This window comes from Motacilla alba, chromosome 26 (assembly GCF_015832195.1).
Source record: "Motacilla alba alba isolate MOTALB_02 chromosome 26, Motacilla_alba_V1.0_pri, whole genome shotgun sequence".
Lineage (NCBI taxonomy): Eukaryota > Metazoa > Chordata > Aves > Passeriformes > Motacillidae > Motacilla > Motacilla alba.
The window spans coordinates 3,332,211-3,401,097 of NC_052041.1; the positions used below are offsets into that span (position 1 = coordinate 3,332,211).

At 57.0% G+C, this 68,887-nt stretch overlaps 3 protein-coding genes across 5 annotated transcripts in view; 1 reads left to right on the forward strand and 2 right to left on the reverse strand.

Moving 5' to 3' along the window:
- The window catches only part of MFSD4A (major facilitator superfamily domain containing 4A), a 20,720-nt gene extending 15,558 nt beyond the window's left edge, over positions 1-5,162 (reverse strand). The window contains exon 1 of one of the 2 annotated variants that reach the window (XM_038162248.1): positions 4,909-5,162. In XM_038162248.1, coding sequence (XP_038018176.1) covers positions 4,909-5,147 — 239 coding nt within the window. In that variant the 5' untranslated portion in view covers positions 5,148-5,162. Of the gene's footprint in view, positions 1-4,010; positions 4,581-4,908 lie in introns of those variants that run through there. The other variant, XM_038162247.1, reaches the window with a different exon arrangement.
- Positions 5,163-13,077: 7,915 nt separating this feature from the next.
- On the forward strand, positions 13,078-15,723 carry LOC119711743. 2 transcript variants are annotated; one of them, XM_038162273.1, is made up of 2 exons: positions 13,078-13,774; positions 14,041-15,723. In XM_038162273.1, the coding sequence occupies exons 1-2, from the start codon at positions 13,544-13,546 to the stop codon at positions 14,809-14,811; spliced, it is 1,002 nt and encodes a 333-aa protein (XP_038018201.1). In that variant the 5' UTR covers positions 13,078-13,543; the 3' UTR covers positions 14,812-15,723. The 2 variants fall into 2 exon arrangements, with proteins under 2 accessions (XP_038018201.1, XP_038018200.1); XM_038162272.1 differs by having other exon boundaries at positions 13,078-13,770; positions 13,891-15,723.
- Positions 15,724-15,790: 67 nt separating this feature from the next.
- On the reverse strand, positions 15,791-54,300 carry CDK18 (cyclin dependent kinase 18). Its single transcript, XM_038162271.1, has 16 exons — positions 53,752-54,300; positions 30,635-30,789; positions 24,242-24,393; positions 23,325-23,450; positions 21,948-22,004; positions 21,609-21,723; positions 21,413-21,507; positions 21,278-21,340; positions 20,845-20,968; positions 20,645-20,765; positions 19,750-19,847; positions 18,758-18,863; positions 18,539-18,581; positions 17,549-17,639; positions 16,455-16,532; positions 15,791-16,115 (listed from the first exon to the last, which is right to left on the reverse strand). Exons 2-16 carry the CDS (start codon positions 30,756-30,758, stop codon positions 16,081-16,083), a joined length of 1,428 nt encoding a protein of 475 aa, XP_038018199.1. The 5' UTR covers positions 30,759-30,789; positions 53,752-54,300; the 3' UTR covers positions 15,791-16,080.
- Positions 54,301-68,887: the final 14,587 nt, after the last annotated feature.

Sequence of the window (68,887 nt, forward strand, 5' to 3'; positions counted from 1 at the left end):
AACTCAGCCTGTCCTGGGACACAGAACCCTCGGGAGGCACCCACAGTGAGGCACCCCGTGAACTCAGCCTGTCCTGGGACACAGAATCCTTGGGAAGCACCCAAAGTGAGGCACCCCATGAACTCAGCCTGTCCTGGGGCACAGAACCCTCGGGAGGCACCCAAAGTGAGGCACCCCGTGAACTCAGCCTGTCCTGGGACACAGAACCCTTGGGAAGCACCCAAAGTGAGGCACCCCGTGAACTCAGCCTGTCCTGGGGCACAGAACCCTTGGGAAGCACCCAGAGTGAGACACCCCGTGAACTCAGCCTGTCCTGCTGATGCCAAACCCCTCCAAAGGGCTGGAAAAGCAGCCCTGATGTCACAGCCTGGTCTCTGTGTCCCCAGCACAGGCTCCACTCCAGCAGGGTGTGAAACGAGCCTTGCAGCGTCCCGAATTTCAGTTCAGAGCACCCAGAGCACGTCCTGGCTCCATCCCAAGCCCGCGGCTGCCCTGGAGAGGTTTGGGCTGATCTCAGTAGGATCAGGGTGGGCAATTCCAGAGCCCATCCTGCAGCCCCAGCCGGCAAAGCTTCTCCTGTCCCTCCCACACGGGTTTAGGAACCCCCGCCTCGGTGCTCCCGTTGCAGCAGGATCTCTTCAGCTCCCGGCACAGCTTTTTTTTCCCCCACCTCAGGGAGCGTTTTCCAAATCCCTCACATCGAGAGCAAAAATGATAATCAGGCCAGCTCAGACTTGCGAAACTGATCCTTAGAAAGCCAAAGCCCCGAGGGGACGAGGTGAGGATGTGGAGGAGGTGAGGATTATCCCGGCAGCCTCCAGGTCCCCTTGTCTCCTGCAGGAAGCAGGGCCAGCCTCGGGGAGTTTTGTGCCCCCAAGGGGCTCATCCTGTGCTGCTCTCTGAGCAACAAAAGGTGGCAGTGACAAGTGAGGTGTCCTGAGAGCTCCAGGAACCTCCAGGAGATGGGAATCTGGGGGCAGGGACAGAGCAGGGCCGTCCCTGGGAGCTGGTGACACACACAGGGGCTGTGAAAGGGGAAGAAAAGGGTCCCATCTCCTCAGCCCTGCAGGAATGGGGTGGATCACGCTGAGAGGAGCCTGCCCAGGGCTCCAGCACAGCTCCCAGTGCCCTCCTGGTCTCTGCCCACCCCACTGGGATCTGCCCAGGGCTGCCCCAAACCCTGGCAGCAAAAGCAAATTTTCAACAAGACACAAAAATGCCGTTTCTGAATAAAAAAAAAATCCCAACAGCAATCTGGGGCACTGTGGTGCTTCTGTCAGCAAGTGTGTGTGCAGGAATTTCACCTCACAATTCAAGCCTGAAATGCAACAGAATGGGGAAGGGAGGTGAAATGCAGGGGCACAGAGCTCCCCTGGAGCTGGCAGTGCCAGGAGTGGGGATTTCCCCAAAATTTCACCTCCCCCTCGTGCGTCTGAGCCCAGGCTGGTCCTCCCAGCTCTCCCATCCCTTCTCCACCACTGGAGCTGCTCCTGCAGCCCCACGCCCCACCAGGGGCTCCTGGGAATGTTTTCCAGCTGATTCCAGGCGCGAGGAGTCCTCGGGGTGCTCAGAGGAGCTCAGGGCTCCTTCTGGGGGCTCTCTGTGCCCCCAGAGCCCCCCCAGCAGCTGCAGGGCCTGAGGAGGGCTCCAGCCCGGCCCCGGGGATGCCAACCCCGGGAAAAGCTGCATTTCCTGGGGCAGAGCTCCTCCCAGCAAACCCCAGGGGTGTCCCCGGGGAGCAGCAGCCTGAGGTGGGCCTGAGAGCACAAACCCCAGTTCCTGGGGGGCTGCTCCCCCAGCCCTGCCTCTGCACCCCCAAAAACTCCGGGAAGGGACCAGCAGCAATCCAGGACTGCAGGACAGAGCAGCAGCATCGTTCCTCCAGCCCTGGCAGTGGCAAACTTCGCATTTCCTTGGAATCTCACACCAGGGGGAATTCTGGAGCTGGGCCGCGCTGAAGGGACAGAGCAGCACTAAAACCCCTCCTGCCAGAGCTCCAGGAGCAGGGAGCAGCGCCCAGCAGGGGACAGGAGAGCCTGGGTTCAGGTGCCACCACCCATCCCTGCCCCAGACCCCGGCCCTGCTGTCCCTCAGGGGTCACCCAGACCGGTTTAATCCAAGGGAAGCAGCAAATTCTGCGTCCCTGAGGCACCAGGAATCACACGCAGCTGGCAGCCAGGCTCCAGGGATGCTCCACAGCAGCTTTCCATCTCCTAACTGGAAAAGATGACCTGTCCAGCGCTCCTCCCTGGCGGCACCGAGGCCCCGAGGGCGGCGTAATTTGATTTACAAAGCCTTGGCAGGACGGCTCAATCCATCCATCCCCGAAGAAGGGATTGTACCAGAGCTCCTGGAGCCTGAACAATTCTTATTCCCACACATTTGGAGGCTGCGAGGCTCTGAGGAACCTCCCCACAACGCTCACAAGCTCCAAATATCCCAAATATTCCCTCCTGCCTGCCTGGCAGGGCTGTCAGTCCCCAGTGGGGACTCCACAGATCCCTTTTTCTCCAAAATCCCAAGCACATCCTGGTTCCCAACCAGCACCAAACACACCCTTTCCCCCCAAAGTGCAGCTGTGGAGCTCCAAGTCTGGGAGTCCCCAGGCACAAAACCCCCGATGGGCTCCGTGCAGCCACGAGCCGGAGCTTTGGGAAGGAGCTGACAGCAGGAATTCTGCATTTCCCTTCCCTGCTCCTCCAAACATATGCGAGGCAGCCCGGGGGCTGGCAGAGGCTCCGCTGCTGACCCAGCACTGCCGGAGCTGTGGCAGAGCCGCAGCGAGGTCCCCACGTGCTGTCCCCAATCCCCCACTTGTCCCCTCGTCCCCCAGCTCCGGGCACCAGGACAGCTCCAGCAGCTCCAGTCCCACGGAGGTGGCGATTCCCAGCTGCTCCCGGAGCCAGGGCTCCCCTCAACCCGCAAACATCCAACAGCGAGCGGTTCCGAACGAGGTTTTCCAAGATTCCTGGGGAATTCTCCCGTGCCAGCCCCACTCGCGGTGCGTGGATCACACACGCGGGGCTGGCACGTTACATCACCGCCCCAGGATCGGTGACAACGTAAATAATCAGCTGATGCCGGAGCTGTCACCCAGCCCCGAATCAAACGCCTCCCTGGCAATCTTCAGCCTTGAGCCAGCCGGGGTGATTTATCACAGCACATCCTGGCTGCCAGTCCCTGTGCGGGTCTCTCTTGGGGTTCCTCAAGGTCCCCCCTGGCCCGGTGTCCCCCCTCCCCCTCGGCCACACCACGGGGACCACTCGCGTCCCTCCACGTGTTCGCCCGAACTCCTGCGAAGCGCGGCGCTGCCACCATTTCCGACGCCGAGGTTATTAAAACACGCTTCCAAAAATATTCTTGGGCGATAAACAACCAAGGTTAAGGGGAAAAAAAAAAACCAAAACCAAAACAACAAAACAAAACCCTCGCGGGAAGTTCTGGCTGGAACTTCACGCCGAGGCTGTGGCTGCGCGGAGCTCCAGGGAGAGGCGGCTCCTCTCCGGGGGATGGAAGCGCTCCGGGAGCCGAGCGGGGCTGCCGAGGGAGGAAACCCCCTCCCCTCCGGGCCGGCAGGGCTGCGGACCCTCCGCGACGCCCCCGCGCTCGCTTCCACTCGGGAATGGTTTTCCCACGCAGCATCCTGGCTCGGCTCAGCGCCCCAAGCCCGGCTCAGCCCCCCCGAGCCCGGCTCAGAACCCCCGAGCCCGGCTCAGCCTCACCAAGCCCGGCTCAGCCCCCCCAAGCCCGGCTCAGCCCCACCAAGCCCGGCTCATTCCCCCCAAGCCCGGCTCAGCTCCCCTAAGCCCGGCTTAGCGCCCCCCAGCCCGGCTCAGCTCCCCCAGCCCGGCTCAGCTCCCCCAGCCCGGCTCAGCTCCCCCAAGCCCGGCTCAGTCCCCCCAAGCCCGGCTCAGGGGGCGGCCGGCGCTGCCCACCCGCGATCCGGGCTAAGGGAGGGCGGTCTCGGGGAGCCCCCCGAGGGAGGAGCGCTGAGTTTGCCAGGCTCTTACGTCCTCTTGAAGACCCCTCCGAGGCAGCTGCCGAGCAGGAGGCAGAACTGCTGCGAGAAGAAGACCCAGGTGATCTGCGAGAGCGAGCTCTGGGTCTGGCAGCGCAGGTCCAGCAGCGTGGGCCCCAGGAAGGCGATGCAGAGGCCGAAGCTGAAGAAGACGCTCCAGTAGGTGAGGGTGGGCTGCAGGTTCCTCCGGAACCGCGCCGACACCCGCTCGTCCCACCACATGGTGCGCGGCGGTGGCGGCGGCGCGGGGCGGCCCCGCTGCTGGAGCTCCGGCGCTGGGCTCCGGCTCCGGCCCCGCCGCCGCCCCGCTGCCGTGCCCGGCCCCGCTCCTCCTTTGCGGGATGTGGCTCCGGTCCCGCCGCGCCGGGCGCTGGCTCCGCCTCCGGGGCCGGGCGGAGCGGGGCTCCTCTCCATCCCCGCCGCCCCCGGAGCCGCCCCGCCGGACCCCGGCGCATCCCTCGGGTGATGAAAGCGGCGCCACCCTCCTCATCCTCACCCTCATCCTCCTCACCCTCATCCCTCCCAGCTCCCCCCCGGGGGGGTCGCATCATCCTCCCAAAAGTGGGGCGACCCCTCCGCGCCCCCCCCGGCATTGAAGCGCAGCCACCGCGGCAACACCCGATGGAACAGAGCACAGGCGAGGCAGGAAATCCAGAAATCCCCCTTTTTTTTTTTTTTTTTTTTTCCCTGCTGCCAGCCCTCCCCGCGGTCCCCGCGCCCCTGGAAAGGTGCCACCGTGCCAGACAAACGCGATTAAAGTTGCCCCTTCCCGGGGCGAGCAGCACAAGCCGCCTTGGGGCGGGGGGAGGGCGCGGGTTTTAAAGCCGGAGCGGTTGATGCTTACGCAAAAGGTCTTCTCTAGAGGATGGGTTTATAAATATTTCACCTACTTTAGCTGGGGAAGGCTGGCAATTTTTAGAACACTCTTTCCAGGCAGAGCGGAGCCGGCGGAGCTCGGCCATGACGGAGGCTGGCTGCAGGTGGCCGGCCGGGCACGGGAACTCGCCCATCCTGTGACCCGTGCCTCTGGAATGCCGCTCCGGGGCCGCAGGTGCTCATTCCCACCTGGCCAGAGCTTAATCTTTAGCCAACCCCAAATTACGTGCCAGCCCTTGTTATTCCGCGCCATCCTGCCACACGACACGGTCACACCTCCTGCCACCGCCGCAGGGGACAAAGGGACTGTGACAGCGAGGTGACAACCGCACCCCAACCCCCCCAAACTGCCCCAAACTCCTGCGGGTGCCGGGCACCTGGGGCCATTGAACAATCAAGGAGCAGCTGCAGCGCCCCGAGGGCCGGGAGCCGCGTCCCTGTGCGGCGTGACCCGTGGGGACAGCCGGGGCCGGGCAGCAGTGAGGCTCGGGGACAGGGGATGAGTCAGCGGCACGGCGGAAATTGGGTTTTATCATTCGGGCATCAAACACCTCCCAAACCAGCCCGGATGGGGACGCTGAGCCACAGCCTGGGGCTCTCCGTGCCCGGCAGAAACTCGATTGGAGGCCGCGCTGCTGCAGCAGCCTCTGCTTCCCTTCCCCTGTCAGAAGGGAGAAAGGATTGGGATAACAAAGCCTTTCCACCGAAAGGATTGGGATAACAAAGCCTTTCCACCGAAAGGACTGGGATAACAAAGCCTTTCCACCAAAAACTGCTGGGAAAGGCAGCCAGGAGCACCGAGCGCCCACCTGGGTGCGTTCCTGTGTCACCTGCTCCAAGTGACCCTGGCCGCGTGATCTCCAGAGGTGTTTTCCAACCTGAACAATTCCAGGATTCTGCCATCTCCCAGCTCCCTTTTCCCACCCATCTCCCTGCCCTGATGGGAGAGCTGATCCTCATCTCCCGCACTCCAGGGGCTCTGCCCCCCAAAATACAAATGCGACTGACAAAGCTTCCCTGGGCCACATTCCAGATCTTTATCTGGAGATAAGGGAGATCCAGGGAGCTGGGAGACCTGGATTCCTGCTCCATCCCCCTCTCGGGATGGCATCAGCTCTCCAGGGCTTGAATTCCCAGCCCTAAAATGGCCCAGCCATGCGCTCCCCACCCCTGCAGCTCCTGAGCACCACCCCCAGCCACAGAGGCAGCACCCAGAGGGGACAAACAGCAACCCACCCCCACGCCGAGGGACATGGGTGCTCCTGGGAATGCCAGAGTGCCAGCTCCCGGGAATATCAGTGCCAGCTCCCAGGAATATCAGTGCCAGCACTGGGAATGCCAGAATGCCAACTCCCGGGAATGCCAGAGTGCCAGCTCCTGGCAATGCCAGAGTGCCAGCTCCCGGGAATATCAGTGCCAGCACTGGGAATGCCAGAATGCCAGCTCCTGGGAATGCCAGAGTGCCAGCTCCTGGGAACACCAGAGTGCCAGCTCCCAGGAATATCAGTGCCAGCTCCTGGGAATATCAGAGTGCCAGCTCCCGGGAATGCCAGAGTGCCAGCTCCTGGGAATATCAGTGCCAGCTCCCGGGAATATCAGAGTGCCAGCTCCTGGCAATGCCAGAGTGCCAGCTCCTGGGAATATCAGTGCCAGCTCCTGGGAACACCAGAGTGCCAGCTCCCAGGAATATCGGGCCCTGCCATCAGGGCTGACACAACCCATGCGGGATCTGCTTGCAAATAAGCGCCGAGGCGTGGGTGGGTTTAGTCAGCACAAGAACACCCAGATCCCTCCTGGCTCCACAGAAATGCAGCTCCTCTCCCTGGAGGGAGCTCATCAAAATGCGAGCCACAGGGCTCCGAGGAGATGCAAGCCCCGAATTAGCTCCGCGAGGAGGCACTTCCAGGCTGGCTTCCAAACTGGAATCGATGTTGTGCTTGCACTGAATTAGAACACCCCCAGTTCTGCACTCGCTGCAGGCTGCAGAGTGAAACCATGAATGGAGGGAGGGCAGGGCTGCAGCCACGGCGTCCCTGGCGAGCACCAGGGATGCTCCAGAGGGTCCAAGTGGCCTTTGGGAAACACCTGCCTTTGGTTTTTCCACGCCCTTGCACATTCCTGGGGCAGAAAGGATTGTTTTAGGTGTATAAATTGTTCTCAACCAGAGGAGCAATTTTTTATTGTGCTGGGTCCTGCTTGCAGTGACTGCAGAGCTCCAGCCCCAATTTGTTGTGCTGCTGGAATCTCCTCTCTCAGCCCAGGCTCAACACAGTGGGGAAATCCTGCTCCAAAAATAAATTTTCCTAGGGTTTCCTTGGGGTGGAACCACCTGAGGCCCCACAGGACAGCAGATTCCTGGAGCTCCTCCAAGGCTTTCCCCAGTGTTTGGGTTGGCAGCTTGGCCAAGGACTTGGAGCTCAGATGTTGGGGAACTTTTCCCTGTCCACCTTTAGGACAAATTTGGGCCGAGAGACCCCTAAAACCCCAAGGGTTACCCCAGCAGCCACTCGTGATGCGTCCAGGAGCTCCATGTGCGTTTGGAGATGGGACCAAACAAAAATCCCAGCACCACCCAAAGCCTGAGCCGATAAGAAAATAACTCTGAACCACTGAACCTGCTTGAGAAATTCCTGAGAGCACAGAAAACTCCACGTGTGAGGGGCTGGCTGCAGGAAAGATGCTCAGCAGAGCAGAGACAGAGAGAGGGAGCGTCCGCCGCGTGCGTTTCGGGGTCAGGAGCTCCCAGACGGGCTGGTTTGGGGAGCCTGCCTCCAATTCTAGGTCAAACCCCAGCCTGAAATCCCTGGTTGTGGCAGAGCTGGTCACACTCGTCTGGAGGAGGAAGTGCTGCCCTGCAGATCCCCTGGAATTGCTCCCACACCCACTGCCCTGCAGCTGCCACCCCGCTGCTTCCTCCTCCTCCCCACAGCCGTGCCAGGGAGGGCGGCTGGGGGGGCACAACCGGGCTGAGCCCCCCAAAAATGCTCCAGGGACGGCAGGACACCCAAATCACCCTGCTGTGGCAGACCCAGGGCTCCGGTACAGCTGATTAATCTGATTAAATAGAAGCTGTTTATTGTTTACTTTACACTTTCATGGATTCTCCAAATTGCTGAGTGCACAGCTCTTGATCGGGGTTTTTGCCTGGCTCTCTCGTTTTCTGCCTCTGTGTCTCAGGGTCTGTGGTTGCAGCCCAGGTGTTTTACAGTCCTCTGCCATCCAGTTCGGGTGGGATTTGGTTTCTCAGCTTCTTGGTTCTTATTTTAGCACGGTTGGTGCCCTAGTGGCTTCGATGGGTTTCACAGAGAGGAAATTCTGAGAAATTCTGAGAGAATTCTGCTAAGGACAGTTCTGAGGGATAAGGCTGGTGCACCCTGAGGCCTGAGTTGTTCAGATACAGCATCCCACAATTCCTGCAAGATCCCACAATCCCAAAGCATCCCACAACATCCCACTATTGTTACAAAATCCCACAATTCCTGCAAGATCCCAGAATTGCTACAAGATCCCACAACATCCCACAATCGATCACTACAAGATCCCCCAATCCCTACAAGATCCCCCAATCCCTACAAGATCCCACAATCCCTGCAACATCCCCCAATCCCTACGAGATCCCACAATCGCTACGAGATCCCAGAATTCCTGCAAGATCCTGCAAGGTCCCCCAATCCCTACAAGATCCCACAATCCCTGCAAGATCCCACAAGATCCCCCAATCCCTACAAGATCCCCCAGCCCCTACAAGCCCCCACAATTGCCCCATCCCCCCAAGGGCAGCCGGTGTCACACCGAGGGACCCTGCAGGACCCACAGGCGCTGCTGGGGACATTTGGGATCATGGGGGGGCAGGAGGGGCAGGGGGTGCAGGGCAGGTTCCCCGGGTCCGGCCCTGCCAGCTGCGGGAGGGAGGGTGGCAGATGGCAGAACTGGTTTGGCAAACGGCTCCTTGCTGGCACCTCCCCGGGCACCCCGGAGCTGACTCAGGCTGGGCGGGGGAGGGCATGGAGGGAATTGTCCCTGTCCCAAATCCCCGCTGGCTCTGGCCCCAGAGACCCCACAGAGCCCCCACAGACCCCAGGGATCCCCCATAGAAAGACCCTACAAATCCCCCAAAGAAAGACCCTACAGATCCCTCAAAGACCACACAGATCCCCCAAAGTCTGCAGAGATCCCCCAAAGAAAGACCCCACAGAGCCCCCAAAGACCCCACAGAGTCCCCACAGAATCCCCACAGATCCCCCAAAGACCCCAGAGATCCCCCGGATCCCCCAAAGACACCAGAGATCCCCCAAAGAAAGACCCCCCCAGATCCCCCAAAGACCCCACAGATCCCCCACAGACCCCAGAGATGCCTCCAAGGACCCCCCAGATCCCCCAGAGCCCAGCCTGGCTCTCCCCACCCCGCTGCAATGCTGGGGTTCTCTCCAGGAGTGCTGCGCAGCAGGAATGTCCCAGAGGGCTCCAGAGCTGGCTGTCCCCCATCCCAGGGGATTTTAGCAGCTGGATTTGTGGGAAAAGGGATTTTTTTTTTCCCCTAAAAACATTATGGGAAAAATTTGTCCCTTCCCCACAAATCCGGGCAGGGCCTGGCAGCTTTGGCCTTTGTTTGCCCGGCAGGGCTGTGCCAATGTTTGTCCAGGGCTTTGGGATCCCTGCAAAGGACACCGGGGACGTTCGCCCTGCTCCGGCGTTCCCTGCCCAGCTCCTCCTGCGCGGCACTCGCATTCCCTGGAAAATCCCCTCAGCCAGGATTTCCTCCGGGGAAGCTGAGAAGCCTCAGGGAAAAGGAAAACAATCCTCATCCATTTGCTTCTCCTGTGTTGTGCTCACGTGTGGAATGTGTTTGGGGATTGTTCACCCACAGGTGATTGTGTCATTGGGTTCTGTGAGTTGTTTTCACTCTTTGGCCAGTCAGGGCCAGGCTGTGTCAGACTCTGGACAGTCACGAGTTTCATTATTATCTTTTAGCCCTCTGTCTGTATCCTTTCTGTGTTCTTTACTATCGCATTCTTTAGCATTCTTTTTATAATTTATATCATTCTGTAATATAATATAGCATTCTGTAATATAGTATTTGTATTATATAATATTATGAAAATATATGATATTATATGATATAATATTAAATAACATAATTAATACAATATAATATAATGTAATAAAATATAATGTAATATAATATAATGTAATATAATATAATGTTATATAGTATAGTATAATATAATAGAATATAACATAACATAATAGAATATAATAGAATATAATGAATATAATATAACATAATATGATATAATATAATTGATATAATATAATATGATATGATATAATATAACATAATATAGTGTATGATGTAATATAATATAACATTATATTATATTATATTATATTATATTATATTATATTTATTATATTTATTATATTATATTATATTATATTATATTATATTATATTATATTATATTATATTATATTATATTTATTATATTATATTATATTTATTATATTTATTATATTTATTATATTATATTGTAATGTTATGTTATGTTATGTTATATTTAATACAGTATCATAAAATAATCAATCGGCCTTCCGAGAACACGGAGTCACATCCATCACTCCTCCCTGCCACGGGGATCCCTGCCAATCCAACGCTTCTGTGCTCAAAATTCCAGCAGGGAATTTTCCCAAGGGGCCGGGAGCTGCGGGGTGGAGCACAGGGTGACCCGGCTGCTGCCCCTGCCCCGCTCAGGGCCCTGCACTGCCCCCCTGCCTTCAACCCCAAACCCCAGACCCTTCTTGTCGGGGCTCACCCCCGCATTGGGGTGACCCCCAAAGATGGAAAAGTCCCTCCTCCACCCCGTGCCTTCCAAGAAAGGCTCGGCAGTCCTCTGCTGCCCGCTCTCAGGGCTGTTCATTGTTGTTATCTAAAGATTCCTCTCCTAAGCCGCTGTCCCCGTTCCGCAGGTCACACAGAGGCACGCTGCCCTCCCGGGGCCGGGGACATCTTTGGTGTCACCCATTACCCGTTCCGTGTTTGTGCTTCTCCCCGTGCCCATCATCGATACTGAACGGTGACTTTCTGCTCCAAACCAGTCTGTGAGTGCCAGCATGGCCACAGACAGGGAGGCTGGGGAGGAGAAAGGAGCACAGGGCACACCCAAATCCCACACCCAAATCCCTCCATCTCTGACCCCATGTACCAAACTCGGACCCCTTGGCTTAAACCCCCCTGGACAGCACTCAGAAATCCTTCCTTTCACTTTGTCACTACTTCTACCACAACACCTAAACTCGTGTGGCTTGTAATTCTTCACACAGAGTTGGTGATTTGCTCCACGGGCTCAGATCCAAACCCCACGTGTGTCCTTGGCTGCTGCCAGGGTCTCAGAGCCCCCTGCCAGCGGCTCGGGCCATGCAGGGCACCCAGAGGAGAGTCCTGGGTTCCCACACCTTCTCCTGTCAAAATAAAAAAAGAGGAGAAATGATCTCCTGTACAAAGCCATCCCATATTCCATAGATTTGACTTCGGAGAGTTCACAATCCAGCAGGTCAGATGGAAAAACCCAACCTAAGCATTGGAAAACCTTGGGAAAATGCGCTTTGATTTTTTTTTTTTTCTTTCTGTGTAAGGGGAAAAAAGAGAAGCACAAAATCATCTGAAAAAAAAAGAGAAATCTCGTAAAAAATCTTAAATAGAAAAAAATAGAAACTTTTTCATCTGAAAAAGAAAAACAGAAATATTTTTCGAATCGATTTCTATTTTTCTGAACTAGAAAATGTGAAATATTCTCATAAAATATAGCCAAGAGACTGACAGATGGATAAAATCCTTTATTATTATTATTATTATTATTATTTATTTTTCGTACCTTTCCATTTATTCCAGAAAAACTTCCTCTCTATATATATATACATATAAAAATTCATTACTTCTTTCGGAATAAATCCTTAAAATCATTTCTTTTCAAACGAGTCTTTTGTTTGTACAGCACGAGTTAAAGACATTTCTTCTCATTTTTCTGCCAGGGAGCATTCCCAGCCCGGGATCCATCCCGGCCCCTTCCACCGGCTCCTCCTGCTGGAGGATGAGCTGAGCATGGAGGAAGGCAGCGAGGAAATGTGGATTTCTTTATTGTTCGTGCTCCCGCATGGCTCACAGGGACATCCACGATCCCATTTCACACCATTCCAGTGTCCAGATGTGCAGCACAGCTGGAGATGGGGTGGAAAAACCCAAACAAAACCTTGGGAAAATGCTCCTCCGTTCCACTTTTTTCCATCTTGTGTGTAATTAAGAAGGGAAAAAAAATACATTTATTCTGTCCTGAATCTCCAAAACCCAAAGGAATTTTGTTGTTTGAGTTTTCCGCGTGGATCTGTTGGGCCAGGAGAGGAGGATCCATGTGGGAATGGCGGCATGGGATTCACAGCTCTGCCTCCAAGCGCTGCTGTTGTTGCTGTCCCAAAGCCTGACCTCGCTCTGCACGTTGATTTCATTCTATTCCTTCACCCAGCCGTCAGCTGGCCAGGCAGAAGAATACCAGGAATACAGATTTCCTGAGGGCACGGCCAAAAATCCTGCTCGCTGGTAATAAAAAAAAAAAAAAAAAAGAAGGGAAAAAATTCCAAGAAAAACCAGTGCAAGACAAAGCAGCGGCTTCCTTTTGCCTGCCAGGAGCAGCGGCTGCTCCCGGACGTGGTGGATGGGAGAATCCGTGAAAGGAGGGGGCAAAAATGCTGGAAAACCACGGAAATTCCCAACGTTTTCAGGAAAATTCCAACTGGCGCTCCAAAACCTGGGAAATTCTGCCCAGGGATGAGACAGGAACGGGGTTTTTTTTATGGATGGGGCATGCAGGGGGTTTCTCTCCCCCTAAACCCAGCCTAAAAGGGCTGGAATGTTATGCCAGGGTTGGAAAAGAGGGGTTTAATTCCAGGATTTAATCCCTGCCAGCCTCCAGCTCTGTTTTTTTTTCCCAGCTGTGGAGATCAGAGCGTGGCACCAAATATTTACACTCCAAATATCCAGAAATGCCTGGGATAGAAGGGGTTATCTGGAATTGGGGCTGCTGGGAGCTGATCAGTAATGGGGGAACTGGAACCCTCTGGAATTCTCTGGAATGATGTAAAATTGGGGGGTTCTGGGCGTGATTCCAAAGGGGAAAAATCGCCCCAAAAAATCACCCCAAAAAATCTGGCAAAAATTCCTTGGGAATGCTGGAATTCTAAAGAAAGGAACAGTCAGCTCCATGAAATTTTAGGAGGGGAAAAAAATTCTTGTTTTTTCCCAGGTTTTGGGCGTTGCCAAATGTTGGGAATTCTCTCAGAAGGTGGAAACCCTATCCCTAATCCCCCACCCTTTGGGGGGGATTTCCAGGGGAAAGGCTGTGCAAGGATGAACAGGAGCCAGCAGGGATTTTCCTGGTCCTGGGAATGCTCCTGGCTCCTGGATTCTCCCAGCACTTTGCCTCGCCCTTCAGCAGGAATATCGGATTGGATGTTTGCAGTAATTGGAATATTGAATATCCCCCCGTGGGGATGGGGGGGCTCAGCTGGGCACCAGCGCCCCTGGGAGCTCATTCCCACTCTCAGAGTGTGGCAATGGGAAAACTGAGCGGGAAAACTGGGCACAGCCAGGCTGTCCTGGATGTCCTGCCCTGCTCCAGGCTCTGCTCCCCTGGGAGCAGCAGAATTCCTCACCCCAGGCACCTGCGGGAGCCGTGGCCGTGTCCTGAGCTCCCGACAGCGGCCCTGGGAAGGGCAGCTAGGATGCCAAGGGAATTCCTTTGTGGGGACAAAGGTGGCACTGGGAGAGCTCAGCCTGGCCCGGCTGCAGGAGGGACCAGGAAAACAGGGAAACAGGGAAAGAGGGAAACAGGGAAAGAGGGAACCAGGAGGGACCAGGAATAAAGGGAATCAGGAGAGACCAGGAATAGAGGGAATCAGGAGGGACCAGGAAAAGAGGGAATCAGGAGGGACCAGAAAGAGATGGAATCAGGAGGGACCAGGAAAAGAGGGAAACAGGAAAAGAGGGAACCAGGAGGGATCAGAGATAGAGGGAATCAGGAGGGACCAAGAAAACAGGGAATCAGGAGGAACAAGGAAAAGAGAGAACCAGGAGAGACCTGGAAAAGAGGGAATCAGGAGGGACCAGGAAAACAGGGAACCAGCAGGGACCAGGAAAAGAGGGAACCAGGAGGGACCTGGAAAAGAGGGAATCAGGAAAAGAGGGAACCAGGAGAGATCAGGAAAACACAGCCCCAAATGCGTCACTGGGGGCTGAGGGCTCTTCCCCATCCCCTGGAATCAATTAGGGAACAATTCAGGCTGGAAATACCGGGAAGGGAACAGAGCAGGGATGGGCAAACCTCAAACAATGCAGACGTCTGGAGACTCGTCTGGGACAGAGCTCGGGTGGCACCGGGGAGCTCTCCGGGAGCTGGCACCGGGAGGAGCCGCCCCGGGAGCTCCAGGCTTGCCTCATTTTCCCTCCCACCGAGCTTTTTCCAAGGACTGCTGAAGGAATCACTCCCTGCTCCAGGGGAGAACAGCCCCACGGAGAGCTGGAGCTCAGAACAAAGTGCCGGGCCCAGTCCAGGGTGCCAGTCCTGGGTGCCAGTCCTGGTCCCAGGTGCCAGTCCTGGGTGTCAGTCCCAGGTGCCAGGTGCCAGTCATGGTTCCAGGTGCCAGCCCCAGTCCTGGGTGTCAGTCCCGATTCCAGGTGCCAGTCCTGGGTGTCAGTCGTGGTTCCAGGTGTCAGTCTCGATTCCAGGTGCCAGTCCTGGGTGCCAGTCCCGGTTTCAGGTGCCAGTCCTGATTCCAGGTGCCAGTCCTGGGTGCCAGTCCCGGTCCCAGGTGCCAGTCCCAGGTGCCAGTCCCGGCTCCCGGAGTCCCAGCCACATCCAAGGGAGCTGATCCTCCAGGAGAGCCAAGCCCATGGCAGAGCAGAGAGGCTCCGTGCCCTGCTCCCAGCCTGCCAGGCTTTGGGGCAGAGCTGCAGCAGGGATGGATTTATCCCCGCAGTGTCCGCAGAGGGGAAACCCCCCCGGGGCAGCAGCAAGGCTCTGCGAGCACTGATCCTGTCCAGCCTGGGCACGGCTGAGGGGTTTGTGGGGCGCTGCGCTGCTCCCCAGGGCTATTTGGGTGCCCACAGCTGAGCCGGGGGGTGGCTGGCACCTCTCCCCCTTCCCAGGGGCACAGAGGTGGGCGTGAGCAGCGCTGCGGGCTCGGGGCTGTGCCACCGGGAGGGGCTCAGAGCCGGGACAGAGGGGCCCTGAGAGCCCCCTGGCATCCCTCCCACTCCTCGGGCTCCTGGGGATGGGCACGGGGCTGCTCCATCATCCCTCCGTGCCCGGGAATGGGCACAGCCCTGCCAGGGCAGCTGCAGCCGTGCCAGGCCCTGCCAGGGCTTGGGACATCACGGTTTGGGAGCAGGGGCTGGGACAGGCTGGGGGAGCCGGGGGGATTCCGGCTGCTCCTCCCTCAGCGGGATTCGGGTACCAAAATGGGGAGGGGAAAGGGGGTTCTGCAGGCAGAGGGGAAATACGGGGGGCTGCCCCGGTTGCTGTGCCCAGATGTGCCCCAGGTGTGCCCAGATGTGCCCCAGGTGTGCCCAGGTGTGTCTCAGGTGTGCCCCAGCCGTGCCCAGGTGCTCCCAGTGCCAGGCCAGGCTGTGCCGAGCAGTCCTAACGTGGTCTCCCCAAAAAACAGGGGGTGCAGGGCAGCTTGTCTGAGCAAAGGTGCATTTCCAGCAACTCCTGCCTGGGCCAAACCCCACAAATCCCCACCCTGAGCTACCCAAACCCCACAAATCCCCACCCTGAGCCCCCAAACCCCACAAATCCCCACCCTGAGCCCCCAAACCCCACAAATCCTTACCCTGAGCTCCCCAAACCCCACAAATCCCCACCCTGAGCCCCCAAACCCCACAAATCCCCATCCTGAGCCCCCAGACCCTCCCGGGGCAGCGCAGGGGCCGGCAGCTCCTCCCCGGAGCTCCTCTCAGTGGGGACAACACCGAAACAAGGAGGGGACAAGGCCACAGGTCCACGGAAGGAGGGTTCGGGTCCTGCTCCGGGGGTTTGGGTCCTGCTGGAGCCGGGAATTGTGCCGAGGGTCGGGTGGGAGCCGCTCGTGTCTCAGCGCTTGCGTCCCCGTGGCAGCGGGGCAGTGCCAGGTGCCCGCTCAGAAGATGCTCTGCCGCCTGTTCTTGCCGCGCGCTGGGGAGGGGGCACGGAGACACGGCTCGGGGGGGCTCTGCACGGGGCTGGGGGGGACATCCCCAGCCTGTGGCATCCCCCGAGCAGCCGGCTGTGCCAACAAAGCTGCCCGGGGACCGGAGAGGAGGCAGGGAGCAGGTTTGGGTTTGCCTGCCCGGTGCCAGCAGCAGCCTGGCAGAGGGGGCAGAAGGGGCAGGGGGCAGGTTTGGGTTTCTTGTGCCCGGGCCCAGCAGCTGGCAGAGGTGGCAGAGGGGGCAGAGGTGGCAGAGGTGGCAGGTTTGGGTCTCTCGTGCCAGCAGCTGGCAGAGGGGGCAGAGGTGCCCTCCTGGGCAGCCGTACCTGAGTGCTGGAAGGCCGAGCCGCGGTGCCCGGGGTCCTTCTGCAGCTGGATCTCCTTCAGCGAGAAGATGGAGGCGTCTGGGCAGGGGGGCACACACAGAGGGGTCAGGCCTGCCCGGGGGGCACCTCCCCGCAGCTCTGCCCTCAGCCTCCCACCCCAGCTCGTCCCACCCCAATTATACTATTATTATTATTATTATTATTATTATTATTATTATTATTATTATTATTAATAATAATAATAATAATAATAATAATAATAATAATAGTGGTAGTAATGGTAATGGTAATAGTAATTATTACTAGTATTCATATTATTAGTATCATTAGTATTTACTATTATTATTATTATTATTATTATTACTAGTATTAGTATTATCTGTATTATTAGTATTATTTGTATTTATGTTTTTTTTTAATTACTGGTATTAGCATTATTAGGATTATTAGTATTTATGGTTATTTTTTAATTACTGGTATTAGCATTATTAGGATTATTAGTATTTATGGTTATTATTATTATTACTGGTATTAGCATTATTCGTATTATTAGTATTTATTAGTAGTAGTAGTACTAATAGTAGTATTGGTATTTTTAATTATTATCATTATTATTATTACTAGTATTAGTATTATTTGTATTATTAGTATTAGTATTACATCATTAGCATTGATGATGATGATGATGATGATGATGATGATTATCGGTATTAGTATTATTAGTATTTATTATTATTATTAGTAGTAGTAGTAATCTTGGTATTTTATTATTATTATAATTATTACTGGCATTGGTATTATTTGTATTATTAGTATTGATGATGATTATTATTATTGGCATCAGCATTATTACTATTAATAATATTATTACTACTTATAGTTATTATTATTTATTTGTATTACTGGTATTGGCATTATTAGTATCATCAGTATTTATTATAAGTATTATTAGTTTTAGTCATATTATTGGTATTTATGCTCGTTATTATTATTATTATTATTATTATTATTATTATTATTATTACTACTTTTCCCCGCTCCCACAGCCACCAGCCCGTGCCCCACCGTGCCCTTTCGGGGCCAGCAGCACTTACTGTCAGGCAGGAGGTGCACGCGCTCTCCCAGGCTGCTGAAGTAGGGGTGCTGCAGGGCTGCCTCTGCCGAGAGCCGGCCCTTGGCTCTGTACTGCAGCACGGAGAGCAGAAACGCTCCGTTACAGCGCACAGCTGGGCACCTCTGTATGCCTACAGCGCACAGCTGGGCACCTCTGTATGCCTACAGTGCACAGCTGGGCACCATGGGCATCTACAGCGCACAGCTGGGCACTGTGTGCACCTACAGAGCACAGCTGGGCACCTCTGTATGCCTACAGCGCACAGCTGGGCACCTCTGTACATTTACACCACACAGCTGGGCACCGTGTGCACCTACAGAGCACAGCTGGGCACCTCTGTACATCTACAGAGCACAGCTGGGCACCGTGTGCATCTACAGCGCACAGCTGGGCACCTCTGTACATCTACAGAGCACAGCTGGGCACCGTGTGCATCTACAGCGCACAGCTGGGCACCTCTGTGCACCTACAACGCACAGCTGGGCACCTCTGTACACCTACAGCGCACAGCTGGGCACCGTGGGCATCTACAGCGCACAGCTGGGCACCTCTGTACATCTACAGCGCACAGCTGGGCACCGTGCACACCTACAGCGCACAGCTGGGCACCGTGTGCATTTACAGTGCACAGCTGGGCACCTCTGTACATCTACAGTGCACAGCTGGGCACCGTGCACATTCACCTCACACATCTGGGCACCCCTGCCCATCCCAGTAATGCCACCCACCCGCCACATGGCACTGCCCTGCTCCGGGTGCCCCTTCCCTTCCCTTCCCTTCCCTTCCCTTCCCTTCCCTTCCCTTCCCTTCCCTTCCCTTCCCTTCCCTTCCCTTCCCTTCCCTTCCCTTCCCTTCCCTTCCCTTCCCTTCCCTTCCCTTCCCTTCCCTTCCCTTCCCTTCCCTTCCCTTCCCTTCCCTTCCCTTCCCTTCCCTTCCCCTCCCCACCCCTCCGGGCTGTCCCAGCACCCACCAGGAGCAGATTTGTCAGGAGGTCGACGCCTTCCGGGTCCAGCCTGGGAGAGAGGGGAAATAAAACCAAAACTGCACCGTGGCTGCAGCAAGGAGGCTGCAGTGACCACAGGGAGGGACGAGTGGCACTGCAGCCAGGAGGAAACGAGCCTGGGCTGCCCAGGCTGCCCTTTCCACCCCCCAAACCCCCAGCCGTTATCTGTCCCTGCTCCTGGGGTACCTTGGGGCGTGATTTATCAGTGGCTGGGCTCGGTACTGGCTGAAGTTGTAAGCCTTGAACTCCTCGTTGGACGTTATCCCAGGCCAGGTGTCCTCGGTGGGGGTTCCTGTGGGGGGAGAGGGCACCTGCCATGGGCACTGGGTGCGATGGAAACCATCAGGAGAGTGGGGCCTGTCCCTGAGAGAGGGCACTGGCGTCCCCAGGGGCTGGCAGTGCCAGCAGGGAGCCTCTCATCCTTGCACCTGTGCCAGCCTGGAGGGGGCTGCAGGCCGCTTCTGTCCGTGCCAGCTGACCCCAGCTGACCCCAGCCCACCCCAGCCATGTGTGCCCACCTCTGCCCCTGTCAGCCCATTCCTGCCTGTTTCTCCCACCCCTTCTCACCCCATCCCACCCCTTCTCATTCCTGCCCATCTCATCCCACTTCATCCCACTCCATCCCATCCCTTTTCCCTCCCCTTCTCATCCCTCCCCATCCCTGTTCATCCTATCCTACCCCATCCTATCCTAACCCACCCCATCCCTTTTCCCTCCTTCCTACCGCATCCCACCTCATCCCTGTCCATCTCATTCCACCCCACCCCTTTTCCCTCCTTCCCAGTCCATCCCAGTCCATCCCATCCCTGTTCCCTCTTTCCTACCACATTCCACTTCATCCCTGCTCATTCCTGTCCACTCCGTCCTACCCCGTTCCCTCCTTCCCGCCCCATCCCTGTTCATTCCTGTCTATCCCACCCCATTATTCCATCCCGTCGTGCCCCGTTCCACTCCCGGTGCCGCTCCCAGTGCCGCTCCCGGTTCGGCTCCCGGTGCCGGTGCCGGTGCGGTTCCCGTTCCGCTCCCGGTGCGGCTCCCGGTGCGGTTCCCGTTCCGCTCCCGGTGCAGTTCCCGTTCCGCTCCCGGTGCCGGTGCGGTTCCCGGTGCCGGTGCCGGTGCCGGTGCGGCGGGCAGCCACTGCCCCCGCGCGGGGAGCGGGCTCAGCGCGCAGCGCTCACCCAGCAGGCGGAAGATGAGGTGCAGCTCCTCCTTCACGGTGGAGCCGGGGAACATCGGCCGGCCCGTCACCATCTCGTAGTGGATGCAGCCGACCCCCCTGAAGGGCAGGCGACACCCCGGGGTCAGCGGGGACAAACCTGCAGCCGACCCCCCTGAAGGGCAGGGGACACCCCGGGGTCAGCGGGGACAAACCTGCAGCCAACCCCCCTGAAGGGCAGGGGACACCCGGGGTCAGCGGGGACAAACCTGCAGCCGACCCCCCTGAAGGGCAGGGGACACCCCGGGGTCAGCGGGGACAAACCCCGCGGGTGGCGCCGGGGCAGCGGGATCGCCTCCCGGAGCGGGATCCGCTCCCACCGGGGTGGGGACGGCACGGACCCGACCCCGAGTCCCAGGAGATGGGGACAACGGCTCCGGGAGAGCCTGGGGACATGGCGACAGGGAAAACTGCACTGGGAGAGCCCTGGGGACATGGGGACAGGGAAAACTGCACTGGGAGAGCCCCGGGGACATGGGGACAGGGAAAACTGCACTGGGAGAGCCCTGGGGACAGGGAAAACTGCACTGGGAGAGCCCTGGGGACATGGGGACAGGGAAAACTGCACTGGGAGAGCCCTGGGGACAGGGAAAACTGCACTGGGAGAACCCTGGGGACAGGGAAAACTGCACACAGAGAGCCCTGGGGACATGGGGACAGGGAAATCTGCTCCGGGAGAGCCCAAAGGGCAGGGAAAACTGTTCTGGGAGAGCTCTGGGGGTGGGGAAAGCAGCCCTGGGAGAGCCCCCCACCCTCTGTTGTACCCAGCACAGTGAGGATGAGGATGGAGACGCCCGACCCCATCCTGGAGAGCCCGGGAAGCTCCCGGGAAGCTCCCGGGGAGCTCGGTGCCTCACCACATGTCGATGGGCGTGGAGTACTCGGTGGATCCCAGCAGGACGTCGGGGGGCCGGTACCAGAGCGTCACCACCTCGTTGGAATAGGTTTTTGTGGGGACAGACTTGGCCCTGGCTAATCCTGAGGGCGGGAGGGACGCACATCAAGGAGCTGTCCCTTTTTTTCCAATCCTGCATCGCCCCTGGAGGGCTTCACCTACCAAAATCAGCCAGCTTGAGCTCCCCTCGCTCGTTGATGAGCAGGTTCTGGGGTTTGAGGTCTCGGTGCAGGATTTTCCTGCCGTGGCAATAAGCCAGGCCACGGAGCAGCTGGAACATGAAGATCTGCAGGGAGGAGGAGGAGGAAGAGGAGGAAGAGGGTGCATTTAGGACTGAAACTCAACCTGCCTCGAGGGTTCTGGGTGTCGTGGGCAGGGAAGACCCCTCGGAGCTGCGCTGTGGGGAAGTGTCACGGAATGGGACGAGCCCAGTGTGCACGTGCAGTGATTTTATTTGGGGTGGAAACGCTGGGGGAGCCTCAGAAAGGGCAAAGGGAGGAAGAACTGAAGGGTGAAGGGATCTCCAGCCCCTCCCAGCCCCAAACCTCCCCAGCCAGGACGAGGGACAGCGGAGGGGTCCCTGCCCGCCCCTCACCTTCACATTGTGCACGCTCATCAGGTTCCCGCAGTTCTCCAGGTACTGCTTGAGGTCGTTGTCCTGCGGAGGGAAGGACATGTCAGTCCGTCCTTCCCTCGTCCCCCCAGCCCCCAGAGAAGCCCCCAGACCCACCAGGTACTCGAAGACGAGCGTGAGGGAGCGCTCGGTGTGGATGATGTCGTGCAGGGTGACGATGTTGGCGTGTTTGAGGTTCTTCAGCAGCGACACTGTGGGGACAGCGGGGTTGGGGCAGCAGGACCGGCGCTGAGCACGGGCACAGCCACCCCAAATCCTCCTGGGAGCCTGGGGGAACCCCTCCCGGCCTCACCTTCGCGGATGGCCGTGCAAGGAGCGCCCTCCTCGTGCTCCAGGCGGATTTCCTTCAGCGCCACCAGGTTCTCCGTCAGCTTGCTGCGGCCCTTGAACACCGTGGCGTACGTGCCCTGGCAGGGGACGGGGGACAGGGGATATTTCCCAGGGTGGCACAGCACTGGTGTCCCCAAAACATTTGGAGGAAGGACCCTTTGAGGTGACAGCAGCAGGTCTGAGCGCCACAAGAAAGACTTGCTCTGGAAATTTCTGGGTATTGAAGATTTTTGCCCTTTGTGCTTCGAGCTGCCCTTTGAATTTCATTGAATTCCTCACAGGGGGGTCACAGACTACTCACCTCTCCCAGTTTGTCCAGTTTAATGTAGGTTTCCAGCTTCCCAAAGCCGATATCTGACTGTGAGAGAGAAAGGAAAACATCACTGGGGAGGAGGGAACCTCACCCAGGGGTGGCTTCACCTCCAGAAGGGTTTCCAGGCACACTGGGCAGTGACAATTGGGATTTTTACTCCATTTACTGCCCAAACCCTCCGTGTATCCCGGGAAAAGCCGCGTCCTGAGCAGGGGAGTGAAGGTGCTGGAACCCCAGTTGCTGCACAGCCCCCAGAGCCACATTCCTTATTCATGAGGGGCTCATGAATATTAATGACACATTGCCCTGGCTTTGTTTTCTTGATCAGACAGCACAGGCAGGTAAATTCCAGCCCTCCTTCCCCCCTCCCTCCTCCTGAACGGGCACCTCGGGTCCCAAAATGCCTCCTGAGGCCTGGCTGTGGTACCCGGGCGCCTCTGGGCACGCCTGGTGTCTGCACACGGAGTGCTTTGCTCCTGTTTTGTTGCACACAGAGTTTTTGCTCCTATTTCTGCTGCTGCAGCAAAGGAACGGAAATGCCAGCACTGGAGCCAAGGCTGATTCATTATTTATGCACATTTGCATTTCGGCTGAGCTGCAGGAGGGTTTCCCTCTCCTGCTTTGGGAAGGAGCCAGGCTCAGAGGGCAGCCAGGTGTGCACAGGGGAGGGAGCAAGGTGGGAATGGCCCAGCAGGTGCAGGTGGGGAAGGGGTGCAGATCTCAGAATTGTGGGATTGCTGAGGCTGGAAAATGTGGGATCGAGTCCAGGCTGTGCCCGATCCCCACCCTGAGCACTCAGTGCCACATCCAGGTGACACCTCCAGGGACGGGCACTCCAAACCCCCCCTGGGCAGCCCCTTCCAGCCCTTTCCATGAGGAAATTCCTGCTCATCTCCAGCCTGAGCCTCCCCAGCCCAGCCTGAGGCCGTTCCCTCTCCTCCTGTCCCTGTTCCCTGGGAGAAGATCCCAAATCCCCCCTGGCTGTGCCCTCCTGGCAGGGAGTTGTGCAGAGCCAGAAATTCCCCCTGAGCCTCCTTTGCTCCAGGCTGAGCCCCTTCCCATCTCCCTCAGGGCTCTCCAAACCCTTCCCAGCTCCCTCAGGACTCTGCAAACCCTTCCCAGCTCCCTCAGGACTCTCCGAACCCTTCCCAGCTCCCTCAGGACTCTCCAAACCCTCCCCAGCTCCCCCAGCTCCTCCCGGTGCTGCTGGGGCTGTGCAGGAAGGGCTGGGAAGGGGCAGGGACGTGAGGGGGCCTCAGTGGCAGCCGGGGCAGCTGGCACAGCAGGACAGGGCTGCAGCGGTGCCGGGGGCACACACCGGGGACGCCGTGCCTGGCGCTGCCCCCTCTGCCCGGTGCCACTTACGAGGGACGCCCGGCGGGACATCCTGCTCAGGGGCTTGGGCAGCTCCAGGCTCTCCATCTGCAGCTTCTGCAGGAACTCGGGGGGCAGCCGGATGTCCATGGGCAGCGAGAGGCGCTTGCTGACGTCCTGCAGGGAGGGGACACAGGACAGGGCGGTGACACGGGGAAGAGCTCTGGCACTGATGTGGCAGCGTCACCATGGTGTGCTCTGAAAACTTCTCTTTGCCCAGGATTCTTCTCTGGGAAGCTGAGAGGCCTCAGAGAAAAAGGAAAACAATATCATCTCATTTGCTTCTGCTGTGTCTCGCTGCTTTGGAATGTGGCTGGAGATTGTTTATCCAACATGGGAATTGTTTTAATGGCCAATCACTGTCAGGCTGTGCCAGACTCTGGAGAGAGTCACCAGTTTGTATTATTATCCTTTAGCCTTCTGTCTGTATGTATCCTTTCTTCAGCATAGCATCACACACACACACACACACACACACACACACACACATATATATATATATATATATATATTTATATAAAATATAATATAATAATAAATTAGCCTTCTGAGAACATGGAGTCAGATTCATCATTTCCCTCCTGCCACAGGGAACCCCGAGAATACCACACGGCAGTGCCACATCTCGGGAACCCCGAGAATACCACACGGCAGTGCCACATTTCAGGAACCCTGAGAATACCACACGGCAGTGCCACATTTCAGGAACCCTGAGAATACCACACGGCAGTGCCACATTTCAGGAACCCTGAGAATACCACACGGCAGTGCCACTCAAGGCACGGGGGGTGGTGGCACACAGCGAGTCACAGCAGAGCATGTGTCTGTCAGGGCTCGCGTGTGACACTGCCACGCCACCGGGGAGGTGACACCCAGCTGTCCCCATGTCCCCCTCCCCCAGCACTTGCCTCCATGGAGAAGCGGCGCTGGCCGTGGTGGTTGCGGTAGCGCACGGCGCCCACCGGGGACTGGCCCTGCCCCTCCGGCGGGGACACGGGGCTGCCGTCAGCTGCCACCTCCCTGCCCAGCTGTGCCAGCTGCAGGTGTCCCTGAGCCAGGTCTGGGGACGAAAGGAAAGCAGAGTGAGCTGCTGGAGGGGTGGCAGGAGTGAGGGCGGGGCGGGGATGCTCTGGGGATGCAGAGATCTCTTCCTTCTCTATGTCCAGAGGGAATTCTGCCTTTTGCTCTGGATTCCTGGGGCACCAGCACCTTCAGCATTGCCAGAGCACACCCTGCCCGCCACCGGGGTCTGTGACAGAAACCCCAAACCCCATCCCAGTGCTCTGCCACCCTCAGCACTGCCAGAGCACACCCTTTCTTTTTATCAGAATAAATGCTGAAATCACTTTAGTACCCCTGGCTTTAGGCCTTTATTTTGTTATAATAAACGCTGAAATTACTTTAATAGCAGGAGTCTGGTCCTGTTTTTAACAGGATGGTTCCTGGGGCTGCTCCCGAGGAGGCAGCACCGAACTGGGCGTGCTGGGAGCCAGGATGATGCCGGGGAGACAGCACCAAACTGGGCGTGCTGGGAGCCAGGATGATGAGAGGAGGCAGCACCAAACTGGGCGTGCTGGGAGCCAGGATGATGAGAGGAGGCAGCACCAAACTGGGCGTGCTGGGAGCCAGGATGATGAGAGGAGGCAGCACCAAACTGGCCGTGCTGGGAGCCAGGATGATGAGAGGAGGCAGCACCAAACTGGGCGTGCTGGGAGCCAGGATGATGCCGAGGAGGCAGCACCAAACTGGCTGTGCTGGGAGCCAGGATGATGTGAGGAGGCAGCACCAAACTGGGCGTGCTGGGAGCCAGGATGATGAGAGGAGGCAGCACCAAACTGGGCGTGCTGGGAACCAGGATGATGCCGGGGAGGCAGCACCAAACTGGGAGTGCTGGGAGCCAGGATGATGTGAGGAGGCAGCACCAAACTGGCCGTGCTGGGAACCAGGATGATGAGAGGAGGCAGCACCAAACTGGCCGTGCTGGGAGCCAGGATGATGAGAGGAGGCAGCACCAAACTGGGCGTGCTGGGAGCCAGGATGATGCACTGGCCGTGCTGGGGTGGGGAAAAGGTCAAGCAGGACGGAGCAGCCCATCCCTCCATCCTCCCAGCTTTGCAGCCACGCTCCAAAAACCCCCAAAATCCCCCAAAATCCCTGCAGACGCTGCCCAGAGCGAGGGGGAGCAGTGAAAGTCCCCCGGGAGTGCCCCAGGCTGAGCCCTGCCCTGTCCCTGCCCTGTCCCTGCCCTGTCCCCGGGGCTCAGGCGACAATCCCGGCTGCGGGGATGATCTCATGGCTGAGGAGCGAGGGAGGGAGGGAGGCAGGGCTGGATTTTCACGGGGCGCTGAGCAGGGCTGGGACCTGGCTGCGGTTCGCTCGGCTGACGGATGAGAGGTGGCAGGCAAGTGACCTGGCAAGGGCTGTGGGACTGAGCCACGGGCACAGAGCTGGGGGCTCCTGGCTGCCCAGCCTGCCTTGCCGGGGGGCTTGAGAGGGGCTGAGAGGGTGCCAGGGCTTTTGGGCACACGGTGAAACCCCTCCTCTGCTCCCTGGGCCTTTCCCTCCATCTGTTTTTACAGCAACAATCAGGAAACGTCCCCTGCGTTAACCGCAGGTATGAAAATAACGCGGATTCATTCAACTGGACCGAGTCTTTTGAACTTCCTCGTTTCCCCAGCAAGTTATAATCAAGGAAAGCAAAGGGCATTTAAGGTCTGACTGGAAGGAGCCTGACTAACCCGCTGGAAATGATGTTTTGGGTGAATTTGTGCTGGTTCCCACAGGTGAAACAAAACCGAAGCTGGGTAGAAGGTGCAGCCTGCAAACCAGCAGCTCTGAGACCGGTGGATCAGAGATAAACTCTTTGTCAAATTTGATGTAAAATCAGAGGTAAATCCACCACCTGGACACTCCAGTGTCAGAGGAATGGAGGATTTGTCTTTCCAAACAAGCTCTGGGTCTGCTGGTGGATAGAACCAGCACTGGGAGATAAAAGAAACAATGGGAAGGATTTCACTGGTTGATGAGTGGGAAAAGAGATTTGCTTTCACAAATAAGCTGCAGGTTTGCTGATAAATGAAACTGGACATTGAAAGATGAAAGAGACAACGGGGAAACCCCTAAATTCCATAAGAATTAAAAATGAAAAGGGAGGGTTGTATATTAGAGGGGAATCTTTGGTATCAGGTGTTTTGGGAAGTCTGAACCTCTCAAGTACCTGAGAAATGGGAAAAGACAGACGGGAAATGTGGTTGGGAAATTGGGATAAAAAGGAGGCTGCGTCCTCCAGAAATGTGAGACCCCAGGGGAATGCCCCGTGGCCTCTCCCTTGACTGGAATAAAGCAAAAGGGCTCCTCTGTCTCCTTTTTGGACATCAACCTCTGATGTCTGTGGATTCATTTTCCTAACAAGTGCATCCAAGAGGGTGGGGAAAGGAGATAAAAATTCACAGAAGGCTGGCAGAGGTGAGGGGAGAGGGGTCTGGGCTGCCCTGGGGCAGGGATGTGCCAGCCCAGCCCTCCCTGCCCTGCCCCCGGGAGATTCCCAATCCCAGAGGGCTGCAGCTGCCCCCGGGGCTTGCAGGACCCTGCTGGGAGCTCAGGGTGAGGCTGTGGGCTTGCAGGACCTTGCAGAGAGCTCAGGCTGAGGCTGTGAGCTTGCAGGACCCTGCTGGGAGCTCAGGGTAAGGCTGTGAGCTTGCAGGACCTTGCAGAGAGCTCAGGGTGAAGCTGTGAGCTTGCAGGACCCTGCTGGGAGCTCAGGGTGAGGCTGTGGGCTTGCAGGACCTTACAGGGAGCTGTGAGCTTGCAGGACTCTGCAGGGAGCTCAGGGTGAGGCTGCGAGCTTGCAGGACCTTGCAGAGAGCTCAGGGTGAGGCTGTGAGTTTGCAGGGAGCTGTGAGCTTGCAGGACCTTGCAGGACCCTGCAGGGAGCTCAGGCTGGGGCTGTGGGTGGGCAGAATCCATTCCACGTGAATTCCGGGGAGCCCTGACACGGAAAGAGCGAGGCTGCTCCATATCAAAGAGAGGGAAAGCAGACACAGGCAGCCCTTTTTATAAATATATTTCAACTCCTCCTCTGCCCAAACAAGCTTTGATCTGCCAAGGAAAGGGGCCAGGACCCTCCTGTGCCTGCCTGGCTCAGAACTTTCAGTGATTGCAGAGTGTGAGCTCTCCTCTCCAGGCTCTGTGCCATCCTGAGCTCGGGTTCTTCACCCTCCTTCCTCCCCCTCGTGAAGAACGCGGATTTTATGGTTGGCTTTTCGCAAATATTAGGGTGAATGTTGTTATGTTAGGAAGTTATGCTGTGTTAATTTGCTCGAATGCAGTTTTGGGTTATAACGTGATGTTAAAATAGGAACTGTGCCCGTGGGATGTTGCTGGAGAAAGGAGCGAGGTGCCCACAGCAGACAGCAGCCACAGGACGCCCAAACCTTTCAGAGAAAGAGGATTTATTGCTCCGTTATCAGGAGAAATTAACTCCTTCCTGCCTGCTCAGCCCTGAAGTTCAGGATTCAGAGGAGGCAGCTGACACTGCCCAGGCAGAATCCTGGGTTTGAATGGAATCGATGCATCATGCATGAGGTGTGTGAATGTGCAACAGGCTGCTGCTTTTAAGGGTTAATCCTCTGTTGATGTGGGTCCTTTTTCGGGCTCATTTTGCCCAGAAAAGGCACCCAGACTGTCCGTGACTCTTTGTTCTTCTTGTCTTGTATTGTCCTAACCCTAATTGTCCAAATTCTTATTACTCTAATTATATTGCTATTTTTATAATAATTTTTTTACTATTAAACTTCTAAAATCCTAAACCCGAGTGATTGGTGTTTTTCACGCCCTCACCATCCTTTCTCCAGGGGCTGGTGCTCCCGAGCTCAGGGCTGGCTCTGGTTTATCCCTCTCCAGCCCAGGCGCTGAATTTTGGCCGTGGGTGTTTGGGGGCTGCTGCTGGGCGCCCCCAGCTCTTACCAAAGCCCCCAAGCCCAGATCCTCTGTAAAGCCAGACTCAGGCTCCACCAAGGTGACATTGCTGGTGGCACGATGTGGCCAGGCTGGAAAGCTGTTTGATTTTCCAGCCTGGAAAAAAAAAAAAACCAAACCCCAAGCTGTTTTTCCTCCTTTTATCAGCACCTGTGGGGGCGAGGTCGTGAGAGTGGCGGGGTGGGGAGGACAGGGGATTGCTCAGCAGATGGGGCAGCTTTGTCCCCTGCTTGTCCCCTCACAGGAGGCAGAGCAGCTCTGGAGCAGCCTGGGATGGTGGAAGTGTGCTCACGGGAATGGGAGCAGCTTTGTGGCTCCTTCCAACCCGAAGCGTGCCCTGATTTTGTGATTCCTGAGGAGGCCTGGCCTCCTCCTGCTGCCCAAGGATGAGCGCTCAGAGCCACCGAGGTTTGGGATTTGCAGCTTTGGAGCGCTGGGAGCCAGGGATTTCTGAGGCTGGAGGGAAAACAAACTCCAGGCGGTTCCCTGAGGAGCCCCAGGAGGTGAGGAAAGGAGAGCTGAGGGTGATCCCTGCTGGGACCAGCTCTTGTCCCTGGAGCAGTGACCCCCTGAGCTGCCCCTGGCTGTCACCAGGGCAGGTTCTGCATCGTGGGGACACAGAGAGCCGAGGGACAGCCCTGCCAGGAAGGGGAAAGCTGCAGCAGAGCTGTTTCGTGGGGCAGAGGAGCAGCACAGGAGCTGCGGGCTCAGCTCTGCTCCCCACCGCTGCAGCAAAGTCACTTTACCCTCTGCACTTTGATTCTCCGGCTGGGAAACAGGCACCAGGAACTCGGAGGGATCCAAACTCAGCTCCAAACTGCCCACAAACCCTGTGAGAGGCTGGTGCACACCTCAGCTCATGGAGCCAGCCCTGCTCCAGGCTCACTCTTTGCCCTGCTCTCTCCTGGCTACCTCAGCATCAAGCCCAGAAGCCCAGGGGGGCCGGGCAGACGCTGCTCTGCTCGCCCTTTTTGCCACCCAAGGGCAAAGGAAGACCTTGAGATGTCTCACTGAAGCAGAGTAAGAGGGAAATCGCCTCCGGGGTGTGCAGAGGAGATAAGGAGGAGATAAGGAGCCCGGATCCCACATCCCACAGCAGGAGCAGCGCCCAGGACTTCCTCAGCCTTGCCCCATTTTATGCCCACAGCTCCTGCACGGCTAATTAAGGGCTCAGGTCTAATTACAGCCCTCCCTGAGGGCTGTGGGTGTGTTCGAGTGGGGCAGGAGCCCCGGGAGCTGCTCGGGTGTCTGCAGAGAGGAGGAAGAGCCCGGGCAGCCCCGGGAGGGAAGGCAACTCGGAACGAGCCTCCAGCACCCTCGGGCAGCTTGGCTGGCACGGGCAGCACCGGTGCCAGGCGCTGACATCAGGGCTCAGCCCCCTTCAGAGAGGGCAAACAGAGCCCAAACAGGAGCTGAGGGCACGGCTGCGGCACAGCTGGCAGGAGGCAGCGCCATGGCCGGGATTTACCCCGGCTGAGCCCGGCCCGGCTCTGCCCGGCTCCCCAAGAGCTCTGCCCGGCTCCCCAAGAGCTCTGCCCGGCTCCCCAAGCCCAGCCTGGCTCCCCAGGCTGTGCCCAGCTCCCCAGGCTCTGCCCGGCTTGCCCGAGCTCGGCTGCCCTGGCTGGGCTGCTCCCAGCGCCTGCAGCATCCCCAGCCTGCCCCAGCCTGCTCCGGGGCTGTGCTGGCACAGGGGCTGTGCCAGGTTTGGATTTAACCCCTCATCTCCCTGGCCCTGCCCCAGCCTGCTCCGGGGCTGTGCTGGCACAGGGGCTGTGCCAGGTTTGGATTTAACCCCTCATCTCCCTGGCCCTGCCCCAGCCTGCTCCGGGGCTGTGCTGGCACAGGGGCTGTGCCTGGTTTGGATTTAACCCCTCATCTCCCTGGCCCTGCCCCAGCCTGCTCCGGGGCTGTGCTGGCACAGGGGCTGTGCCTGGTTTGGATTTAACCCAGCAAAGGCTGCTCCAGCGAGCCCCGGGTGCTGCCCAGGACAGAACGGCCCCTTTGGCTTTGGGAACATCAGCCTGGAGCCCCCACAGGGGTCACCCCCTCTTTTGGGGAGGCAGGAGGAGACCCCCACACTTCCCCTCCCTCCACCATAACCACAGCTCCCCATTTTGTGCAAACTCCCTTCCCTCCCATCCGGCTGTCCTGCTGAGGGATGACTCTCTCCGCAGCTTTAATGCCGAGGTGTTTCCCACCCCCACGGGAAAGCAGCACAGAACAAGGGGCAGACACTTCCCCACCCCCGAGAGTGCCCGGGGCAGGGCTGGAGAGGCTCCCACCCGCCCCGGGTGGTGCTGAGCAGGGAGCCAGGGGCTCCTCACCTTCGTTCCTCTGGTTGTTGAGCTGGTTGAACTGCTCCGTGAACTCCGTCAGGGACTCCTCGATGGTCTCCGTGCGCGGCACCGAGAGCGAAAATCTCCTCTTGAAGTTTTTCATCTTGTTCATCTTCCCTCGTGCTGCCAGGGACGGCAGAGCCCTGCGGGGAAAGGGGCAGCAGGCTCAGAGGGGGGACAGCCCCACAGCTGCTGCTCTTTGGGGTTGGCAGCATCCTGACCTGAATTTCTACCCTACAACTGCTGCTCTTTGGGGTTGGCAGCATCCTGACACAAATTCCCACCCCACAGCTGCTGCTCTTTGGGGTTGGCAATGTCCTGACATGAATTTCCCCCACAGGTGTCCCTGGGGCCATCCCTTCTCTGGGTCACAGCAGAAGAGGAGCCACAGAAGTTGGGTTCCTCGTGGTTTTAAGAGCTGGCTCTGGTCAGGAGGTGCAGGGAGGGTGATTTTTTTGGAGCCCAGGGCAGGGCTGTGCACACTCAGTCATAGGCTGTGGCCTATGGCATCCTTAGGAACTCCAGGAATGCTTGGACAGCGGGGAAAGCAGGGTGAAAACAGAAGGAAAGCAAGAAAAAGACTAAACAGTGATGGGAAAGACTCAATCCCACGTTTCTGACTGGAAAAGGAGACTCCTCTCCCCTGGCAGCGTGGCCTCGGCTTTGCCCTCGCAAGAGAGATTTCCTGAGCCAGCAGCGAAGTGCTGAGTGGGGGCAGCACGGGCAGGGGCATCCCTCGGGTCCCAGCCCCGGGAGATGCTCCGAGCTCCCAGCTCATTCCCAGCTCGCTCCCAGCTCGCTCCCAGCTCGCTCCCAGCTCATTCCCAGCTCGCTCCCAGCTCGCTCCCAGCTCGCTCCCAGCTCGCTCCAGGCTCCCGGTGCCTCCTCCCGCTGGGCGTCAGAATCGCCTTAACCGCAGATCAGATTAAGGCAATAAAACCCTTAAAGGAAGAAAACCCTCCGGGGCAGGGGCGAGCGGGCTGAGCAGCCAGGGGAGCGCGGAGCTCGCCCCCAGCCCCAGGCCTGAGGAGGTTTGGGTCTGTCCCTCTCCTCTTCCCAACCCGGGAGTGTGGAGATGCTCCTCCTGCATCCCTCATCCTCTGGACACTCCAACCTCCCCGCCAGGGGATTTTCCATGAACAGCCCTGGACTCCAACGCTGCTCTCAGCCCCCAGCCCAGTCTGAAGAGCTCAATCATCCCTTGGTACCAAACAGGCCCAAAACTTCTCAAGGATGATTTTCCCCCACAGGGAGCGGCTTCTTCCCACACATCCCGTGTCTGGAGCAGCTCGGCCCCTTCCCCCTGCGTGTCCCATTCCTGCTCTTCCCTGGCTGTCCCCTGAGCCCCCCCAGCCCCCCAGGTTTATCAGCACCACCCTGAACTCTAACACAGCTCTTAACCCCCCAGCCCAGTCTGAAGAGCACAATCACCCCTTGCTACCAGACAGACCCCAAAACTTCTCAAGGATGATTTTCCCCCACAGGGAGCGGCTCTTTCCCACACATCCCGTGTCTGGAGCAGCTTGGCCCCTTCCCCCTGCGTGTCCCATTCCTGCTCTTCCCTGGCTGTCCCCAGAGCCCCCTCAGGTTTATCAGCACCACCCTGGACCCTAACGCTGCTCTCAGCCCCCAGCCCAGTCTGAAGAGCGCAATCACCCCTTGGTACCAGACCCCAAAACTTCCCAGGGATGTTTTTTTCCCCACAAGGAGCGACTCTTACCCATTTTGGGCCCCCGGAGCAGCTCGGCTCCTTCCCCCTGGGTGTCCCTGCTCCTGCTCTTCCCTGGCTGTCCCCTGAGCCCCCCAGGCCCCCAGGTTTATCAGCACCACCCTGGACTTAAACACAGCTCTTCACCCCCCAGCCCAGTCTGAAGAGTGCAATCACCCCTTGGTCCAAAGAGACCCCAAAACTTCCCAGTGGTGGTTTTCCCCACAGGGAGCGGCTCTTTCCTGCACATCCCATGTCTGGAGCAGCTCGGCTCCTTCCCCCTGCGTGTCCCCAGAGCCCCCCAGGTTTATCAGCATCACCCTGGACTTTAACACAGCTCTTAACCCCCCAGCCCAGTCTGAAGAGTGCAATCATCCCTTGGTACCAGACCCCAAAACTTCCCAGGGGTGATTTTCCCCACAGGGAACGGCTCTTTCTGGCCCATCCCGCACCTTCTCCCGGACCCCTGAAGCAGCTCGGCCCCTTCCTCCGGGGTGTCCCCGCTCCTGCTCTTCCCTGGCTGTCCCCAGAGCCCCCCAGCCCGCTCCCAGGTTCATCAGCACCGCCCCGGGGTGACCGCAGCGCTCCAGACCCATCACACACCGCATCCCCGTCGCCAGGACAACGGCAGCAGCCGGCCCGGCGCGCCTGCATCTGAAAGCTTTAAAGGATTATCCGTCAGCAATATAAACACTCCTCTTGGGCGCCTGCCAGGCTCTGCGGTGAGGCACGGCACCCTGCAGTGGGTGAATCCCCTGAAAATCCCGGGAATTCACCTGAATCCCGGCAGCTCCCACGCCGCCCGTTCCTGAGGCTGAAGGCTCGGCCGTGCCTGGAGTCAGGGCTGGGGGGGTTTGCGGGGGTGGGAAGCGGGGCAGCAGGGTTTGAGACACCTCCACTCCTGCTTCAGGCATTGGGATGTTTCCCCAGCGCTGCAGGAAAGTGCTGGGACACGAGGAAGAGGCGGCACCGGGGATGCTCTGGGTTCCAAAGGAGATTTAGGAGATCCAGAAGTGAATCCAGCTCCTGGTCCTGCACTGGGGACGAAGTCCCAGCCTGGCAGGAACTGGAATGGGACAATCGGGACATCAAGCGGGATTTTGGGATCTTGGAAAGGTGCTCGGCTGAGCAATTCCTGCTTTGACCATCGCCCACCGAGCCGATCCACAACCTCCTTAGATCCTTTGATCGGGATCAAATCTGGGCCAGGAAAGATGCAGGGAACAGGAAAAACACTCGGGTGAATGAGGAAAACGATGAGGAGTGGTGTCTCCATCTCCCGTCCCCTCTCCAAAAAGCTGTGGATGGTTTACAGGGAATCAGCTTCTCAGTGCCACAAAACTGCTCCACAAATCCAAATCCTTCCCCCCTTGGCTTCCTGCGGGAATGCCAGCAGCTCCAGGCTGCTAAATATAAACTGGGAGAGGAGAGGAACTGAGAGAGGGGTAAAAATAGCCCCGGGCTCGCTGCAGCCGCTCCTGCCACGCCCGAGCTGCTGCCTGCCCCTGGAGCTGCTCCCTGCCCCTGGAGCTGCTCCCTGCTCCCGGAGCTGTTCCCTACTCCTGGAGCTGCTCCCTGCCCCTGGAGCTGCTCCCTACTCCTGGAGCTGCTCCCTGCTCCTGGAGCTGCTCCCTGTCCCTGGAGCTGCTCCCTGCCCCTGGAGCTGCTCCCTACTCCCGGAGCTGCTCCCTGCTCCCAGAGCTGCTCCCTGCCCCTGGAGCTGCTCCCTACTCCCGGAGCTGCTGCCTGCTCCCGGAGCTGCTGCCTGCTCCCGGAGCTGTTCCCTACTCCTGGAGCTGCTCCCTGCCCCTGGAGCTGCTCCCTGCCCCTGGAGCTGCTCCCTGCTCCCGGAGCTGTTCCCTACTCCTGGAGCTGCTCCCTGCCCCTGGAGCTGCTCCCTGCTCCCGCAGCTGCTCCCTGCCCCTGGAGCTGCTCCCTGCCCCTGGAGCTGCTCCCTGCTCCCGCAGCTGCTCCCTGCCCCTGGAGCTGCTCCCTACTCCTGGAGCCCCTGGAGCTGCTCCCTGCTCCTGGTCTCACCTCCCCAGGCTCATTTTCCCAGCTACACCTGGACCTGCTCGGAGTTGACATTAAAGCTGGAATTTACGGGATTGTGAGCTGGGATTTATGGGTTTGTTCTTGTCCTCAGCCTTCATCTCCTTCCCTGACAGGAATTTACCCTGTCTCATATGGATACAGGATCCCAAAGCTGGGATTTATGGGACTGTGAGCTGGGATTCATGGGATTGTGCTCGTCCTCAGCCCTTGGCTCCTTCCCTGACAGGAATTCACCCTGTCCCATATGGATACAGGATCCCAAAGCTGGGATTTATGGGATTGTGAGCTGGGATTCATGGGATTGTGCTTGTCCTCAGCCCTTGGCTCCTTCCCTGACAGGAATTTGCCCTGTCCCATACAGATACAGGATCCCAAAGCTGGGATTTATGGGATTATGAGCTGGGATTTATGGGATTGTGAGCTGGGATTCATGGGATTTATGGGATTGTCCTTGTCCTCAGCCCATGGCTCCTTCCCCAACAGGAATTCTCCTTCCCCCACAGGAATTTGCCCTGTTCCGTATGGGACCCGTAGAGGATCCCAAAGATGGGATTTGCTGCAAGCAAAGCACCCACAGCTTTGGTGCCAGGGGGGATTTAGGGTCAGGCTGGGGCAGGCAATGTGGGGTTCCAGGGGGGATTTAGGGTCAGGCTGGGGCAGGCAATGTGGGGTTCCAGGGGGGATTTAGGGTCAGGCTGGGGCAGGGAATGTGGGGTTCCAGGGGGGATTTAGGGCCGGGCCAGGCAATGTGGGGTGCCCCTCAGCCCCCCGGGGTTCCAGGAGCTTCACCCACCCTCCAGCCACATTCCTTGTGGGAGAAAGAAATCCCTTTTTACAGCTGCTCTCCCCGACTCGGGTTCCAAAGGAAGAACTCCTAGCGACCGCCTCTTGTTTCGTTTAATTTTGTTTAATTAATTTCGTTTAATTTTGTTGAGGTTTCTTCCCCCCTCAGTGTGCTAAAGGAAGCGGTGGCATTCATTGACTTTCCGAGGGAAAGCGACACTCGTTAAGCGGAGCCGTGACATCCCTTTTGGTTTTACAGCCCGACAGGAATGGCAGCGAGCCCTGGATGCTGCCGGGGATGGAGAGCGAGCTGGATAACTCACAGCAGGCAGGAACATGACGCTGCACGGCGGGACACGAAGGGAAGGAGCAGTTTCGCACGGCAATGAGGAATCCAGGCATCGACGGGCAAAAAAAATGAAATCAGCCGGCTTGGAACGCGGCCAGAAGCCAGGATTAGAGCCAGCAGGGCGAGCGAGCTGCATTTACGGGAACTGAGGTGGAGAGTAAACACCCGGCTGGAACACTTCAAAGAGCCCCAAAGCTGGGTCCCAGCAGGAAAGCTCCTCCCGGGAGCCTGAGAAGGAGTTAAAGATCCTTCAACCGCTCCCCTCAAGGCTCTGTCCGGAAATCACCTTTACGGTTCCTTGGTGAGGAATTGTTCCACCTGGGAATGGATCTTGCCTGGGAATGGATCTCTCCTGCGTCTCTACATCTTTCCCTGCTCTGGAATTCCTCAGCCAGGTATTTTAGGCATCACCAGAGTATGGAGCTGTCCCCGCCCTCCTCCAGCAGGGTTTGGAAGCAAAGCTTTCCAGCACTAAGCGTTGCCTCTGAAAAATGGTCAATTCTCTGCATTTTTCCTTGCCGTTTTACCAGATTCCTGCCCCCATTTCCCAGCCAAAGAGAGGAAGGCTTGGAGGGAAAGGTTTGCTTGTTTTAAACCGGTTTTTGTTTCGTTATTTATTTATTTTTTAATCCCCGGAGAGATTACCAGTTGTGTTTACAAGGCAAACTGAAAAGCCCTATTCAGCACTTGGTGCTCCTGGCTATGAGGTGGCATCGATTCACTCCCGCAAGGCCCGGAGAAATGGGGAATTCTGCTCCTCTGGAGCTTTTATTTGCTCAGCAAACACGGCAACCCTGCCACGCTGTGTGTGGCTGCAGGGCCCAACCGACCCCGCCGGAATTCACAGAATCCCAGAATCACCAGGCTGGGAGAGACCTTCAGGATCAGCGAGTCCAGCCCAGCCCCAACACCTCAACTCAGCCCTGGCACCCAGAGCCACATCCAGGCTTTGCTAAACACCCCCAGGGATGGTGACTGCACCACCTCCCCAGGCAGAACATTCCAGAACTTTATCACCTTTCTGTAAAATCTTTTTCCTGATATCCAACCTGTGGCATTCACATTCCCTGGAAAATCCCTTTGCCCAGGACTTTTCTCCTGGGAAGATGAGAAGCCTCAGAGGAAAAGGAAAACAATTCTCATCCATTTGCTTCTCCTGTGTGGTGCTCACGTGTGGAATGTGTTTGGGGATTGTTCACCCACAGGTGATTGTGTCATTGGGTTCATGTGAGTTGTTTTCACTCTTTGGCCAGTCAGGGCCAAGCTGTGTCAGACTCTGGACAGAGTCACGAGTTTCATTATTATCTTTTAGCCCTCTGTCTGTATCCTTTCTGTGTTCTTTAGCACAGTTTAGTGTGGCATTCTTTAATATAATACAGATCATAAAATAATAAATCAGCCTTCTGAGAACACGGAGTCAGGTCCATCACTCCTGCCTGCCCCGGGGGTCCCTGCAAATACAATACCAACCTAAATTTCCCTTGGTGCAGCTTCAGACTATGTCCTCTGGTTCTGTCAGTCCGTGCTCTCCTCACATGGCCTGGACACAGAGCCAGGGCCAGCAGAGGCTCCCCGGGGCCAGGCAGGTCCCTCTGAGCTTCCCCCGAGCTCCAGCAGGGAGGAGGAGCAGGGAAAAGCTGCCTGAGATGGCAGAGATTCCGTCCTCTCTGTGCTGCGCGTTCCTGGGCAGACAGGAGCTCAGCACCCCCCAGATTCCTCCCCCACTCCGGATTTCCTCTGCAGGACTGCACTGAGGTCCTCAGAAATGTGGGAAAGGGGATGGGAGTGATTCCAGGCTGCTCTGGGGACTCAAAGATCTGCAGCCCTTCTGGAGAGAAGATCAAAAGCCCGAGGGGATGGAACTATTAACTCATTAAGCAAAAATGTATTCATTTAATCAAGTATCATAGTTTCTGTAACTTTATCCTTTGTGATTAAGTCTCGAATGCTTTTCTATTCCTCGTTAATTTAGCTTAATAATATTCATTTTGGTTTTGTAAACTGTTAAGTCATATTCCCGAGAATCCCCTTGTTGAGTTATTCAGCATGCACGGATCAGTTCACAAACGGGGAAGTTGTGGAGTGCTCCTGTTCCTAAGAGGCAGTAATTTGATTTTACCCTTCTTATGTTGCTAATAATTCCTCCTTTGACCCAAATCCTAACTCCACCCTGGGATACCCTATAAAAACCCCACAGCCCTGCCTTTGCCTGGTCTTTCCTCTTCGTCCTGCCCCTCCTCCCCGGGGGTAATTAATGGATTCTGGAGCATTCCAAACCAGGACCCCTCTCGTTTGTCCCATGCACCGGCAGCTGCTCTCTCCCTGGATGCGATGAGCTCTGCCACACAACAAATGGTGGCTTTTGAGGGAAATTGGTCAAATCACAGCGGGGGCGAGGCTGAATTTTCTGTGGCAGCTGGGAATTCCCCCAGGGACCAACCCTGAGCACCACACGAACATCTCCCTGCCGGGATAAATCCTCCCTGGGGTAACAAACTCGCTCCCCAGGAGGATGCAGCACAGCCCCCGTGGGTCAATCCTGCAGAGAGGACCTGCAGAGGCTCCTCAGGAGGAATTCCTGGAGCAGGAATTACCCTCCCCAAAAGCTGAGTGACGAGGGGACACAGCCAGGGGCACTTCACATTCACCTCCTGCCCTCGGAGCTGCCATTGAGGGTCTGACATTCCCCCTTCCCTGCCAGGATCCTGCAGGGAAGGGAGAGCCATCAACCCCCATTCATCTCCAGCAGGCCTGGAACGTTCCCATCATCCTGGGAATGATTGGGAAGGGAGAGACATCAACCCCTGCTCATCTCCAGCAGCCCTGGAGGTTCCCATCATCCTGGGAATGATTGAGAAGGGAGAGCCATCAACCCCTGCTCATCTCCAGCAGCCCTGGAGTGTTCCCATCACCCTGGGAACATTGGGAAGGGAGAGCCATCAATCCCTGCTCATCTCCAGCAGCCCTGGAGTGTTCCCATTATCCTGGGAACATTGGGAAGGGAGAGCCATCAACCCCCGCTCATCTCCAGCAGCCCTGGAGTGTTCCCATCATCCTGGGAACATTGGGAAGGGAGAGCCATCAACCCCTGCTCATCTCCAGCAGCCCTGGAGGTTCCCATCATCCTGGGAATGATTGGGAAGGGAGAGCCATCAACCACTGCTCATCTCCAGGAGCCCAGGAGTGTTCCCATCATCCTGGGAACATTGGGAAGGGAGAGCCATCAACCCCTGCTCATCTCCAGCAGCCCTGGAACGTTCCCATCATCCTGGGAATGATTGGGAAGGGAGAGAGAGCCATCAACCCCTGCTCATCTCCAGGAGCCCAGGAGTGTTCCCATCATCCTGGGAATGATTGGGAAGGGGTGCCCGGGGAGCCAATCCATCCTCAGGTTGGAATTCCTTGCCCTCCTGTGCTGCTGCCTCCCACGATCACAGAAACGTGAATCTGGCAGCCAGGACACCTCCGTGTGTTGGGAGGATTTGGGAGAGGATTTCATCTTGATCCCAAGTTCTGGAGTTGGGAGGGGGCTCGGGAGGACAAATGGTCTCCCAGGAAATGCCTGAGGCTGGCTCCCACTTGGCTTGGGCTCTCTTGGGATGCCACAGGGATAAATCAGGAATGATGGCATCCTGCCCCCTCCCTCCCTGTCAGCTGGTTTGAATTCCCTGGGGAGGTGAGACCCTGGGCTCACAGCGTTCCCATCCCCACCCGGCAGAATTCCAGTCGGGAATTTGTTGTTAAGAGACAACGCCGAAGGCAAAGCCACGTTCTGAGGGTCAGGAGAACACGGGGACAGCCTGGGAAAGGTGGATCCATGGAAAACTTCCTGCCAGGTCATTATAGACGCATGGAAGCACAGAATGGATTGGGCTGGGAGAGACCTTAGAGCCCATCCCATTCCCATGAGGAGGGATCTTAGAGCCCATCCCATTCCCATGAGGAGGGATCTTAGAGCCCATCCCATTCCCATGAGGAGAGATCTTAGAGCTCATCCCATTCCCATGAGGAGGGATCTTAGAGCCCATCCCATTCCCATGAGGAGGGATCTTAGAGCCCATCCCATTCCCATGAGGAGAGATCTTAGAGCTCATCCCATTCCCATGAGCAGGGATTTTAGAGCCCATCCCATCTCCACGAGCAGGGATCTTAGAGCCCATCCCATCCTCATCAGCAGGGACATCTTCCACCACCCCAGGTTGCTCCGAGCTGCCCTTGGCCACTCCCAGGGGTGGGATTCCATCCCGTGCTGGCTGCAGGGATGGGAGGGAAGGGAAGCCCTTTGCTGGATGCACGTTCCCACTCTGGTTTGGCGCTGACAAGGAGCCCAGTAATGAGCACACAAAGGATCTTTGTTCTGCCCCGGGATATTTTGCCTTTCTCTGTGCCCTCAGCTCTCCCGTGGCTCCTGGTGAGCTCAGGGCAGCTCTGAGCGAGGCATCCCAATGCCAGCCATTATTCCCGCAGCTCAGAACACTGGGCACTTATTCCCTAACCTGGGAGAAGTGGCCAGTGCTCAGCTGCAATGACAATGGGGCCACTGCTGGCCAGTTTGGCCACCCCAGCGCAGGGGGAGCTCAGGGCTCGCATTGTCCCCACCCTGCCGGGGTCGTGTCAGCGCTTCCCTGGTACATGCAGCATCCCCAGGGTGGGAGCAGCCCGGATTCTGAGGATCTGAGGATCCCTGCCCTCAGGGACTCACAGCCCCTGGATCAGCAGGTGCCCTGCACTGCTGAATCACTCCAAAAAGGCTGCCAGGGAGAAATGTCTGCAAAACTCTGAGCAGGAATTTCTTCCTCAGCCTCAATCTGAGGATTCTGAGGATTCTGAGGATCCCTGCCCTCGGGGACTTACAGCCTCTGGATCAGCAGGTGCCCTGCACTGCTGGTTCACTCCAGAAGGGCTGGAAGTGGGAAATGTCAGCAAAACTCTGAGCAGGAATTTCCCCCTCAGACACAGAGCGCCCTTCCCGACCCTCTGAGTTATTGGGACTGAGTTTGAACCCTGGGGGTGCAGGGTGCTGTGACAGCAGCACTGCCTGGCTCCCACGGGGCTGTGACAGCTCCCAGGGCGCCTGGGCTGGGACCTGACTGTGGGAGAGGTTTTATCGTTGAATATTGTTCATTTTTTGTGCTGGTGAAAGCTTTGCCTGTTAAATAAACAGTATTTTACCACTTCTCCCCAGGGAAGTCTTGTCCTGAACCAGCTGGCTGCTTGAGTCTGCTTTCTAGAGGAGCCCTTTTGGAGGTTTCCTCCCAAATTTGCCCTAAACCAAGACAGGGAGCAAAGAGCCGTGCTGGGATTGCAGCTCCCAGCTCAGCAATGCTCCTGGAAGTGTCCAATATTCAGCTTTTCCCTCCCTTTTTCCATGACTTTCCCCCTCCACCCTTTCATGGCACTCCCTGAATGCCCCAAAGCCCTGAGGAGCCGCTGGAATATCAACAAAATTCCTGAGGAGGAACAGCAGAAACCAGCCTGGTCCCTGCTTTTGTGACACTCAGCTGATTATTGGGTGACAATTAACATCCGAAATCCAAGGAAATTCGGCTGCAGCCTTCCTGCTCCTCGCCAGCCCCTGGAGAGCTGATGTCCCGTGCTGCCCTCCCTGCCAGTCAGCCACAGAGGGCCTGGAGCATCAAACACATCCAAGTGTTAAAAACAGCTCAGAAACTGCTGGAAAATAGTTGGTAAATGTTAAGCGTGTGCTGTTAGATCGGTTATTATATTGTAAAAGGAGTTAAAAGGGTAGTTAGAAGAAATTTCACCTCAGCAAAGTGCAGCACCCCCAGCGAAACAGCCAGCCTGGCCTGAACTGAAATGGGCCAACCGAGCGCCTTAAACCTTCATGCAAATGAAGGATCCCGACAGAAACCAACCCAGAGGGACAAAACACGGGACAAAAAGGGGCTCCTGAGCCGGGGGAGCTGTGCCGTTCCCCTGGAGCATCGGGGCAGCGCTGCTGGAGCAGCCCCAGCGCCGGCGCTGCAGCATCCTCGGCGGGAGCGCTGCTGCTCGGCCCGGGCCCCTGCTTTGGGCCTTGCTTTTATTGGAATTAATGCTGAAACCACCATTGTACCCCTGGCTTTGGGCCTTGCTTTTATTAGAATTAATGCTGAAATCACCATTGTACCCCTGGCTTTGGGCCTTCCTTTTTGTTATAACAAATGCTGAAATCACTTTTAGTACCCCTGTTTTTGGGCCTTCCTTTTTGTTATAATAAATGCTGAAATCACTTTAGCACCGGGAGTGCTGTCCCGTTTTTACACAAGGAGTTGCTCCTGGGTGCTGCTGGATAAAGCCACTCCTAGGGGACAAACCCAGCCCTGTCACGCCGCAGTGGCAGCCAGCATCCCCAGGGGGATGGAGAGCCAGGGAGGAAGGTGCCAAGCTTCCAGAGGCATTCCCAGCAGCACCAAGCCTCCTCGTTTATCTCTGATTTTATCTCCTCTCTATTCTGTCTCTCAGTTTAACCTGGGGCTGAGGCTGTCAGCACCAGCCCTTTCTTTCTGCCTGGATGGGGAGGAGAATCCACATTTCAGGAGAAGATTCCTGGGAATAAGAGCCCAAATCCCACTGAGCCTCCCGCAGGGATATTCCCAGTGGATGAGCCTGAGCAAGGCTGTCACCCACACCTCGCACTCGGGCTGTGTTGGGTCTGCTGCCTCATTAAAGTTGTTTTCTTTCATATTTTTCCTTTTTCTTTTTTCTTTTTTTTTCCTTTTTTAAATTAGACTTTCCTTCCTTCTCCAGCCCACACAGAGCTCCCAGAGCTGCAGGCTCGTCTGCAAGATAAGAATTCATGGAAAACCAGAATTCACTTCCCCTGCAGTGGTCAGGAGAGGTTTTCCACCCTCTATTGAACAGGAATTTTCCTCTTGTGACCCAAAGCCTCTTCCTGGTACAGGAGAACGAGGCTGAAAGGAAGTTTGGGTGCAAAATGAGGATATTTGGGAAAGGAATCCCTTGAGCTGCAGGGCGGGAGCGGCCCCAGGAGCTGGGTTTGACCCGGGGGGTGACACAGCTGGCAGGGACAGCTGAACACAGAGATCCCAGCCCGGCTCCCCTTTCCTAAAAGATCTTTAAATCACCAGGAATGACATCCTGGACACTCGATAGCCCCGTGGAATTCGAGAAATGCAGCCACCTCTGGCACACGGGAAAGGAGGGGGACAAAGAGCGGCACAGAAACGGTGCAGAGAAGAAGGGGAAGCCAGTTCCTTGGGAAAAGCCTTTCCAGAGGGATCCTGGCCTCAAAGGCTCTGGACAGGATTAAATTTCCCAGAAAAAAAAAACTCCACAAAACAGTTGGAATCTAAACGAAACCCCAGGTTTCTGTGGAGGAGCAGCAGCACCACGAGCACTCGGAGCAATTAAGAGCTTGGCTCTTTGCCACGGGTTTTCGAGGAGACTGGAAATGTTTTGTCTTGACAAAAGGACTTGGAAAAAACCCTGAAATCTCTGCCTGTTTTGCTCCACAGCCTGGAGACACCTGGATTTCCACATCCTGGAGGACGAGCTGGAGAGCCTTGACGTGGGATTAATGCTGCATCCTCTGCCAGCAGCATCCCGGCTCTCTCCTCAGAGCTGCCACTGCTCCTGAACCCGCCCCAAACCACCCTGGGACAGATCTTCCTGCAGAGCAGGGATGGAATGAGGGGGGAAGGTGCTGCTGACCTCCTGCCCCCACTCCCATCACTCCCAGTCCCAGCCACGGCCTGGGCTTCCCCCAGGACAAAGCTCTGGAGCAGCAGTGCCACAGTTTGGCACTACAGGCACAAAACCCCCTGGGCTGAAGGGCTGGAAATCTGATTTATTTAAAGCCCTGCGAGGGTCACGTGGTTGGGGGCGAGGGAGTAAACCCTGCCAGGCTCCTGCCCTGACTGCACTAAGCTGGGATTAAACCTTAAACCAGCCCTGCACCCATCCTTGGAGGGCCCTGTGCTGAATGTGGGAATATCCCATATTTCCCCCTGGATGGGAAGAAAAAGCAGCCACAGGGAGGGGGGCCAGGAGGAGCCAACATTTGAGGGACCAGAGGGTTTCCAGGCACAGCAGGAGCTGTGATCGGTATTATTTTTATTTAAATAAATATCTAAATATAATTATTTTTTGATCCCTCTCTCTTAGAAAGGGAAATCCTGCAGCACCTTTCATCCTGATCCTTCCTCATCCTGATGATGTCAGAGCCCCAGCTGGGTGAGATGTGGGGTCTGTGGGGTCTGTGGGATCTGTGAGATCTGTGGGGTCTGTGAGATCTGTGGGGTCTGTGGGGTCTCTGAGATCCTCCTGGCCTGGCTCCGCTTCCCAACTGAGGGAAGGGATCATCCCAGTCCTTGCTCAGCTGGGGATCAGGAATTTCTGCTGTTCCCAGCTGAGGGAAGGGATCATCCCATGTTGGAACTCTGACTCTGAAGAGTGACACTTCAAAAACAATGTTTCCTGAGTTTTATTCACCCTGACCTTGGAGCAAGAAAGAGCCTGGTATTCCAACAGTCCCCGTTCTTGCTCCAGCCGGGGATCAGGAATTTCTGCTGCTCCCTGATGAGGGAAGGGATCATCCCAGCCCTTGCTCCAGCTGGGGATCAGGAATTTCTGCTGCTCCCGGATGAGGGAAGGGATCATCCCAGCCCTTGCTCCAGCTGGGGAATTTCTGTTCTGCTGCTCCCTGATGAGGGAAGGGATCATCCCAGCCCTTGCTCCGCTGGGGATCAGGAATTTCTGTCCCACTGAGCTGTGGAGGTTGAAAACCCCTCCTGAGCCACGAGTTGGCTGCCAGGGGTGCCAGGATGATAGAAGCACAGTTTTGGGGCAGCAAACTTGACATGGGATCCCTGCTGCTGCCGAAATTCCAGGCTTTGGGACATCCCTGCCTCGCGCTGCTCCTCCTTTTCCTCAAACCCTTTCCCCAAGCACAGGGATGTCCAAGGAGCGCCCGGGGATGTGATGACACAAATTCTCCAGGATCCCAAACCCGCTGCCTTCCAGGAATCCTCCATCCCTCAGCCAGCCTTGCCCCTCCCTCCCTAAAATCTGCCCTAAAATCCATCCCAGCTCCACCACAACCCCGACATTTCCCCGTTAGTCCCAGCACAGACACGCCTGGAGAGGGAATCGATGCCATTTTGGGGTTTTGACTTTTTTCTTTTCTATGTTCTCTGTATTCTTCTTATCTATTTGTTCATATATGTGAATATATATTCATATATATTCATATTTGTTCATATATATTTGCAGCTCTGTAGCCTTTTGTATTAGGGGCTAATTTTGTCAGTAATTTCCTGTAGCCTTGCCCTAAGCAAAAAAACCAAAACCAATTCCAAAACTCCAAATCTCAGAAAATACAAAAAAAAAAAAAAATCCAAAACTCCAAACCTCAGAAAATAGAAAAATTCCAAAACCAATTCCAAAACTCCAAACCTCAGAAAATACAAAAAAAAAAAACAAAACCAATTCCAAAACTCCAAGCCTCAGAAAATGCAAGACCCCAACACTATCTTAATTCTTCCAAACTACCAAAGTTGAGAACAACATTTCAAAATACATTTTCACAGACAAAATACAACTAATACCAAAAAAAGAAACAAAAAAACTTTTAAAAAATTGCATCACCACTTGTCCTCCTAATTAGTACTTTTTATCAATTATATTAATTTCCTAAAACCTATAAAAATAAAAAATTAGACTTTTCCCCTAAAAAATTAAACTTTTCAATAACTGGCCCTGAAATCCTTCAAACAAAAATCCAGTTTTATGTTGCCTCCCTATTAAAATGTTCTCCAATTTCACTTCCAAGTTAAGAAAAAGGCAACAGAATAGAGAGATCCCAGGTGCAATAAACAGATTATTCCTGCCTCAGTGCAAGCTCTGATCCCGTTCCTAGGGAGGAAATGTTCCAGGCCTGTCTGGGAACCCGGGTGAGCGCGGAGTGTTTGGATAAACCTTGCTCCTCGTTAAACTGTAAATGCCACCTGTGCCACCCAGCCAAGGCCAGCCCTGTGTCCTCACAGCTGCGGTGTCACTCGTAGACAAAGCAAATACATTGGTGGGGCTGAAAAGCATGAATTTTCCTTTTAATATTTTATGTACCAATAAATATAAATTTAAAAAATATTTTATATTAAATAAAATTCCTAGTTAATATTAATATTATTAAATAATATACTTAATATTATTTGTTTAATAATAATATTTTAAATTTTTAATTTTTTTTTTCCACTTCACTCCAAACCCAGCTTCTCTCTGCTATAAAAGCCTCACTGGGGGAGGGAGTCCCAGTGTCCTTGACAAGCCAGGCTGGTTGCTGCACAAGCCTTGGGGAGATAACAGAGCCCAGAGCGAGATAACAGAGGGAGAGAGAGGGATCTCCCCCAGGAAAAGTCATGGCTGGGCCCCCAGCCTCGGACACTGCAGCCTGCTGGGCATAAAGGAGGCATCAGAAGCGGAAAATAATGGAAATAAATTCATATATTGTGCTTTCCCCCCACTCCAAATCAAAACATGGAGGAATTTCCATGTGGTTTTCACAGGAAAATAATAGATGTAAATTGAAATATTGTGCTTTTCTCCCCACTCCAATTCAAAACAGAGGAATTCCCGTGTGGTTTTCACAGGAGTGGAGGAAAATCCACGTTAAAAAAGGGATGACGCTGAGCAGGGCCTTGGACACTGCCAGGGAGAGGAGAGGCCTTGGGCACTGCAGCCTGCTGTGTGTAAAAGAGGCATCAGAAACATAAAAATAACAGAAAAAAATTCATATATTGTGCTTTCCCCTCACTCCAAATCAAAACATAGAGGGATTTCCAAGTGGTTTTCACAGCAGTGGAGGAAAATCCACTCTAAAAAAGGACTTGACACTGAGCAGGGCCTTGGGCACTGTCAGGGAGAGGCCTTGGGCACTGCAGCCTGCTGTGTGTAAAAGAGGCATCAGAAGCAGAAAATAATGGAAATAAATTCAAATATTGTGCTTTCCCCACCACTCCAAGTGAAAACACAGAGGAATTTCCAAGTGGTTTTCACAGGAGTGGAGTAAAAAAGGAGCAGGGCCTTGGACACTGCCAGGGAGGGGCCTTGGGCACTGCAGCCTGCTATGCATAAAGGAGGAATCAGAAGCAGAAAATAATGGAAATAAAGTCAAATATTGTGCTTTCCCCACCACTCCAAATGAAAACACAGAGGAATTCCCATGTGGTTTTCACAGGAGTGGAGTAAAAAAGGGATGACGCTGAGCAGGGCCTTGGACACTGTCAGGGAGAGGAGAGGCCTTGGGCACTGCAGCCTGCTGTGTGTAAAAGAGGCATCAGAAACGTAAAAATAACAGAAATAAATTTATATATTTTGTGCTTTTTCCCCCACTCCAAATGAAAGCATGGAAGAATTCCCATGTGGTTTTCACAGGAGTGAGGAAAATCCACTCTAAAAAAGGACTTGACACTGAGCAGGGCCTCGGGCACTGTCAGGGAGAGGCCTTGGACACTGCAGCCTGCTGTGTGTGAAAGAGGCATCAGAAGCAGAAAATAATGGAAATAAAGTCAAATCTTGTGCTCTTCCTCTTACTCCAAACCAAAACATAGAGGAATTCCCATGTGGTTTCCACAAGAGTGGAGGAAAATCCACGATAAAAAAGGGATGACACCGAGCAAGGCCTCGGGCACTGTCAGGGAGAGGCCTTGGACACTGCAGCCTGCTGTGTGTAAAAGAGGCTTCAGAAGCAGAAAATAATGGAAATAAATTCAAATCTTGTGCTTTTTATCCCATTCCAAATCAAAACAGAGGAATTTCCAGTGGTTTTCACAGGAGTGGAGGAAAATCCACGTGAAAAAAGGGATGACACCGAGCAGGGCTGTTCCAAGCGCATCCAATCCTCCTCTCCTGCCTCCCAGCTGATAAGGAAACGCTGGAGATAAGGCAGGATTAGAGCCCCGGGGTTTGAATAGAGGAGGGATTTTGGCCCCGGCTCTCTCAGCAGGGCCTCCCAGTGCTCCCAGTTGTGATGAGGTTCAGCACTGGTGTGGCTGCCTGTGCCCGCTGCAGGCCGGGCCTGCCACGCTATGATAGCGCAATTAGTGGCACAATTAATCGTTAATCAGGGGGGATTGGGAGGGATTAAGGGCTTAAACAGCACACGTGCTGCTGATGGTAATTTATAAAAATGCTCCTTCCCCCTCGGATTCTCTGCTGTGTTTGCCTGGAATTAAAATGCCCCAGTTGGGCCTTTTCCAGGCACTTTTCTGAGGAAATGGCTCTGCCCCTTGTTCATATATGTGAATATATATTAATATATATTTATATATATTCATATTTGTTTATATTCATATTTGTTTATATTTCATATTAATATATATTCGTATTTTCCCGTGGGAGGAATTTGGGGGAATCCAGAAGATTCCCAGAAGATTCCAGGCTGGCTCTGCACGGACAGGGCACCCACGGGAGAGATGGGACAGCATGGGACAGTGACAGGACAGAGGAGGGACAGTAATGGGACAGCGGGGGACAGTGATGGGTCATGGTGGGACAGCATGAGACAGTGACAGGACAGAGGAGGGACAGCATGGGACAGCGATGGGATAACAATGGGACAGTGATGGAGCAGTGATGGGACAGAGATAGGAGAGCATGGGACAGTGACAGGACAGTGATGGGACAACAATGGGACAGTGATGGGACAGAGATGGGACAGGGATGGGATAACAATGATGGGGCAGTGATGGGACAGTGAGGAGACAGAGATGGGGCAGAGATGGAACAGAGATAGGACAGTGATGGGATAACAATAGGATAATGATGGGACAGAGATGGGACAGCAATGGGACAGCAATGGGACAGCAATGGGACAGCAAGGGGACAGTGATGGGACAGTGATGGCACTGCTCCTGCTCTCCCCAGGGCCTTTGGCAGCCACTGCTCAGGCAGAGGATGTGGCAGGCAGGGCGTGGGCTGGTCTTGGGCTGGTTTGTTCAATTCAGTTTGGGCACGCACGGACTCTCCTTGCATTTTAATTTGGATCAGACACAAACCAGTCTCGGGGTATCACCAAAACCTCCAGTTCCGCCTCCTCCTCCTCAGAGTCCACACCAAGACCATTTCGTGGTTCTGTTGTTTATGGATCATGGATCTACTGGATCAGGGCTGGATCCTCAGTTTCTGAGATCTCCTGAAGATCCCTCTGGATCTCCATTTGCTCTAGCACAGGCTTGGCCCATAAACCACCAACCTAAAAGGTTTTCCACCCAATAATTCTCATCATAGATGGCATAAATCCAAGCTCCAGGTGATGTTCCATGCTGGAATGCAGGAAAAAAACCCCTCCAAGTGCTGAATTTATATTCCTGTGCGTGTTCCCGAGTGCAGAACTGAGGCTCCTGCTCACAAACCTTGTCAGATTTAGCAACTAAAAAAAGCCACGGCTCCGAGAGTGGGAAGTGCTGGGAGCAACAGGAGAGAGGGAAAAGCTGGGGGGTGTTTTGAGGATAAATCCCCCCAGGATCAGGAATTCCAATCCCTGAGTGACCAGCACATTAACGCTGCCCGAATAATTAAATAGAAAATAAACCATTAAAGTCAGGATGGAGAAAGAGCAGAAATGAAAGGAACGCTGGGAATGTTTCCCTGCTTCCCAAAAAAGGCACATTTTGATTTCTTTGGGAGTTTTGGTGTTTATGGTCAGCTTCAGCAGCCTCTCCTTTTAAATGGAGCGATTCAAGGCAAAATCACCACACAAAACTGCTCAAAGCCAGTGCCCTGCCCCTCTCCAGCTGGGAAAATTTGGGTTGTTTTCAAGGAAATTGCTGAGGATTTCAGGGACTGGGGAAGAAAGAGATGGAGAGGGTTCATGGAGAGGGTTCAATAATAAAAACACTGAAAAGGTGCCCAAAAGATGAATTAAATTCATAAAACCCAGAGCACAGCGAGACAGGAGCTGTTTGATTCAGACCAACACGTCCTGGAGAGAGTTTTAGGTCTCAGGTTTGAGATCCAGAGCTGCCAGTGATGGGATTTTCCCAACCCCAGGAATAAACTCTTGTGCCTCAGTTTCCCAGCTGATAAATGAAGGTGACAAGGGCGGTGCAAGGGTGGAACGTTTGGGTGTCACCAATGCAATTAATAAGGGAAAACATTAAAAAATTAAAAGCTAAGAAAATAATGAACTGAAAACGCCATTAATTGGAGTGTCCTCATTAGCAGCATCCTTCCAGGTGCCCACAGCTCTCTCCAGGCTCTCGGGAAAGGGCAGCAATTCCAGCCCCACTCCATCCTGTTTTCTCCCTCTCTGCATCTCAGCAGCAGCTCAGGTGATCCAGGTGTCCCAGCAGAGGTGACAGGGACCGAGCTCTGGCAGCTCTGGGTTGAGAATTTGCTGCTCAGTTTATGATTTTTGTTGTGGCAGTGCCTGCAGGCACCAGGGATGGAGGGGTCACGGTGACAAACGAGGAATTGTCCCTGGTTTGAACCCACACAGGGAAGGGAAAGGGAAGCAAACCCAGCTGAGATCCCCGAAATGTCCCATCTGAGCTGCTCCTGGATCCCAAAAAGCAGCAACCCTTGCAAACAGCAGCTCAAACACCCTCCTAGGGACACTTCCCAAGTCATTGCTGCCCCAGCACCCCGGGGGTGGCAGGGCTGCAGAAAACGGGAACAAAAGCCACAAGCAAAGGCGGAATTGCTGGTGCTGGCAGCGGGACCCAGCTCGCTGGAGTGCCTGGAGCATCCTCTCTCTTCCTGAGCTGCATCCCCGCAGGTCCTGCCTCCCCCTGGAGCTGCTCTCTGCGCCCAGAGCTCCTGCTCAGGTTCGGGAAGGAATGCCCGGAATTCCAGCAGGGATCAGGAAGAGATGTGGGCAATTCCCGGTGGGGAATGCAGCTGGGAAATGCTGCGGTGGCTTGGAGCTCATCCCTGAAAGAGCAGGGGAAGGCAGGAGGGAAGGGAAAGGTCTGAGGATGGGCTTGCAAGGAGCTGTGTGGAGGGAGGGAGGTGAAGGACGAGCAGACAGATGAGAGGTGGCAGCGGTGGCAGCAGCACAGATGAACCCCAGCCCTCTGCCAGGGCTTCCCGCGCTGCTCCCTGCCTCGAAAATCATCCCACAGCAGTTTCCTGTTTCTCTTCCAGCCAGACGAGAGATAGGAGCCAGAGATTGGGAGCGACTGAGCAAACAAGCAGCAGATGAGCAGCAGTGGCTGCGGGCAAAACGCTGCTGCCTTGGAAGGAACGCTGGGCTGGGAGATTGGGAGAGGGCAAAAGATGCTCGGGCTGATTACAGAGCCACTCTGCAAGTTAATTGTTCACCAGATTGGGATCTGGGCCACATCCATCAGCAGGCTGCTTCCTGCCATCAGGTTTCCTGGACAAACAGCAGGAGCCAGTGGATTCAGAGGAGAGCAAACCCAGCAGGGCAAAGCTCTGCCTGGACAGGGTTCACTGCCAGCGAGAGCCCTTCTCCAACAGAGCCCTGTCATCGCCTCCCTGCCTGCACAGAGGCAAACCCAGCCCAGCTGGGCTGAGCTTTTGGGGTGCCAGCCATGAATTACACAGAGCAGAACTCGCTCCAGGCTCGGGATCTCCTCTGAGCTGAGCCAAGCTCCCCTGTCCTGCTGCCTGAAGGAGCTGCCTCAATTTCCCTGAGGATGGAAGGGGAATCTGGGAGGCTCCTACTGAGCCTAAGCCCTTTTGGAAACTCTTACTCTTCTTGGACATGGCTCCAAAGACACAGATCCCAGCTCTTCTGGAGATTCTCAGCCCTCCTGGCCCAAACCTCGGCTCTGTGGAAGCCAGAGGAATGTCCCGGGGTTTACAGGCACTGACCAAACATTCATTTCTCGGACCAAGGGGATGATGGTCTCAGTCGAAACTGCAACGTGGATGTTTCAGTGCACGTGGTGAGTGGACATGCAGGGTTCTGCCTGACCAGGTGGTGGGACAGGGAGAACAGAAGGATCCTCATGGATTTGGGAGATCAAAACTCAGCAGAGCTCCCTGCAGCACCCCCAGCCATTTTGCCTCTGTGTTTTACCCTGTGCAAAATGCAGCTGCCCTCCTCTGCCTGCTCTGGGTCCAGTGCCAGCGAGGGAAGGCAGAAACTGCCCCCTGCAGCACCCTCTGCACCCCAGCCTGTCCCCAGGGGACAAGTGACACTGGCAAGGAGCGCACACAAGAGGCAGCAGCTCAAGATTTAAAGCAGCTCATTTGGAAGCCAATAAAAAGCAGCCAGCTGCACTCCAGCCACCTGTAACCAGCAATTTGTGACACCATCCCTTCCCTCTGTCCCTCTGTCACCAGCACAGCGTCTCTGAAGGGCCCATTCAGGGCTCCACAAAGAGCTGCCTCAGTGACAGGGGCCTCCACGGCACGGAGATGAGGATTCAGTGCTTCCCATCCCTGCCAGCATCCCAGAGCTCTGCAGGGCTCAGGGAGCAAAGCCCTGAGAACAAAGCAAGGTCAAGAGTTACCAGATGGGGCAACTCGGACGTGGGGACACGGCGGTGACGTGGCCAAGGCCAGGCAGAATCCCTGGCAAGGCCATGGACAGGGGGAGATCTCCAGAGCCCTGATTAGTTGTGATTTTTTCTCTCTTTCTCTCTCTCCCAGCAGGATAAGAGAGGAGGAACTCCCAGGATTTCTGGCGAGGTTGTTCCACTACTCATTTATTAACTGCTCCCATTTGGACGTGGTACTGATATTTTCCAGCGTGAGTGAGTAAGCCTGGGAATTTAGGAACAGATCTGTGAGCCCTGCCTGGAGCACAGACACCAAAATTTGCTCAGAAATCTTCTGGCGTGACAGAGAGCCTGAAAATCAGCAAACTCTGAGCTGGGTGCCTCACACACTGAGGAAATTCCACGGATGGGGTGAGCCAGGTGCCTTCCTGCTCCTGCCTCTTCCTTCTGGGAGTCTTGGACATCCCCTCTGACCTTTTTCTAGAGAGGAAAGGATGCTCCACACCACAAATGCACTGAGATTTCTGTGCCACCCGTGTGTGCCTGCTGACACCATGTCCCTTACCCAATGGCCGGATTCCTGGAGGGAATCTCTTCAGGAGCATGGGAACAGCTTTTCCCGGCCTCTCCCCTGCCCCACAGACACTGTCACAGCCTCGTGAGGCTGGGAAACGGGACTCTGCTTGCACTGCCCACATCTCAGCCCCACGTGTGGGTACATCCCAGATCCACGCCCCAAATCTGCCCCACACCACCGAGGAGGGAATTAATGAATCCCAGCGCAGCGCAGGGCCCTGTCTGACAGCCCTTGCCCTTTCACGAACCTCATCCAGAGGCTCCAACTTTCTGCCTGATGCTTGTTCAAAGCTTTTCCCCCTTCAGGCACCTTCTGCAAGCCCAGCACACGTCACATTGCACCGCTGCTTTCCCTGATGCACAGCACAAACCCCGCGCCAGCAGCCCCAGGCCTGACCCTGATTCTTTCTTCCTCTCAGAGCTGATGCCACCATTGTGCCAACGCGCCCAGCCCAGGTTGTTTTCACCGAGGGATGAGGCTGTTAAAGCTTTTCAGGCTGGCCTGGCACCGAGGGCAGCTCTCAAGGGGCTGTCTGGGGACAAAGAGGGGGACACGTTCTGGGGCACACCCCCGGGAACTTGTCACAGCAACAGGCAGCGCTGGAGAGATGCAGCTGATTGTGACAGCCGCCAAAAACTGCAGCGCCAGAGGAATGCCGAGCTGCCAGCCCGGGGCTGGGCTCCCTCCCGAGCCAGGGACCCACCGGGCAGACCCCGGGTGTCACCCCCGGGCACTTCCACACCGAAAGGGTCCCCCCAGACCCCTCACAGCGGGACCCACGCAGGGGTGCCCATCAAAATCCAATCCTGGGCTTGACCTGGGCTGCCTGGAACAGATTTGGGACCAAACACGCGCAGGAATCTCCCTCACCGGGGAGCACCAAGGCACAAATCCGGACGGAGCTGAACCCTCCCTCTCCGTACCTCCCACTCCGGCTCTCCCCTCCGCTCGCACTTTGTGCCCCGCCAGTCCCAAAGGCAGCGGCGGTGGCCCCCGGAGGGGCTGGGGGGGCGAGGGGGGTCCCCGGAGGGGCTGGGGGGGCTGGCAGGGTCCCGGAGGGGCTGAGGGAAGAGCAGGGTTCCCGGAGGGGCTGGGGGGGCTGGCAGGGTCCCCGGAGCAGCTGGGGGGAAGAGCAGGGTTCCCGGAGGGGCTGGGGGGGCTGGCAGGGTCCCCGGCCCGCGGCGGGGTCACCCCGGCACTCACCGGCCGCCGAGCAGGTCGCTCTCCCTCCTGCCGTGTCCCTTCCTCCTTCCTGCGGGGCAGAGCAGGGGCGGTGCTGCGGGAGCCGCGGGGCCGCTCCGGGAACGGGGCCGGGCTGCGGGCGGAGCGGGACCGGCACCGGAGCGGGACCGGCACCGGAGAGCGGCTGCAGCGGGACCGGCACCGGCGCCGGCACCGGAGCGGGGCGGATGCTGGAGCCGGTGCCGGAGCAGAAGAGGGTTGGAGCCGGTGCCGGAGCACGGAGAGCAGGAGAGGTGCCGGTGCCGGTGCCGGTGCCGGAGCAGGAAAAGGGTTGGAGCGGTCCAGGAGCCAGTGCCGAGCAGGGGGGAGTTGGAGCGGTGCCGGTGCCGGTATCGAGCAGAACGAGTCGGAGCGGTGCCCGTGCCGGTGCCGGGGGAATCGGAACGGTGCCGGTGCCGGTGGCGGTGCCGGTGGCGGAGCAGGGGCGGTCGGAGCGCCGCCGGGCGCGGTGCGGGACCCGGCGCGGTGCGGGAGCGCTGCCGGCGCTCGGCTCCGTGCGGCGCTGGCTCCTCCCCGCCGCAGCCCCGGGATCAGGAGCCCGCTCGGCCCCGCTGGCCCGGGCAGGAGCCGCGCACGGAGAGCGCACGAACACACAAACACACACGCAGCGATCCTCGCTCTCCGGTCCAGCTCCCTCCTGCGGCTCCTCCTGCTCCTCCTTGAGGCTCCGGGCAGAGCCGGAGCAGCCCGAGACACCGGCACCGGCAGCCGTGGGGGTTTCAGCCTCCCGGCGTTGAGGATTTAGCAGCGGCTCCCCCACCCATTCCAGCTCCTTGTTGTCTTATATTTAGTCAAACATTCTGGGTTGGCCAAAAATAGAGCAGCCATGGAAATAAATCAGGCTGACTGGAGGTGCCAACATTGTCTGCCTGAAAGTAATTAATTTCTTATATCCTCGGCTATATTAATCCTCGCCTTCCCTGCACACACAGCCCTGTCTGTCAGCAGAGTTGTTGTAATTAGTGCCTAAATCTGGGGGATGTGCAGGAGGTTTAAGGTGGTGGGGAAAGGCAGGGGGAAACTGAGGCAGAGAAGGCACAAAATCCATCTGCACGGAGTGTGGGGAGTGAGGGCACAGGGGGCACAGCAGGGCTGGCGAGGAGGATGGAAGGGGATGCAAATTCTGTGCAGGAAAATCCTACATTTAGGGTCTTCTTTCCAGACGTGGATATTCCACAAAAATAAAACCTGTCCAGGAGACACAAATTTGGGCTTCCTCAGTTCTGCTGCTGCCAGAACTCCTTTTGCCCTCGTTCCTTTCGAACGTGGGAGTCTCGCTGGACTTGCTGACTCTCATTTCTTAGCTCAGAACCACCAGGCTGGCTGGGAGACACCTCGAGGAGTGGGGGAGTGCTTCCCAGATGGTGCAGCAGGAGCATCGAATCTGAGCCCCCTGGAGGGAAGGGAGGTTCTAGAAGGATCCATCTCCTCTGGTCACCTCAGCCTGTCCCAGGGCAACACCCCTGAGGCTCTCAGCAATGTTTGAGTGCCCTGGGAGTGGGGTAGAACCTCCAGCAGCAGCTCTTCAGGGGGAGCAGGAGCTGAACCAGCGGGCTCTGAACGGGGGCTCCCCTCTAGGAGCAGGTGGGGGGCTCAGACCTGAGGCACGGTGACCCAGCGGGGACATGGTGGCTTTGCAGCAGGGGTCAGAGGCCATCCTTGGTGACACAGGGTGAGCAGCTCATCTGTCCCCCGTGTCTGATGGGGATTGGCACCCTTGGCTCCGCAGGGCTCAGGGAGGAGCAGCAAAGGTGGGGCCGGGGGTGATGCAGCACGCAGGGGGTGATGCAGGGGGTGATGGCCAGGCTGGGTGTGACATGCAGGGCTGGGTGTGACATCCAGGGTTATGTGTGACATGCAGGGCTGGGTGTGACATGCAGAGCTATATGTGACATCCAGGGTTATGTGTGACATGCACAGTTATGTGTGACATGCAGGGCTGTGGTGTGACATGCACAGTTATGGTGTGACATCCAGGGCTGTGGTGTGACATCCAGGGCTATGTGAGACATGCAGGGCTGTGTGTGACATGCACAGTTATGGTGTGACATCCAGGGCTATAGTGTGACATCCAGGGCTGTGTGTGACATGCACAGTTATGGTGCAACATGCACAGTTATGGTGTGACATCCAGGGCTGTGGTGTGACACGCAGGGCTGTGGTGTGACATGCAGGGTTATGTGTGACATCCAGGGTTGTGTTTGACATGCAGGGCTGTGTGTGACATGCAGGGCTGTGGTGTGACATGCAGGGCTGGGTGTGACATGCAGGGTTATGTGTGACATCCAGGGTTGTGTTTGACATGCAGGGCTGTGGTGTGACATGCAGGGCTGTGTGTGACATCCAGGGTTGTGTTTGACATGCAGGGCTGTGGTGTGACATGCAGGGCTGGGTGTGACATGCAGGGCTGTGGTGTGACATCCAGGGTTGTGTTTGACATGCAGGGCTGTGTGTGACATGCAGGGCTGTGGTGTGACATGCAGGCTGGCTCCTGGCTCCTGTGGCCGCCTGCCCTCCCCTCACCCCTGGTCAATGAGTAGCCGGTCATGCGGGCGCTCAGTCAGCGCCCCGTGAGCGCCCATGCCGCTCCCTCCCTGCTGCTGGCTGCACAAACGGGCACTCTGGGGGGTTCCCACGTCCCGGTCTCTGCCGTGGCTCTGACTTCCACATTCACCGCTCTGGGGGAGATGTCTCAGGCACTTCTGGGTCATTCCCAACAACTGCTGCCTCCTCTCCCGTGCCGCAGCTCCGAGACCGCCTGGTGCCTTAAATGCAGTTTGAAACTGAAAGGAAAAGAGATTCCCAGGAAAAGCTCCAGCAAATTAAGCTGAAGGCCCCAAACTGGAACTTCGGAGAAACCACGAAGAGAAAGGATCGTGCAAAGGGCAGGAATGTGACAGCAATTAGGGGACAGAGCCACGAGCTCGGTGCTTGTGTCACACCACCTGCTCGCTGGTGCAGAACATTCCTCAGAAACACAAATTACAGCCCTCGGCGTGCCGGGGATGGCTGCGAGAGCCCGACAGCCGCGGCTCGGGAGGAGGATGTGCAGGGGGAGAGCGCCCAGAGGAGCGCAGGGGTCGGGGGTGATGGATGGTCCCAGCACGGGGGGCACGGCCGAGGGGGGATAACGGGGCTGCTGATGGGGCTGGGGCCGTCCCACCCCGAAGCAAAGTGTCCCTTGACGCTTCTCGTGCGCTCTGAGGTCGCCGGGGTTGAACTGGGCGCCCACCTGAGGCGCCTCTGTGGTCCCCGAGTGAACTGGCTCAGCAGAGCCTCGGGGCATTTTCCGAACGTGCCAGCGGAATGGCTGAGCAGAGGGCAGACAAAGCTGCTCGGCTTTTTGGGGAGTGTTTTCTAGAATTACTTTGCGTTCTGCCGTTGTTTTTTCTCTTTTTTTTTTTTTTTTTTTGTGATCGCAGACCCTCAGGGAGGCGTGGGGAAAATCAAGGGTGAAGGTGGGCTGGCTGTAGTGGGAGTGCTCCTAAAAAATGGGTCTGGCTGGGAAACTCCAACACTTTGTGTCATGGCCGTGATCACCTCAGCTCGTGCTGGGGGAGACTTCAAATCCTCCTCCTCCTCCTCTTCCTCCCGGTGTATTCCACACCGGGAATGGTCACAGAGCTCCCGGTCTGCGGTCTGTCCCTGTCCCAAGCAGGCTGAGGACGGGGATTTGGGAATTCTGAGGGGCTGGCATGGAGCTGGAGCCCAGCCCTGTGAAACTGTGCCCTGTGCCCGCCCTGGCTGGCTCCTGGCCAGGCACAGGAAATCCTCTGCTTGTCCCTCACGTGGAGAGGCCCTGCTGGGGACACTGCAGCCACTGCTGGGTGCTGGGGACACAGGGACAGAGCCCAGGGCAGCCTGGGGAGCAGGGACAGCCTGGCAAAGCCACCTCAGGAGCAGGGACAGCCTGGCAAAGCCACCTGGGGAGCAGGGACAGCCTGGCAAAGCCACCTGAAGAGCAGGGACAGCCTGGCAAACCTGCCTTGGAAGCAGGGACAGCCTGGAAAAGCCGCCTGAGGAGCAGGGACAGCCTGGAAAAGCCACCTGGGGAGCAGGAACAGCCTGGCAAACCCGCCTGAGGAGCAGGGACAGCCTGGAAAAGCCACCTCAGGAGCAGGGACAGCCTGGAAAAGCTGCCTTAAGAGCAGAGCAGAGCATCTTAGGCTGAGCAGAGGTGACAGCAGTGTCCAAATGTGTCACAGCAGGAGGGAGCAGCGCTGCTACAGCCATGCCAAGTGTCCTTTGGTGTAAAACCACCACATTTTTGGTGTAAGAACACCCAGTTTTGGCTGTCAGCTGCTGGCCCCCATGGAATACCTGTCCTCACAGCACGCACGGGAGCTCACCTGCGCCGTGCCCAGGCCGATCAAACACACCCAGCAGCGACACACCAGCCCCAGCAAGAACCAGCCAAGAAAGATCCGAGCTCCACAGCGAGCTGTACCCAGCAGGCACCGCTGTGTCCCTGGGGAGAGCTCCAGAGCTTCGATCTGCAGCCCAGAAGAGCCCTGGCAATGGCCAGTAAATGCAGAAAGTCGATGAAACCTGACAGCTCAGGCTGAGGCTGTGGAGAAACAGCAACAGGAATGTGCCTGGCTCCTGCAGGGAGTGCAGGGCAGCTCTGGGGGATCACACTGGATAAAAACGGGAGCAAGCTCCGGGTACTAAAAGTGCAGCTTTTATTATAAAAAAAGAGAAAGGCCTAAAGCCAGGGGTACAATGGTGATTTCAGCATTAATTCCAATAAAAGCAAGGCCCAAAGCAGGGGCCCGGGCCGAGCAGCAGCGCTCCCGCCGAGGATGCTGCAGCGCCGGCGCTGGGGCTGCTCCAGCAGCGCTGCCCCGATGCTCCAGGGGAACGGCACAGCTCCCCCGGCTCAGGAGCCCCTTTTTGTCCCGTGTTTTGTCCCTCTGGGTTGGTTTCTGTCGGGATCCTTCATTCGCATGAAGGTTTAAGGCGCTCGGTTGGCCCATTGCAGTTCAGGCCAGGCTGGCTGTTTCGCTGGGGGTGCTGCACTTTGCTGAGGTGAAATCTCTTCTAACTACCCTTTTAACACCTTTTACAATATAATAACCGGACTAACGGTACATGCTTAACGATCTATCAACCATTTTCCAGCAGTTTCTGAGCTGTTTTTAACAACATTCACCTGTTTTCCTGCTGCAGGGCTCTCAGTGAGGATGCAGAGCCCTCGGCTCTCGGTCTCCCCCAGCGCTCGGCTCACATGGCCTCGCATGTGTGCAGCTCCCGAGGAGAGCTCCGGGGCTCTGCAGGGAGCATTTCACAGTCACTGCATCCCTTCCCCACTGCCCTGCCACTCCATAGGAGCGTGGGCAGCGAGTCATGGAAAGAAAAATGTGTTCAATGCCTCCTCCTCCTCCTCCTCGTCCTGCTGCTGCCCTGGCCTGGCTGCTCCCCCCAGGCACATGCAGGCATGTGGAAATCATTGCCTGGAGAGCAGCGCTGCGTTTCAGCAGCAATCCCAGCGCTGGGGTGAAAGCTGGCTGCTGAATCGAGGAGAACTGGGAAACGGGGCCATGCTCCAGTGCCCAGCCTGCCTCAGCGGGAGCCGCTCGCTGGAGAGGGCAAACGAGCCCAGGGTCACAGCCCAGCCCGGGCTGTGGCTGTGCAGGGGCTCAGGGACACCCTGATTTAACAACAGCTCCCCCAGCCACACCTCTGCTGGGTTCACAGACTCGGGGAATGTTGATCATAAAATGGTTTGGGTTGGGAAGGACCTTAAAGATCATCTCATCTGAAATTCCACCTCCCACTATCCCGGGTTGTGCCAAGCCCTGCCCAGCCTGGCCTTGGACACTTCCAGGGATGGGGCAGCCCCTGCCAGGACCTCCCCACCCTCCCAGGGAAGGATTTTTCCCACCTATCCAACTTAAACTTCCCCTCTTTGTCTGAACCCATTCCCCCTTGCGCTGTCACTCCCTGAAGGAGCAGGACACAAGGAATATTGTCATTCCTGTTTTAAAAGCGGGCGAATTGAGGAGCAGGAGAAATGGGAATGTTTGGATATCCCTGAGCCTCTCCCAGAGCTGAGGCAGCTCCTCGGGGTCTCCCTGCAAATCTGCAAGCCCAGATCACTGCAGGCTGTTCTTGTCCCACCCTGGAATTGGGACAGGCACAGGGCAGCCACAGCTTCTCTGGGAATCCCAGCCCAGCCCCTCCACCTCCCTCCCAGCCAGGAATTCCTTCCTGATATCCCATCTAAATCTACACTCTTCCAGCTTAAAACCATTCCCTGTGTCCTGGTCATTCCAGCCTGAAATTCCTTCCCAAAATCCAACCCAAATCTTCCCTTTTCCAGCTTAAAACCATTTCCTGTGTCCTGATCATTCCAGCCGGGAATTCCTTCCCAATATCCAACCCAAATCTTCCCTTTTCCAGCTTAAAACCATTTCCTGTGTCCTGATCATTCCAGCCGGGAATTCCTTCCCAATATCCAACCCAAATCTCCCCTTTTCTAGTTTAAAACCATTCCCTGTGTCCTGATCATTCCAGCCCAGAATTCCTTCCCAAAATCCAACCCAAATCTCCCCTTTTCCAGTCTAAAACCATTCCCTGTGTCCTGATCATTCCAGCCAGGAATTCCTTCCCAATATCCAACCTAAATCTCCCCTTTTCCAGCTTAAAACCATTCCCTGTGTCCTGCTCTTCCATCCCTTGTCCCCAGTCCCCCTCCAGCTCTCCTGGAGCTCTCTGTGACCCTCAAATCACCCTGAAACCACTGGAAATCACTGGACTGACATTCTCAGGGCTGTGGGACACGAAATCCCCATCCCCAAGGTGCCCAGCAGCGCTGACCGTGGCAACCACGGGGCCGACTGCAAACCTGTGAATCCAGCAGCATCTCCTCTGAATTTTGCCCGTGGAGCATCACCATAACAACAGCTCCACCAATCCACACCACAGATCCAGGCCCTTAGCAACCGGGAGCTGCCAAATTGCAAAACAAAGTACAAAAAAAATAATCTGCACCGAGTCCTTCCTGCACGGTCCCGCTGCGGGTGGGCAGAGCTGCAGGGGGCAAAGCCAGGAAAATGCCCAGAGCACCACAGATCCCGAAAGTTCTGCCCCAGGAGGTGCCGAACCTTCCCTTGTGGTGCCTCTGGGGGGTTTGGCTGCTGTTTTTGGTGTTTCCCCGCCCACAGAGGGAAAGCTCAGCACACACAGAACCTGAGCTGCCGCCCCTGAGAGCTCTGACTGTCACCCAGCTCTGGCACCTGCAGGAGCTGCTGTGCCTGGCTGTTTCCAGGTGTTTCCAGCAGCCCTTTCCCTGGGGTTAAACCACCTCAGCAGTTTCAAAAGAGCCAGAGTTTGCTCCTGTGAGTGAACCTTGTCCCCTGCCACCCTGCTTGAAGCACGGGGAGGAGTTAAGCTGGTTTTTTTCAGGGAGCCATCCATCTCTCCCACTGAGTCACTGCCAAACTTCCCCTTCCCGGGCAGGTCACGGGGTGAGCGGGAGCTGAGCGCGCCAGGGAAGGGCTGAGGGAGCGCACCCAGGGCTCCGAGCTGCTCCCTCGTGGGAGCAACGGGCACCAGGCTAAAGTCCTGCAGGGAAATGTGCCTGAGCAAACCCAGCAGATCTTCCCCCCCGCCAGGGCACACCAAACACACCAGCAAAGGGCCTGGGGCTTTCCTGCTGCCACAAACTGGGAGTCCCTGCTTGGACCGGGACCAGCAGCACGCAGGGGTTGAGAGCAGAGCACAAACTGGGATTGCCAGCCCAAAGCAGCAAACCCTGTCAGCAGGAGGCAATGCTGTGGCGGAGGAGGTCTGGCTGGAGGATAATTAGGATTTTCCGAGCCTTTGGCCGCAGGGGTGCGTGGGTGGGTGGGTGGATGGAGCAGGAGGAGCTGGCACTGCGCAGCAGGAACAGCTTGGGTGGCACCAGGAAGGGACTCCCTCACTGCTGGCTCGCACAGCCTCGGGATGCTCAGCCAGCGTTTGCAGCTTGACTCACAGCCTGCTCAGCTATTTCCAGCCCAAACCAGGAATCCAGCCCGGCTCTGGCTTCCCAAAACATTGGTGCAGGCAGAGACTTCAGCGGGCATTAGAGGGATGATGGATGTGAGAACGTTTCCAAAACAGAGAGCCAGGAACGGGCTGGGGCAGCCGGGCTGGACACAGGGCTGGAGCACTGAGGAGAATTCCCTGGGCAGGGATGGATTTGGGAAATACTCTGGGTCGAGCTGGGAGCGGGGTGGGCGCTGTGCCATCCTCCCTCCCGTGCCAGCCCGGCTGTGGGGTCTGCAGTGTTCGGAATTTTAGGAGGAAGGACATGGGGGGGCCACAGGCCCCTGAACGGGAACAGGGGTTCTTTACCCTGTAACCCAAAACTCACCCCCCAGTGTGCTGATGACAGCTCAGAGGAGTGCCAGGGCAGCCCGAGCTCCTGGGGGGGGCAGACCGGGACACAAGGACACGAGGACACAGGGACAGGGATGCAGGACACAGGACACAAGGACACGAGGACACAGGGACAGGGATGCAGGACACGGGACACAGGGGCATGGGGACGCAGTACATGGGACATAGGACATGGGGGGACACAGGGACACAGGACATGGGACACAGGGACACAGAAACACAGGGACACAGTACATGGGCCACGGGACATGGGGGGGGATACAGGGACACAGGGACACAGGGATGCAGTACATGGGACACAGGATATGGGGGGACACAGGGACACAGGACATGGGACACAGGGACACAGTACATGGGCCACAGGACATGGGGGGATACAGGGACAGGGACACAGGACAGAGGGACATGGGACACAGGGACAGGGACACAGGACACAGGACACAGGACACAGGAACACAGGGACGAGGGACACCGGACATTTTTCCCTGGATCCCGGGCCGTTCCCATCCCGGCGAGTTGCAGCAGCCTTTCCCTGGAGCTTTCTCCTCCTGGAGCTTTTCCCCGTGTCCCTCCTCGGTCCCTCCCCAGCTCCTTTCCCCACCCACGGCCATCGCCGCCTGCCCTGTCCCCTGCTCCAGCCTTGTCCCCAGCCCCTGGAGATGGCGGCAGCTTTTGGAAAATGCTTCCACCTCGTGGCCCTCGGGAGAAACGCCGGCCTGGGAGAGGCCGGGGGCTCCCGGGGAACCCAACCGGGCACAAACGCGGCCGTGCCACCCTCTGGGCTCGCCCGGGGCTGCCCGGTGCCCCCGCTCGGCCCCGGGGGCTGCGGCCCCGCCGGACAAACACGGGCTGTCCCCAGGGCTGGGGGAGCCCGTGGCCAGGCCAAACCCAGTCCAAACCCAGTCCAAACCCAGTCCAAACCCAGTCCAAACCCAGTCCACACCCAGTCCAAACCCAGGCCAAACCCAGTCCAAACCCAGGCCAAACCCAGGCCAAACCCAGTCCACACCCAGTCCAAACCCAGGCCAAACCCAGGCCAAACCCAGGCCACACCCATTCCAAACCCAGGCCAAACCCAGGCCAAACCCAGTCCACACCCAGGCCAAACCCAGTCCAAACCCAGGCCAAACCCAGTCCTAACCCAGTCCAAACCCAGTCCACACCCAGTCCTCCCAGCACAGCAGGGCTGGCAGAGCTCAGCCAGAGGTGCCAGGGGACGGCCCTGCCTCTCCTGCGGCCCCTCCAAAATCCGCCTGTGCGTGCAGCTGGGCTGGCACAGAGGGAGAAGCCTCGGGCACACTTTGGGAAGCGCTCGGCACCCGGTGGCATTCAGGGCTTCACCCATCCCGTGGAAATGCTGCAGGAAGGGGGATCACAGCCCTGTGAGGGTCCCTGTCCCGACTGTGCCACCAGCACAGTCAGAACTGTGCTGGGAATGGCTCCTCTGCTCCACTGGGAGAGATTCCTGGTCTCCAGGAATCCAGGAAAGCACCAGGGGCTCTCACACAGGGCTGGGGTCTCATGGGATCCCAGAATCCCGGCATGGTTTGGGATGGAAGGGACATCAAAGCCCATCCAGTGCCACCCCTGCCATGGCAGGGACACCTTCCACTGTCCCAGCGTGCCCCAAGCCCCATCCAGCCTGGCCGGGGACACTGCCAGGGATCCAGGGGCAGCCACACAAAATTAGCAGAAGGAATTCCCGGAGGAATCTGCTGTCCCAAGGAATGGGCACGAGCAGGACTCAGCTTTATTTTTCACATAAACCAACGACATTTTTGGCAGTTTTTGGTACTGTTAGAAACCAAAGCCCATGCAGATGGCAAAAGTAGTCAGGAAAGGAGCCAGGCTCCTTTTTTTTTTTTTGCAGAAACCCACCGGAATCGCTCCCTCTGATGCCGGGGGGGGGGGGGGGAGCAGAGCGCCCTGAGGGTGCTGCAGGGGGGGACCCGAACTGGGGTCACCCCACATCCTCCCCGAGGAGCAGCTGCTCCCCACAACCCCCCCGAGGGGCGCTGCCGCACTGGAGTGACATCCCGGCTGTCACAGCCACATCGGATCCTTCCAGAGGACGCCACCAGGCTGCTGTGTCCCTTTGTGGCCCGGCCGCAGCTTGAAGAGGGAATTCCCGAAAGGAATCGGGAATTAACGGCGGGGGATGAGCGGCCCTGCGGCTCGGCTGGTGTTGTTGGGAATGGCGGTGCCTTGGAATCACGCAGGGAACTGTCACAGGGGCGCACTAATTAAAAAAAACGTTTTAAAAGGCTGGAAGTGGCGCTGGCTGCCGGGGTTTAGTTGAGGCGTTAGGGCTGGGTTGGGCTCGGTGATCTTTAAGGTTTTTCCAACCTGGAGATTCTGTGAATTCTGTAATTTCCCACGGAACAGAGAACCTCAGATTCCTCAGGAAAAGTGGCTTTGGCTGCAGTGGAAGCTTTCCCAGTGAAACTCCACTCGCGTTTGCAGGGAGCCCTGCGGAGAAAACCTGGATTGTCCCGTGGCTGCTGCTTGAAACATTTCCCGTGGCAGATCCTGGCAGGGCTCGAGAAGAGGCACAGCCAGGCTCCTCTTCCCGGCACCTCAGCTGCCACCAGGCGGGGAGAGGAGCTTCGAAGGCGGGCAGGACTCAGCCCCCGCTCTCCTGGCCGGGGCTCAAGCGGAGCGCTCCCCGTTAATGAGCAGGAAACCGGGAGCGGTGGGATGGGAAGCGCTTTGTCCAGCCCATACGGACACTTGGCACGCCACGACCTGCCGGGGGTTAATCAGAGGCCTGCTGGAGCGCCGTGAGGAGCCTGCCGGTCGCCACACGAGCCGCCGTGCCCAGGAAATTAAAACTCGGGCACCATATGCCGCGCGGCCCCGGCGGGGAGCGGAGCGTCGGGAGCGGCGTCCGCATCTGCGCGGGGCAGGTGCGAGCTGCGGGGGGCAGGCAGCTCCGGGACACAGGGAGAGCTTCCCGGGAGCTATCCAGCGGGATGAGAGCTTCCCGGGAGTTATCCAGCGGGATGAGAGCTTCCCGGGAGTTATCCCGCTGGGATAAAGGGAGAGCTTCCCGGGAGTTATCCAGCGGGATGAGAGCTTCCCGGGAGTTATCCAGCGGGATGAGAGCTTCCCGTGAGTTATCCACCGGGATAAAGGGAGAGCTTCCCCTGAGTTATCCCCCCGGGATAAAGGGAGAGCTTCCCCTGAGTTATCCCCCCGGGATAAAGGGAGAGCTTCCCGTGAGTTATCCCAGCAGGATGAGAGCTTCCCGTGAGTTATGCCAGCGGGATAAAGGGAGAGCTTCCCGTGAGTTATCCAGCGGGATGAGAGCTTCCCGTGAGTTATCCCAGCGGGATAAAGGGAGAGCTTCCCGTGAGTTATCCAGCGGGATGAGAGCTTCCCGTGAGTTATCCCCCCGGGATAAAGGGAGAGCTTCCCGTGAGTTATCCCAGCGGGATAAAGGGAGAGCTTCCCGTGAGTTATCCCAGCGGGATAAAGAGACTCCTTCCCGTGAGTTATCCCAGCAGGATAAAGGGACTCCTTCCCGTGAGTTACCCACTGGGATAAAGGGAGAGCTTCCCGTGAGTTATCCCAGCGGGATAAAGGGAGTCCTTCCCGCGGAGTTCAGTCCCTCGGAAAATGCACTTCTTTTCCCTGGAGTTCATCCCCCCAGGATAACGCCCCTCCTTCTCCACGGCTGTGCCCCCTCAATAGCGCCTCTCCTTCCCGGGGTTATCCCCCTTCAATAATCTCAATAACACCCCTCTTTTCCCACGCCTGTCCCCCTCAATACTGCCCCTCCTTCCCAGGATTTATCCCCCTCAACCCCGCTCCTCCTCCTCCCGGGTTAACCCCTCAATCTTGCCTCTCCTTCTCCCGGGTTAATCCCTCAACCGTGGCCTCGTTGTCCCGGGTCGACCCTCTCAATCCTGCCCCTCCTTTTCCCGGGTTAACACCTTAACCCCATTCCTCCTTCTCCCGGGTTAACCCCCTCAATACTGCCCCTCCTTTTCCCGGGTTAACCCCTCAACCGTGCCCTCCTTCTCCCCGGTTAACCCCTTAACCCCATTCCTCGTTCTCCCCGGTTAACCCCCTCAACCGTGCCCTCCTTCTCCCGGGTTAACCCCCTCAACCCTGCCCTCCTTCTCCCGGGCTGAGCCCCGGGCGGGCCCGGCCGCGCCGGGAGCCGGGATGAAGGATGGCACAGGTTCAGCCCGAGCCAGCGGCGGAGCAGCCGGCGAGGCAGAGCCAATGGCTGCTGTTCGTGCTCAGCGAGCGCGTCCATCTCCCCCCGCACCCTCGAGTCCTTAAGTTGCAGCTTTGAACTACCTCGCCGAGCAGAGCGGAGCGGAGCAGAGCAGAGCAGAGCAGAGACGCTGCTCAGCGGGAACAGAAGGCACAGCCTGCTGACAGGTAGCCAGCACGGACCCTGAGCCCGCCAGGGCCGGCTGCTGAGACAGGTACGTGCCTTCCGAGGCAGGGAGCCGAGAGCAATCACATTTGGGATGCGAACTTTAATTTTCCAGCAGGGGGAATATGGAAATCTGGCTCCCTCGGAATGATTCATCCCCCCCCTCCCTTCCCCAGCGCCGCCGCCTCCCCTCCCCCTGCGTGCTCTCCCCGTCCCTCCCGGCGCCGACGCTTTGCTGCAGTCTCTCCATCTGCGCCCCTTCGTTTTGGGGGGTTTTGGTGCTCCCCGAGCCTGGTAAAATCCGGAGAGAGGAGAGCAGCAGGACAGGGTGGTCCCCGCGGGCTGGGTGGGCTCCGGAGCCGGGGCACGGCCAGGGCGGCTCATCCCAGGGATCCCGGCTGGTAAATCCATCCCTGGGGAGCCAAAACGGCCAGGGTGGCTCATCCCAGGGATCCGGGCTGCTAAGTCCATCCTTGGGGAGTCAAAACGGCCAGGGTGGCTCATCCCAGGGATCCCGGCTGCTAAATCCATCCCCGGGGATTCCGGCTGGTAAATCAATCCTTGGGGAGCCAAAACGGCCACGGTGGCTCATCCCAGGGATCCCGGCTGGTAAATCCATCCCTGGGGAGCCAAAACGGCCACGGTGGCTCATCCCAGGGATCCCGGCTGGTTAATCCATCCCCGGGGATCCCTGCTGAGTTCACGGGAGGATCCAGGGGCTCTCCCTGTGTGGCACCGGGAGGATCCAGGGGCTCTCCCAGCCCGCAGCCTCTGCCCTGTCGGGCACCGGGAGGATCCAGGGGCTCTCCCTGTGTGGCACCGGGAGGATCCAGGGGCTCTCCCAGCCCGCAGCCTCTCCCTGTCGGGCAGCCGGCGCTCCCCGGGGAGGGAGGGCAGGGGAGGGGCAGCGGTGAAACGGGGCCGTGGCACACTTAAACTCCGCTCTCCACGGGTGTTACGCTGGAAGAGCCCCCTGACCCAGCGCTGGTTGCTGTCACCGCTGTCCCCTGCCCTTTGGGGACACGGTGGCCTGGCTGTGCCCCTGGCTGTGCAAAGCTCTGCTGTGCCGCGGGACATCCTCCCTGTCCTCCGGCTGGAGATGCCCGGCCTCCTGCTCCGAGGGTCCCCACACGCCGCGGGAGGCACCGGAGGGAGGCGGAGGTGGCACTGGTGTGGCAGTCCCCGTGTCTGGGGGCTTTGTCCCCGTTGGAGGGGTCCGGGGCTTGCTGCTCCCGGGATTTCGGTGTTTCCTCGGGCCTGTCAGGGGGAATTAAAACCAGCGGAGCTGTGGGGATCCTCCAGGCAGGGATAGCAGGGTCTGCCTCCCCCTGGGGAGCTGGGAAGCGCTTTTGTGGTCCTGGGAAGAAGGGAGGAGCCGGCTGTGCTTTCCCTGGGCTCGGCTTTGCTCCGGCTGGGCACGGGGCGGGGGCTGGGCCGGGGCTGCCCTCGGGGTCCCCATTCCCCATTTCCACCCTCGGAGCGGATTCCTGGGTCTGTGCCTGGGGAACCGTGTCCGACACATCCTCCCTGGAGTTGGTGCCATCAGGTGGCGCCTGGGAATTGGCAGCGCCGCCGCGGGAGCTGGGAGAGGGAGCGCTCGGTGCTGCGAGCAGCACATGGCACGGGAACGGGGACAGGGGACACCGTGAGCCCCTGTGACACAGGGGACAGGAGACACCCAGAGCCCCTGTGACACAGGGAACGGGGACAGGGGACACCCTGAGATCCTGTGACACAGGGAACGGGGACAGGGGACACCCTGAGATCCTGTGACACAGGGAACGGGGACAGGGGACACCCTGAGATCCTGTGACACAGGGAACGGGGACAGGGGACACCCTGAGATCCTGTGACACAGAGAATAAGGAGATGTGGCACCCAGAGCCCCTGTGACACAGGGAGATGTGGCACACTGAGATCCTGTGACACAGGGGACAGGGACACCCAGAGCCCCTGGTCACCCCATCTCACACATCCAAACGTGACCCAGAGAGGCTTTGGTGGCACTGGGAGGGATGTGCCATCTGGGAGGTGGCAGGATAAGTGCAGGAACCTTTTCCTCTCCATTTTGGCGCCAAAATCACAATTTTAATTGCAGCCCCTTTCAGAGTCAGCCTTGTCTGGCACTGGCCCCAGCCCTGTCACCTCCCTGGGGGGCTCTGTGGGGGTGGCTCGGTGTCACACAGGTCCCCAGGGGAGGGATCAGGCTCTCTGTGCACTCTGCAGAGCTTTTGTCCTCTCGGGAGCCCTTCTGTGGCCAGCCAGGGTGCAGAGCCGAGCGCTCCTCTCCTGGCTCACGAGCCTGGCCTGGCGCTGCCCCAG

What these genes read in the sequence shown, in the direction of transcription:
- LOC119711743 (XM_038162272.1), top strand. Translation starts at nt 13,330, where the DNA reads ATGCTCCTGGCTCCTGGATTCTCCCAGCACTTTGCCTCGCCCTTCAGC. An exon ending in GGAAACAGGGAAAGAGGGAA is followed by an intron (nt 13,771 to 13,890) that starts ACAGGGAAAGAG and finishes AAAGAGATGGAA; the next exon opens with TCAGGAGGGACCAGGAAAAG.
- CDK18 (XM_038162271.1), bottom strand. Translation starts at nt 30,758, where the DNA reads ATGAACAAGATGAAAAACTTCAAGAGGAGATTTTCGCTCTCGGTGCCG. An exon ending in AGCGCCGCTTCTCCATGGAG is followed by an intron (nt 23,451 to 24,241) that starts GCAAGTGCTGGG and finishes CCCTCCCTGCAG; the next exon opens with GACGTCAGCAAGCGCCTCTC. An exon ending in CTGATAAATCACGCCCCAAG is followed by an intron (nt 18,582 to 18,757) that starts GTACCCCAGGAG and finishes CCTCTCTCCCAG; the next exon opens with GCTGGACCCGGAAGGCGTCG.